The 72,089-nt window shown below is 47.1% G+C and overlaps 2 protein-coding genes across 3 annotated transcripts in view; one reads left to right on the forward strand and one right to left on the reverse strand.

Moving 5' to 3' along the window:
• Window positions 1-969: 969 nt before the first annotated feature.
• Window positions 970-57,051, forward strand: LOC140353629 (homer protein homolog 3-like). The gene is made up of 9 exons (XM_072438278.1): window positions 970-1,032; window positions 23,741-23,897; window positions 29,782-29,913; window positions 31,676-31,783; window positions 36,188-36,321; window positions 42,388-42,544; window positions 47,984-48,088; window positions 48,852-48,932; window positions 54,401-57,051. The coding sequence occupies exons 1-9, from the start codon at window positions 1,010-1,012 to the stop codon at window positions 54,584-54,586; spliced, it is 1,083 nt and encodes a 360-aa protein (XP_072294379.1). The 5' UTR covers window positions 970-1,009; the 3' UTR covers window positions 54,587-57,051.
• A 1,843-nt stretch (window positions 57,052-58,894) lies between these two features.
• Window positions 58,895-72,089, reverse strand: part of LOC140353630 (ubiquitin-ribosomal protein eL40 fusion protein) — a 287,808-nt gene continuing 274,613 nt past the window's right edge. Inside the window, exons 1-5 of one of the 2 annotated variants that reach the window (XM_072438281.1) lie at window positions 61,500-61,586; window positions 60,931-61,041; window positions 59,883-59,969; window positions 59,689-59,791; window positions 58,895-58,994 (exon numbers count right to left, since the gene is read on the reverse strand). In XM_072438281.1, coding sequence (XP_072294382.1) covers window positions 58,901-58,994; window positions 59,689-59,791; window positions 59,883-59,969; window positions 60,931-61,033 — 387 coding nt within the window. In that variant the 5' untranslated portion in view covers window positions 61,034-61,041; window positions 61,500-61,586 and the 3' untranslated portion in view covers window positions 58,895-58,900. Of the gene's footprint in view, window positions 58,995-59,688; window positions 59,792-59,882; window positions 59,970-60,930; window positions 61,042-61,499; window positions 61,587-72,089 lie in introns of those variants that run through there. The other variant, XM_072438280.1, reaches the window with a different exon arrangement.

Raw genomic sequence — 72,089 nt, forward strand, 5'->3', positions numbered from 1 at the left:
CTCTTCAGAGGTTTAGTCAAAGACCATTTCCACACCGAATCCGGTCGTGACGCATTAATTGATGATTAAGAGGCGCCGGACAGTAGATATTCAGTATAATCAGGACCCCATATTCTTATCCCATCTGCACACAGGAGAACAACAAAGATATTAATTCCGTGACATGTCATGGCCTAAAACAACATTAGAATGACATGACATGAACCATTTTCTGCCATTACAGCGTTCAGCGCGTTCAGCGCGTTCAGCGCGTTCAGCGCGTTCAGCGCGTTCAGCGCGTTCAGTGCTTTCAGGTCCATGTCCACTGCAGCGTTCATCCCCATAGACGCGTGTCCTCTACATGTCCTTAACTCTCATCTGTTTCAGCATTCAGGCTGTCGTGGCGTTCAGGCTTGCGCAGCAGCAGAATTCAGACTCCATCTGGATCACGATGTCGTGCACTTAAAGCACTCACACTATGATAAATGTAGCTTTGTTCTGATACTGTTGGTCATTAACACCGCTGTGTTCATCTTGTCTGAGCTCTGAGGTCTGAGGTCTGAGCTCTGAGGTCACCTTCATCACAGCAGTTAGCTTACAATAGCATGTTGACGTGTGCTAGCTGTTGATTAGCGCTAACACAAATCCTGATGAGGGAACGCCTGGGTTTCAGAATGATGAGAAATTCGTAGTGTTGCCATGGTGATGAAAACAAATGATTAAATATCTTGTGAATGGGGAAAAGTCCTCAAAGGCAAAAAAAGAATAATCCAGAGTGTTCTTTCTTCTTTAAAGGTGGAGGAGGTGTAGTACCCACTCTCTCCACCAGTCTGCCACAATCCGGCTTTAAAACAAAGCTTAACTCAAAAACATGCATTCTTACTGTCAGCGGGCTCGCCCCTCCACAGATCTGACCTGTAATGAGCCCTGGAGCTCCTGTGTGTCTTTTCTTTGCTCTTGATCTGTGTTTGCTGCGTGTCTCACTTTCTCTCGTTTCTTTCCGGCTGCAGAGGAATCTGTCAGTTGTAAAATGTACCCACCACATCGAGAAAGGTACTGCCACACTACACACTCTGTGTGTACTCTGTGTGTACTCTGTGCGTACTCTCTGTGTGTACTCTCTGGGTGTACTCTGTGTGTACTCTCTGTACTCTGTGTGTACTCTGTATACTCTGTGTGTTAGGTCTTTGCAAGGCTGGGCTGCATGAATGAATCAATACTGAACCCGCGCTGACCGCCGCAGCCGCATGTAAAGCCAGTGTTTGGTGTGGTCAGGGTGTGGTCAGGGTGTGGTCAGGGTGTGACTATCGTGTGTCCAGTGGTTTTCACAGTTTGTGATGTTTGGAGGAAAACGCCTTTAAAACAGTTATGTTTGTATGAGATGAGTACATGTAATAATATGAGATGTTATTGCACTGTTACACACTGGTTTCCGTGGATACTGGTCTTGTGACTGTTGGGATCGTCATGTTTCTGCTTTAGAGATTCTGCAGAGACACAGTCCACATTAAGCAGATGAATAATTCAAGATTTGGGGAAAGAGCTGGTCCCTGTCATTAAAGAGCCAAAGTGAAACAGAAAGTAGGACGAGCGGCTCAAGTTCATATTACAAAAAAATAATAAAAACCTTACCCTTGCATAGGAGTGCAACAAAAAACTAAATATTGTGATATTGTAGCATCAAAAGTCTCACAATAATATCAAATATGAATCAAATGAGTCGCCCCCTGCTGTCTCTGAGCGGAACACCAGCCTTTAACAGACATCGCCCCCTGCTGTCTCTGAGCGGAACAACAGCCTTTAACAGACATCGCCCCCTGCTGTTTCTGAGCGGAACACCAGCCTTTAACAGACATCGCCCCCTGCTGTCTCTGAGCGGAACACCAGCCTTTAACAGACATCGCCCCCTGCTGTCTCTGAGCGGAACACCAGCATTTAACAGACATCGCCCCCTGCTGTCTCTGAGCGGAACACCAGCATTTAACAGACATCGCCCCCTGCTGTCTCTGAGCGGAACACCATCCTTTTACAGACATCGCCCCCTGCTGTCTCTGAGCGGAACACCAGCCTTTAACAGACATCGCCCCCTGCTGTCTCTGAGCGGAACACCAGCATTTAACAGACATCGCCCCCTGCTGTCTCTGAGCGGAACACCAGCATTTAACAGACATCGCCCCCTGCTGTCTCTGAGCGGAACACCAGCCTTTAACAGACATCGCCCCCTGCTGTCTCTGGGCGGAACACCCGCCTTTAACAGACATCGCCCCCTGCTGTCTCTGAGCGGAACAACAGCCTTTAACAGACATCGCCCCCTGCTGTCTCTGAGCGGAACACCAGCCTTGAACATCGACCCAAAGACGACTCTCTTGAGAAACCCTGGCTCTTTTTATATACATATTTCGCTTCAATAAAGTCAAATAAAAGCTGTGACAGAGTGAGTTCTAGAGTGTTAATCAGGTTCAGACTTTTACCATGTCTTTTACCGTCATATGTGAGCGGAGGAAACCTCCCTGTTTATGTGTTTTGTGTTTTTGTCTCAGAGCTAAAGGCTAACACACGTTAGCTTAAATATAAAACACACAAACTTGATAAAAGTTCACAGAATGTTTTTGTGAACAGAATAATTCAGTTTGTGCAGTTATTGGGACATTATTCATGAGATTATTGTATGTTAGCATTAGCTTAGCGACAAAAGCACTTTTATAAACACACAAGTGGAATGAGCTGCTTGGTTTAGTGAAAAGGACCTTTTACAAAGTGTGTGTCTGTATCATAGGCAGGAGCCACTTTAAAGGTCCCATATCATCATCAAAACTGACTGTTCAGAGCGTTTAACCTTCTCACAGTGCGATTGGTCCTCGTATCTGATTCCTGCTTCTTTAGCTAGAGAACAGTCTCTCTCTTCCTCCTCGGATGAGCAGACGAAAGGGGGCTACTCACCAGGATGAGTCACACTGGTGAGGGCCGCAGCACGCTTTCAGCCCCTCCTCCAGCCCCTCCTTCAGGAAGCACTCTTCACCTGTACATAGCCTAACGTGTTTCTGTCCTCCTGGAGAAACATGCATTTTGAACAGGACCTTTGAAGTTACAACGTCCCAGAGAACTCTACGGCTGCAGAAGGTATTAAACTAGATAATAATAGATGAAGAAGAGTTTTGCCATATGTCTCGCATGAATGACTCGATAGAAACGTGCTGTGACTGATGCGTATGGCGCTGCGTCGCTTAGATACATTTGCTGTATTGATTTTTCCATATTTCCCCCGAGCGTCGCCCCCCCGAGCGTCAATATTTACACCGGTCAAATGGAGAGTTTTCTCTGCGTGTGGCGGGAAACGGAGGAATATCTTTTTACGTGGGTTTGTGATGAGGCAATAACGACACAATTCATCTGCGACATAAAGTGGTCTCGAAGGAACAGCTTTAGACTTGTCACAAAATATAAACGTTAAGAGTGGATGGATTATTCATTATTTATGAACCTTTATCCTCCTTTTCACACAGAGAAAGTCAAAGAATCTAAAGGTTTTTTCCTTATATTCATCAATGACACTTCTGTGCTGTTGAAAGGAAATCAAGATGGATTTGGATCTTAGATGAAAGAACTGGACCGGGCTCCGGACCGGACTCTGGACCGGGCTCCGGACCGGGCTCTGGACTGGACTCTGGACTGGACTCTGGACCGGACTCTGGACCGGACTCTGGACAGGACTCTGGACCGGACTGGACTCTGGACCGGACTCTGTACCGGACTCTGGACTGGACTCTGGACTAGACTCTGGACTGGACTCTGGACTGGACTCTGGGCTGGACTCTGGACTGGACTGGACTCTGGACTGGACTCTGGACCGGACTCGGGACAGGACTCTGGACAGGACTCTGGACTGGACTGGACTCGGGACCGGACTCTGGACTGGACAGGACTCTGGACTGGACTCTGGACCAGACTCTGGACTGGACTCTGGACTGGACTCTGGACCGGACTCTGGACAAGACTCTGGACCGGACTCTGGACAGGACTCGGGACAGGACTCTGGACCGGACTCTGGACCGGACTCTGGCTGGACTCTGGACTGGACTCTTGACCAGATTCTGGACCGGACTCAGGACTGGACTCGGGACAGGACTCTGGACAGGACTCTGGACTGGACTCGGGACAGGACTCGGGACAGGACTCTGGCTGGACTCTGGCTGGACTCTGGACTGGACTCTGGACTGGACTCTGGACCGGAGTCCGGACCGGACTCTGGACCGGACTCTGGACCGGACTCTGGACCGGACTCTGGACTGGACTCTGGACTGGACTCTGGACCGAAAGAAATGTGTGAGTGTTTTGTGAGGCTCAGAGGACAGTGATAGAACGTGTCCTTCTTCAGACTCGATTATTTCAGGGCAGAACTTTCCGTACGTCGCTGAGCAGCTCATCTTATTAGCCTTAATTAAACTACTTGGCAGCTCACAGTGCGCCAGCAGCTGGAGTTCACTCATAGCTTTAGGTTTAAAACATTTGCAACATCAAACCTACTGTTTTTACTCTCCATTATTAAAGTCACACTGTGTAAATTTCAGGAGGGGTAAGTCTCCTGCTGTCGCCATAGAAACACAATATTAAATACTTCTGAATATGGAGATGGTACGTTTAAGGCCAAATAATATAATTTCCATGGAAACAAGCAGGAGGCTCAAGCCAAGTTGTTGTTGTTAGGCCCGAGCGCCACAAGCTGGCGAGAGGCCTATTAATCTCGTAAGGCCGTGCGAAGCACGGCTGCGAAAGTGCGCACGTAGTGCGCACGAAATCGAGCGCGAAGCGCTCGCCCACTTCCAAACACTCACTAACGCACTCCTCCACTCATGCACGCCCCGTGCATACTAATTAGTTGTAGGAAAATGGAACATTACCGTTGTAAACGGGCGAAGCCCGTGCAAAAGTTCGCACTAAACGAGCACTTTATATTGGGATGACGACCGCGAAGCGGTCGTCATCCCCATATAAAGCACTCATTTGCGCTAAGTAGCTCACGAATACGTTCCCCATCTCTTGCATGTTCCGTGCATATAAGCATGTAATGCAAAAATTGAACATTATTACTGTATAGAGGGCCAAAAACACAAAGTGGGCGGAGCCCACTCAAAATTATCGAAAGTACCCGTCAGTGACCAGGGACCCACACCATGAGGTAGGAAAGCGCGAGCGCTTTCCGAAAATGTATAGTTTATGATATTTGAAAAATGGGAAACATTGTTTTCGCATCGGAATATTATTCTTTCTTTCTTTCTTTCTTTCTTTCTTTCTTCTTCTCGGGACCAACCCCCCTATTTTTCACCCAGTGAACATTGACGAAAAGTCACAAAAATTTGCACACCTCTAAAAATCGTGCCTCTCTACATTCTGGCTATTTCCCTTTTCTAAAATAAAAAAAATTGGCGCGTCAGCGCCACCAAATGTACCAAAAATGCATTGAGAGATGGGAAATGACCCAAAAAAAATCTGATCGTAGAATCATGAAATTTGGCGCAGAGGTAGATGGTGACAAGAGAAGTAAAAAATATTATTACGGCAATGCCGTCCGCCCAACCAAATGTCGGCCATATTGCTTCAAAAATGGCTAAACATGACTTCGGAGTTTTTCCAAACGTCGTACTTTTACGAACTCCTCCCAGGGCGTTGGCCCTAAAAAGCTGAAATTTGGTGAAAATGCTACTGAGGAGTGGGACATCAAAAGTTATCCAAATTACATTGATACCTCTCACGGTCTCTGAGCGGCGAAGCCGCAAACTGTAGCTAGAATTTCAGAAATCTCCCATATTTAAAATTTCTGCCGTTTGCGCAGATAAAGTCCGAATTGCGTCAAATTAGAATCAGTTGTTAAACTCTTTGCCCTAAACCTACTTGAAGTGAAATAAATTCATTTGGCGCCACAGCGCCCCCTACAGATTTTATATGGAGGTTAAATGTTTAGTTTTGCGAAATTATATGAAATTTGACACACAACTCAATTTTAGCATCCCCATCAAAAAAGTCAATGACTCATGTCATAATTGTTATGGCGTTGCCGTAACGATGACCGAAACCTTTCATGTTTACACTTTAGACTTTCACAAACTCCTCCCAGGGCGTCAGCCCTATTAACCTGAAATTTGGTGAGACTCATCTTCAAGACCATCAAAAGTTATCCACATTTTCATTCAAAGAGTCACGGTGTCTGTGCGGCAAAGCCGCACATTTTGCCAAGAATTCAAAATAAAATAGCTTTTTGATGGTAAAACAAAGGGGAGAAGATGTGACAGCGTCACAGATTCAGCAGTAGGCGTAATAAAAGGACAATTGGGGCTCCTCTTGCGGCGTGGCGGCGGCGTGGCGGCGGCGTGGCGAGGGCTGATCATTGCCGCTTGCGGCTATATTTGTTGTTGTTGTTGTTGCGTTACTTTTAATGGAGGTCGGAAGACAACTGAAAAGGTGCTTTACCGCCACCTACTGGAGCTGTACGTCTTCAGAGTAAGGAGAAAGAGAGAGAGAATGTACGAGTCAGGTTTGTGGGAAGGTATCAGCTCAGGAATGTGTCCACACGCCTCGCAGAGGTCAGAGGTGACAGGAAACTGCAGCTTTGACCTGCTCCAGGAGGAACAAGAAGAAAGTGAACTCAGCTTCCTGTTTGAGAGAAGAGCGGCCCCTAGAGACGGCTCGCAGAAAGCGCGGTGTAAAGACAAACTTGCTGAAACACTTAAGACTGTAAACTGGGACAAACAAGTAAGAATGGCCTCTTAAACCTGTATATGGCCACAACAGTAACACAACAGTAAGGTAAGGTAACTTTATTTGTTAGATCTAGATTTAGATTTGGTTGCAGGTAAAATAGAGAGTGGGCTGCTTACACACACATGGACAACATTAATGACAATGACAGAAAACGGACAGTGACATAACAGAGACGACTAGTGCTCCAGACATAGAGACATGGATAACAAGTATACAAACAGTTATTAGTGTCAAAATACAGCGGATAAATACAGAGTAAAATCAGAATCAGAATAAGTTTATTGCCATTTATCAATGAACAGGATTCACGGATATAGAAACTTGTCCTGGCGGTTCGGTGCAACACAAACATAACACTGAACAATAAATACAAAAACAATGGACAATAAATAACAAATAACTACCGGGTATTCAAACGGGTAGGTAGAGTTAAAAATAGACATGATATGTACACAAAATAAAATATGTGGTGCAATAAAAGTGGACAGTGCAGTGAGCGCAAAGTGCTTAAGAAGTGTTCATGAGTCCAACAGCAGAGGGAAAGAAACTGCTCTTGTGACGGGAGGTTCTGGTCCGGATGGACCGTAGCCTCCTGCCTGAGGGGAGTGGCCTCCTGCCTGAGTGGAGTGGCTCAAATAGTCTGTGTGCCGGGTGAGAAGGGTCGGCTGTGATTCGACCTGCACGTCCTAGAGTCCTGCAGACGTACAGGTCCTGCTGGAGTCCACAGTGGAGATGAGGGAGCCCAAGATGGTGAGGGGGGGCTTGGAGGCTTTACCTTTTCTGAAGTCCACAACCATCTCCACTGTTTTCTGGGCGTTGAGCTCCAGGTTGTTACCGCTGCCCCAGGACACCAGCCGTTCCACCTCTCTCCTGTAGGCAGACTCATCCCCGTCCAAGATGAGCCCGATGAGGCTGGTGTCGTCCGCAAACTTGATTAGTTTAACGGAGGCGTGGATGGAGGTGCAGCAGTTTGTGTACAGGGAGAAGAGCAGGAGAGAAAATACGCAGCCCTGTGGTGCTCCTGTGCTGATGGTCCGTGTGTCCGAGACATTCTTCCCTTGCCGCACGCACTGCGTCCGATCCGTCAGGAAGTTGGTGATCCACCTGCAGGTGGAGTCGGGTACGTTGAGCTGGGAGAGCTTATCCTGGAGCAGAGCAGGAGGATGGTGTTGAAAGCCTAGCTGAAGTCCACAAACAGGATCCTGGCGTAGGTTCCCGGGGAGTCCAGATGCTGCAGGGTGAAGTGGAGAGCCAGGTTGATGGTGTCGTCCACAGACCTGTTGGCTCTGAAGGCGAATTGCAGGGGGTCCAGCAGGGGGTCCAGCAGGGAGGAGGTGAAGGACTTGAGGTGGGGGAGGACCAGGCGCTCAAATGACTTCATGACTACAGACGTCAGCACCACGGGTCTGTAATCATTAAGTCCAGTGATCCGGGGCTTCTTGGGGGACAGGGACGATGATGGACGACTTGAAGCAGGCTGGGACATGGCACGACTCCAGGGAGGTGTTAAATATGCCAGTGAGGGGCCAGCTCGCCTGTGCAGTGTCTTAAGGTGGCCGGGGCGACACCGTCTGGTCCAGCAGCTTTTCGCGGGTTGGATTTGCGGAATAGTCTGCACACGTCTTGTTCCTGAATTGTAAGAGGGGTGGGGGAGATGGGGGGGACTGGGGTTGGGATGGCAGAGGTAGCCACAGTGGGGGAGGGGGAGTCAAATCTGCAGTAGAAAGTGTTATGTTGTTGTGCCAGTTTTATATCGTCCACAGCAGGGGGGGCGCAGGGCTTGTAGTTGGTGAGAAGCCGGAGCCCACTTCACACAGAGGTGGGGTTGTTGTCAGAGAACTACTGCTTCAGACGCGTACTGTAGCGGGCTCTAGCCATCATAGATACAAAACACTAGTTCAGAATAAATAAATACGCAAATATAAAATATAATAAATAAATACGCAAATACATAAATATGCAAACGCTGGTTCCCCTTTTTATACACAACAGTAACACAACAGTCAGACAAGAGTAAGACAACAGTCAGACAACAGTCAGACAGCAGTAAGACAACAGTAACACAGCAGTAACACAACAGTAACACAACAGTAAGACAGCAGTAAAACAACACTGCGACAACAGTAACACAACAGTGAGACGATACTAACACAACAGTAAGACAACAGTGAGACAACAGTGAGACAACAGTGAGACGACACTAACACAACAGTAAGACAACAGTAACACAGCAGTAACACAACAGTAAGACAGCAGTAAAACAACACTGAGACAACAGTAACACAACAGTGAGACGACACTAACACAACAGTAAGACAACAGTGAGACAACAGTAACACAACAGTAACACAACAGTAACACAACAGTGAGACAACAGTAAGACAGGTGAATCGTCCTCATTGTCTTTCTCTGGTTGGAGCTGCTTTGTTCTCTTTGTGTTCAGATCAATGGAGTTTCTGATTTAACTCGAGTCGACTATGGATCTCTTTCTTTTTTACTTTATCACAGCTTGTTTACTCCAAATGAATGAATGAAAGTGTTGATGCAAATGTGGCCGTCACGCGCGTCACAAAGTCAAACTCAGTTTTACAAAATAGACTTCATCAGTATATGAAAACTACAACAAAAGCATTTTTTTAGCTCCAGAGAAAACAAGGTCTGTGTGAACGTGTCGTCTGGAGCTGGAACCTCTCCACAGCAGGAGACGAGTGGTGCTGGGGCAGTGCAGCCACACTTTATGTGTGTGTCTGTGTGTGGGTGTGTGTGTGTATATATGTATAATGTATATGTATATGTATATGTATATATATATATATATAATGTATATGTGGATGGAGTTGCCGTGGTGACATGTAGGTCAGACGGTCTCAGGAGCTTCACTACAGCTGAACATTTGGACTTGTGTCGTTTCAAATCTGTTCTTTTGTTTTGATGAGAACAGACTGTGGAACTCTGGGTAAAACGTGTAAATTTAGCCATTTAATGAATGCATTTATTATCCCCGTGTAAACACATTAATCTCATAAGAGAAGAGCTAAAGCGTGTTTCCATCTGCCTCAGCCCTCATCCAAATATACTTTCATTTACAATCCAACCTTTCCTTCTGTTGAAAATATAGATAATATATTGTTATAGTGTTATAATTAGAATATATATATATATATATATATATATATATATTGAAGTATATGTATTTTTTATTTTATTTTATCTTTATTTTTTCCCTCCATTCCTCCATAGAGTTTTTCTATTAAGAGTGTTTTTTAAACTTCCTATAAATTATGTTTACACATTACACACAGGACCGCCTCTCCACAGAACTGACTTGTCACTTGACTTGGTGCATATTCAAGGCCATAATCGATTAATTGGTCGATGCAATCTAAAGCACTCGAGGATTTTAAAAGAGCTGTTTTAGCCGAGTGTGTGAAGTAAACGAATACGAGGTCAAATAAATCAGATTTAGGCTATTTGCATAAAATTATAAATAAATTAATATATTATTAAACCCTAACCCTTATTATTTTAATATAAACTCAATCAAATTAAGTCAAATTTGATAGTTTTACATGCTTTTCAACTTAATGAGAAAGAAAATCTCATAAATCTCATAAATAATTTCTGAATGTAATGCAACCAGTCGTGCTGCAGTAAGTGAAGTAAGTGATCAGTTTGCCTTTAGCAGAACCATCCTGCAGCGAGAGGAGGGGCGAGAGAGGGGGGAGGGAACCCAAAGCCCCCCAGAACCATCCTGCAGCGAGAGGAGGGGCGAGAGAGGGGGGAGGGAACCCAAAGCCCCCCAGAACCATCCTGCAGCGAGAGGAGGGGCGAAAGAGGGAGGAGGGAACCCAAAGCCCCCCAGTACCATCCTGCAGCGAGAGGAGGGGCGAAAGAGGGAGGAGGGAACCCAAAGCCCCCCAGTACCATCCTGCAGCGAGAGGAGGGGCGAGAGAGGGGGGAGGGAACTCAAAGCCCCCCAGAACCATTCTGCAGCGAGAGGAGGGGCGAGAGAAGGGGGAGGGAACCCAAATCCCCCCAGAACCATCCTGCAGCGAGAGGAGGGGCGAGAGAACCCGAGGATCAGTGTTTCACAGTGAAGGAGAGATCTGACCACATCAAGCCAAAGACAAACACTCCTGAGAAACCCTGGCTCTTTTTGTGGCGCCATTATCCAACTCCAAAGACGTGATTATTGGACTTTGAGTCGTAAGATTTATTTTATTTTAAGTTTGTGGAGCCGAAGCCTTTTTTCAGTTCAGAACACACATTTTAAGCACTTCCTGTCATTCCTTTGCGAAAAGACTGAAATCTGAAGTGCACAATATTACATTACTTTTGTTAAACAGAATAAAACCCCAGGGACTTTCAGGAAGTAGGAGTTATTTTTCATCTTTCGCCTGGTTTGATCATGAGTCATCTCACTTTTTCTTCTCTCATAGTAGTTGTAATAATAATAATAATAGTAACAAATATAGCCGCAAGCGGCAATGATCGGCCCTCGCCACGCCGCCGCCACACCGCCGCCACGCCGCAAGAGGAGGGGGCGCTAACGTGCCCCAATTGTCCTTTTATTACGCCTACTGCTGAATCTGTGACGCTGTCACATCTTCTCCCCTTTGTTTTACCATCAAAAAGCTATTTTATTTTGAATTCTTGGCAAAATGTGCGGCTTCGCCGCACAGACACCGTGACTCTTTGAATGAAAATGTGGATAACTTTTGATGGTCCTGAAGATGAGTCTCACCAAATTTCAGGTTAATATGTCTAACGCCCTGGGAGGAGTTTGTGAAAGTCTAAAGTGTAAACATGTTCTGGCGATTTCCCCATTGGAATAACATGAAAGGTTTCGATCATCGTTACGGCAACGCCATAACAATTATGACATGGGTCTCATTGACTTTTTTGATGGGGATGCCAAAATTGAGTTGTGTGTCAAATTTCATATAATTTCGCAAAACTAAACATTTAACCTCCATATAAAAGCTGTAGGGGGCGCTGTGGCGCCAAATTAATTTATTTCACTTCAAGTAGGTTTAGGGCAAAGAGTTTAACAACTGATTCTAATTTGACGCAATTCGGACTTTATCTGCGCAAACGGCAGAAATTTTAAATATGGGAGATTTCTGAAATTCTAGCTACAGTTTGCGGCTTCGCCGCACCGAGACCGTGAGAGGTATCAATGTAATTTGAATAACTTTTGATGTCCCACTCCTCAGTAGCATTTTCACCAAATTTCAGCTTTTTAGGGCCAACGCCCTGGGAGGAGTTCGTAAAAGTACGACGTTTGGAAAAACTCCGAAGTCATGTTTAGCCATTTTTGAAGCAATATGGCCGACATTTGGTTCGGGGTACGGCGTTGCCGTAATAATAATTTTTACTTCTCTTGTCACCATCTACCTCTGCGCCAAATTTCATGATTCTACGATCAGATTTTTTTTGGGTCATTTCCCATCTCTCAATGCATTTTTGGTACATTTGGTGGCGCTGACGCGCCAATTTTTTTTATTTTAGAAAAGGGAAATAGCCAGAATGTAGAGAGGCACGATTTTTAGAGGTGTGCAAATTTTTGTGACTTTTCGTCAATGTTCACTGGGTGAAAAATAGGGGGGTTGGTCCCGAGAAGAAGAAGAAGAAGAAGAAAGAAAGAAAGAATAATATTCCGATGCGAAAACAATGTTTCCCATTTTTCAAATATCATAAACTATACATTTTCGGAAAGCGCTCGCGCTTTCCTACCTCATGGTGTGGGTCCCTGGTCACTGACGGGTACTTTCGATAATTTTGAGTGGGCTCCGCCCACTTTGTGTTTTTGGCCCTCTATACAGTAATAATGTTCAATTTTTGCATTACATGCTTATATGCACGGAACATGCAAGAGATGGGGAACGTATTCGTGAGCTACTTAGCGCAAATGAGTGCTTTATATGGGGATGAAGCGGTCGTCATCCCAATGTAAAGTGCTCGTTTAGTGCGAACTTTTGCACGGGCTTCGCCCGTTTACAACGGTAATGTTCCATTTTCCTACAACTAATTAGTATGCACGGGGCGTGCATGAGTGGAGGAGTGCGTTAGTGAGTGTTTGGAAGTGGGCGAGCGCTTCGCGCTCGATTTCGTGCGCACTACGTGCGCACTTTCGCAGCCGTGCTTCGCACGGCCTTACGAGATTAATAGGCCTCTCGCCAGCTTGTGGCGCTCGGGCCTAATAATAATGATGATAATAATAATCATGATAATAATAATAATGTCGGTGTAATCCCTCATTCGTCCAGGCGTGTTCCAAAGTAGAAAAAGCTTCAGTTGTAGTCATCTATTTTTCAAACTGAGTCCAGATGACTACAACTGAAGCTTTTTCTACAATAATAATAATAGTAATAATAATAATAATAGCAGTAATAATAATAGTAATAATCATAATGATGATAATAATAATAGTAATAATAATAATAATAATAATAATAGCAACAATAATAATGATAATAATAATAATGAAAAAATACATGGATAAAAAAAAACTGAATGTTCATTAGGCTGAGCAAAATAATATGTCTGTTTGTTTGTTGGCGGCGTACAAAAGGTCGATTGAAATATCTTAAAATCTTGAGATTTAGATACGTTTTCCGTCATTGACTGTTGACTCCTGACCCCTGGCGGTCACTCCGGGTCAAAAAAGGGCAAAATTTTGATCTTTTTTTTTGCCTTTAAAGAATTTGCCTACCGTCCGACCCACTTGAAAAATGTTGAGTCGGGTTACAGCAAACAGACAATTTATTTGGGGTAGCCTTATTAATACATTTTTTAGTTACGTTTGTGCTGTCATTGCAGACGTTGAGCTTTGTGCCAGTTTCTGTTTGATGCAGATAGAACCAGTCATGACAGAGATATGAACCATGAACCATGAACCATGAACCAGGTCAACATCTGAAACGGTTCAAAACAGTGAATTTGAACATATTACGTAATGAGCCGATGTAACCCAAACGCAGCAGCAGAACAGATGCGATTAACAAGACTTTATTACCGCTCGAGCGACAGCAGAAAACGCGGAAAGCTTCCAGAGACTTCCGGGTGAACGATCACAGCAGCGATCCCCGACCTTTTTCCTTACCAGGACCCGTACGATCACCAGATTTTTTTTTTTTTCAAAGACCGATTGAAGCTAGTAACAACAGCGCCAAATGGGTGGCTGCCCACGAGTCCGAAGGTTCACTAGTCCGAAGGTTCGCTAGTCCGAAGGTGTGAGTCCGCGCAGCTCCTCGCCTCCCTTTGCCCTACACACTGGCTTTTAAGACTGTTCTAGTGTTGATGCACTTTTTATGATTAAACGTATTTTCCATAGCCGACTTGTTTCTGTGCACAGCCTGAGTTCCTTATCGTATTATTAATGAATTAATTAACTCCGGTATTAAACTGTTTTCCAGTAGCCGCGGCGCGGTCAAATAGCCCAGCAGTTTCAGGAGCCGCGGCACCAAGTAGCATAGCAGTTTCGGCCGCGCGCTGCGGCAAAATAGACACTTCGGTCTTCAAAATCTGAATTTCCTTTTTGACTACCAATCCTACGGTGATCGGATCATGCGTATTTCTATACTTATAATCAAATGAAGGCATAAAGCGGAGGATTCAAGATGTTCCCTTCTTATTTGTACATACACAGTACAACTTGCGGTGCCACCTGTGAGCAGCTGGTCCACTAAACATTGTGACGAGCCCCAGTGCGTGTCTTCGTGCTTCATGCACATTTTACAGACTGACTACATCCCGATGTCGTCTATGCACCTTCACTTTAGCCCTATGAGGAACTTTTGGACTAGCGAACCTTCGGACTAGCGAACCTTCGGACTCGTGGGGGGTAACCGCCAAATGTGTACATATAACTTTTTTAAAGTTTGCTGTTTATTAGATTGGCTCTATATTTTCATGGTAAAACACGTAGAATATTGGGACACAGTAACAGACTATAATACTAAAATAATAATACGTTGTAAGAATAGGTTACATTGGGCCTCTGGGGACCAGTAGTAGATGGCCCGCGGCCCGATTTTTGCCCCCGGCCCTGGTGGTTGGGGACCCCTGGATTACAGAACAACGCTTCATCTCGTTGCCAAAAAAACAAAAAACAGTGCTATTCGACATTGAAACCGGATGATAAAAAATGACAATTGCCTGTAATATTCAACACAAAATGAAACTTGGCGTTCATGTGAAATCCACTGGACAGTAGTGACCTCTCCCTCCGCTCGCCTCCGTCCTTTTCCCTGGCGCTTCTCGTCCTTTGTTTCCTGTGAGAAACAATGCTAACTATTGTCTCGGTGTAAATCCACTATTGTTCCTCGGTAATCCCGGCACAATCCTTCAAACGGACGGCGCTGACCTACATGCGCTTTCATTCTCGCCGTGCAGACCGACGCTCGTTCTCTCAACGATAATTAACTCATCGATGGCGCCGCTCGTTAAACACTGGCCCGACTCTTTCACGTTCAGAGTTGTTCAGAGTATGGTACTCTGCGCACCGTAGCCTCTGGCTCTCGTTCATCGTAGCAGAGTATAGCACTTTGCATACTGTGGTCTCTGTGTCCGTTCATCGTAGCAAAGTATCGTACTCTACCGTAGACTCTGGACAAAACTCATACAAACAAAGTCCTGCGTCTGCGATGTTATGGATCTGCCGCTGTGTTGTCCAGACATTTCTCTCACTTTCCCATGAGAGCACCCATGTTCTCGTCCCTCCAATGGTCGGTGTGAGGACGACACGGTGTGGCTCTGTCCACTTGGCTCATCCACTTGGCTCGCTTCTGTAAACACCACATCTCCAACACGTTTTGCTGCGGTGATAAACAAAGTCTTTTCGACAATTCAGGTATTTCAAACAGTTTTCTTGTTTACAATTTTTTTTTTTTTTGTAATTATTGATTCGGAATATTTGTTTACACGTACATATCCCTCCTTTTTGAGAGATTGAATTCCCATGTCTCAAACTACTACATTTAAACAAAATTAAATAATCCAGATAGTTTACAACGTTCACTAATCCAGGATGTAATCAAGGAAGAGATGGAATTGCGTCTGTCACTCCAACTCCGCAATGTCACCTCTTGACCTTTCACAGTTCAGTGGTCACATCCCTGGCTGAGCCCCCCCCTTCCACGGCGCTGGGCCCCCCCTGTGTGTCAATCAGTCTGTGTGTGTAATCCGACACTGCCCAAACCTATCTGTTTTACCACCATTTGTTTCAAACTCTAAATGTTTCAAACTCTAAATGTTTCAAACTCTAAATGTTTCAAACTCTAAATGTTTGGTCTCCACGTGTGCGCGTGTATGTATGTATGTGTGTGTGTGTGTGTGGGTGTGTGTGGGTGTGTGTGGGTGGGTGTAATTCAAAATACATCAAACAATAATAATTATCTCAATAATTCCCCGTTGAGCTGGCCTTAAGGGTCAGTTCACAACTTAGAGTATTAACATCAAATTTCACATCTCCTCTGTGGGTGTGGCCTGAATAAGGTCACACATCTAATGTAATATGTGCTAATCTTCTATATGTGCTTCAGGTGAGTTTCAAACTCAATCTCTCACACCTGCTCATGTGGTGCTTTACAACATTGTGTATTAGTTTGTTCCAACAAGTCTATATGTGTATTAAAAATCAAAATGATTCTAAACCTTCCCCTTGTCCATAAGGCAAGTCTCTTTTCTTCGTCTCTCATCACATCTTCCTCTCTGTCTTCCCCTCTGTAACGGAGGAAACACCCATTTCCAAATTTCTAAACCTGCTTTTTCTTTCTCTCTTTTCACTTACTCTTACCCTCACTTGTAACCTGCTTTTACTTTCTCTCTTTCTTGTAGTCTAACCATCTCTTGCCTCCGTCCTGAGTCCTATAATGTTTAAGTCCTGTTATCACTGGTTTTCATAACTTCTATAGCTTCTAAATTTGATATTGTCTAATTTAAATCTATTCAATTCTTGATTGAATCTCAACAATCCTTCAGGTATTTACTTTAGAATGTCAAATTCTTTCCCTGTTAATGTTAACTTTTCCTATTACTCATCAGTCAACCCCCCCTGAGGTGTTGCTGTTGATACTCAAAGATAACAACATCTGCTCCATCCTGAGTCCTCCAGATTCTTTGCCAGTCAATAGCCCCTTATCTCTGACTATCCTTTATGACTTGGTGTCGTGTGCCTTTAGTTAATGACACACAGTCATGTCTTTCCAAGGAGGACATTGGACGTCACTATTTAACTTATTCCCTCACTTACGTCTACATGCAATACGAGGTTTCCTCATGATAATACAAATAAATAAGTTACTGATATAACTTTTACTATCACTTTACTTACTGCTCGTTCTATGTCCAAAAACATCAGTAGTCACCCATTTACCCATATTATCACTTCCAGGCCTGTGCCTGTATTTGATCCTAAATTTAAAAACACTTCTGTCTTTTCGTCCTGTACTTTCATCTAGCCATGCATTATGGTTACATAATAAGTCCAAAAAGATAATTTCCGTCAAGTCCAAAAATAAAACAAAACAAAACGTAGCTTTGTTCTGTGCACACAAAAAACACGACTTTTGTCTTCTATGTCGGGGACAGGAAGTGTCCTGTCTGTGATCACATTCCCCAAAAAATTGGCCATCTATAAAAATCTGAATTCATCTTTATCTCTTATCAAGTTTAATACAATCTTTATAATTGACTGTTGTCAATCCAAACAAAAGCCCTAAATTTGTTGAAATACTAAAATTTAAAACCAGCTGAGTTTAGTTTTACTTATTTCATCAGTTCAGAGCGTCCTCTGAACTGCTTTCCCTTCTCCTGCCTTGTTGACCCCCTTATCTCCCCCTCTCTGCCACGTCATCTGAGCACACTGGAAGTCTTACTCCATAATCCTCTTATGACTTTTCCTTTGTCTTTTTACAGTTTGGGGTGATAATTCTGGCATTATGTGGTCTCGGTCGTCTGAGAGAAATGCCACTTGCTTTACAGTCACGGTCAATGTCAAGCTTCTAGAGAAAATTCCATATGAGATTCCTCCGGACATAAACGTGGTGTTTAAGATTCACCCATGACTGCAAATTTTAGATCTCTCAGAATAACGCCTTGTGACCCTTGTATGATTAATTGTGATTCACACTTGTTAGTTAATCACTTATTAATCCTCATTCACACATTCACACTTCTCTCTTACTTACTTCGCTCGTGCACAGCGCTTACATTCACTCATCTTTATGTCAGTAACAACTCGGCATAAGGCTTCATGACTTTCTTTCGGTGAGAAACTTAACTCGTGGTGAGCAATTTAACTCCTTTATGTGAGAAATTATCTACACAAAGCCAACCCCCAAAATATTTCCTCAGTAACATCAAACTGGGCATTTCCTCAGTAACACCTAACTGGGCATTTCCTCAGTAACACCTAACTGGGCATTTCCTCAGTAACACCTAACTGGGCATAAAAGCCTATAATATTTTTCCAGTAAATATCAAACTAAATGCATAAAACATTTTATGGCTAACTCTTTCTCACACACAATGTTTTTGTCTGACCTTCTTTGTCGCCTGTGTTCTCCTGCTGCTTCGAAACGACACGCTCTCCTCGCGGAGAATGAGGTGCGATGGGCGGCCACGGGAAAAGTGGACTTCCTTTAGCTGTGCACAGACTTCACCGATTCACCCGTCAATCTCCGCGAAGGGCAGCTGGTCGTCCGGCTCGATAGGACCAGAAAATGTCATTGAATTAGACATGTCCTTGGGAGGAGACATACACCGATGCTATTCCGTAACACATTGAGAACACAATTCAACTTAGAATATGAAAAGACACAGAAATATCAGACATTTGTATGGCAAGCTTGGGAGAAAACGCTGGGCTGTGTCAGCCAAGCCGTTAGGAGTCTGGCTGACTCTCCTGCGCCTCACTCCGTTTTTTCCCATGCTGGTTGGTTTTATTAGATATTCTGGAATAGGCGGGTCACATTTCTCATTGGTCAGCTTCACATCAAGGCACTTTGTATTTTTCCGTAGAGATAAAGCCTTTGGTAAACATTACCCAAACTCCTCTGGGCTGTCACCCCCCCTCCTGGGGTAAACATCCTTTGGCCCATCTTTACGACCCCTTCACAAATGCAGTTTGTCACACACCCGTTCTTCTCTTAGACTAATGATGCAGATAAAATATCACTATTATGCAGATAAAATACATCACAGAAATATACTCATATATTCACATTTTATCACAACCACGTACTTTTCTGCCGCATGTGCAGTTATTATAGCTTTGTCAGGAATGTTCCACAGTACGGTGTTAAACTTGAATGTATTATATTTTATATTATACTTGGTTACATTAGTGTTTTGTACTTCTCGCAGTAACTTTCTGACACTAAACTTTTACTGCAACACGAATAATGTTTATATATATATATATATATATATATATATATATATATATATTAATTGCAGTAACAGTCTCATTCCAAGTAAAAAAAGCTTTATATTGTTTGTTTGTTTGTTGTTTGTTGCTCCTTTAGATATGACTTAGTTTGTCCTGTGAAAATTCCAGATTTTGTGCTTTTTTAATGTTCCGTCGCTAAATATACATTCACTTAAAACTGTAAATTAGACATTACATCCGGACAGATATTCAGTTGATGTCATAAGCTACGTACAGACCGCCGCGGCTTAATCGCGCCCGACGCAGAATTTGAGCGTGTGTACATTTGAAAGGTTTACGCACGCTCTCGACTGCCCGGGCACTATACACAGGCGCGCGTACGGCGCGCTCGAGCTGTCTGCACACATGCGCGGTAGAGGTGTTGTCGCATGAGCAGTGGAGTTGTTGTCGGTGTGGCCTTTCATTGTGTAAAATTGCAGATATCGAGAGTGTTGTTTTCGCGTTTTTGGTTTGTTTCTGTCTCTGTATTCCACCGTGAATACATCGTACAGCTCCTTTCTAACACACACGGCCACAATCAGTCTTTCGTCTGCCATTGTTGACGAGCAAGGAAAAAGTGGCTCTTGGGGAATTCCACGGGAATACCGAAAATGCGAGGGGAAATACGTACGTACGTACGTCACTGGAGCGTCAGCTCTGATTGGTTGCTGCGGCGCATCTGCTGCAGAGACCTGAACATATCTGAGCACGTCGCGTTAGCCGCTTTAGCCGCCTCGGCCGCCTCAAATGCGCGCTCAAAGCGTCGAGAGCGTAAGAAAACGCACCAATCGTGCCGCAAAAACGAAGAAATCGCGCCGCGGATAACGCACTACGTGCTTGACGCGCGTTTACTATAGACTTTGAACGTAAACTGGACGCTTCGGCCGCGGCAGTGTGGAAGCCCCTTTAACCTGTTTACCATCCACCTATTTCGCCCTGGATGGTTGGACCCAAATTGCATTGCGTATTAAAAGAGGATCTCACAGACCTCATGCAAGTATGATGCATCATTAGAAAGCTTAGGCCTTCTAGTTTCTGCAGATGTGCACATGAACACTGTCAGGGCTTCAGAACTTACACTACAGAAGACCAAATACAAACAAAACATCCTTTTTTTAGTCTCGCGTGAATATTGTCAATTTGTGATGGTTCTGAGCATGACATACTTCATTGTGTGCTTATGCTGTTCACTGTACATGTTTAGCTTATTGACAACAACTGTGTAAAGTTTCAGATCTCTAGGAACAGGCATTTTGGTGCTGTTGACCTTTTTGTATCAAAAAGTATATTCGGAACAAGTGATCCAAATATGTGCCAACTGTGCCAAACTGTTTTGTTACAATTTTAGCTCCTCTATGATCATAAAACATACATGTTGATGTTTTGTAGGCCACTAATATCTATTATAACTGCTAAAAACAATGTATGTGAAAATGTGCAAATATGAGTTTACCCATGAATTTCCCATATAGAGGTGAAAAAAATAAATAAATAATAGTAATATTTTTATTTTATTTTTGTATTGGTATAATAATACATATATCTAACAAAATGCGCGTCCAAAAGGCTCCTGCCGAAAAACGCATTTTTTTCCTCCGGAGGCTGTAGAGAACAAACTGGTGGACAGGTCTCATTCTGTAGGTAACAGTCTGAAGAAAAGATCGATGCCAAACACCATCTTATAAGTCAAACAGGTCATTTGTTATGGACGGAGAAATGCGCCGAACAAGCGCATTCTCGTCCGGCGAGAAACGAAGAAAAGTTTGTTTACTTGACAATATCTCAATCGTATAACTTCAGGAAAAATACAAGTGGATAATGTTTTTCAATGGTACCTTACCTGAGTACAAGGATGTACAGAATTAAAGCCGTTTTGTCCGTCATAAACAGCAAACAGGTAGGACATGCGTTTGTAAAAGTTGAGACTTTCTCACAAACTATTGGCAATTGCTTCTTGGGGCATATTATTCAATGTAAATCAATTACATATTTGTTTTGTTGAGAAAATAAGCTTTAAAATGATGTATGGCTTGCTGGTATTGACCATGGAAATAAAAGTGATAATGTAAGAGAATATTTGAGATATGGAAAATGCGCGCCGGCGCGCAGGTGGATAGCTAGCGAAGCGCGTTAGTAACAGCCGTTTCCTGTTTATGGCCACACGGCGCTCGCTTTGTCAAGAGCCAAAATATATATTTCCAGTTCATAATGCGTCTAACATTAGTATTAGCATAAGCATGACATAAAGAGAGGTTCAAACATGGCGTAGAGGCTTTAAGAGAAGTCAAAGAAATGAGGCAAAACTGTTCCTGTTCACGCTAGCTTTAGCTACGCCCCTCACTTCCAGATAAGTCAAAGAAATGAGGCAAAACTGTTCCTGTGCGCGCTAGTTTTAGCCACGCCCCTCAAATGCAGAGAAGTCAAAGAAATTAGGCAAAACTGTTCCTGTGCACTCTAGCTTTAGCCACGCCCCTCACACACACTGGAATTACTAAACGTCTTTTTATGACTCGCTCAGATCGACCTCAGGAGTAAACAGTATATTTCAGGAGGATTTAGATTGTATTTATTAAGAAAAAATGTCTTACGTGACTTGAATACATGAAACATAAATCCTTTGAATGCTCTACTGTGGAACATTCTGAACCCTCCTCCTAAAGTCCACATTAAAATTGCTTTCGTTTCATTTGTTGCCATGCCAATGACCCAGAGCTCGCAATTAAGATGGGGAATATATATTTTTAGCCTTGTGTGCAAACGGACTCTTTAATTGTGTTAATAATGCTTCAGAGGATGTAAACAATAAGAAATGATAACGATGAAGCAGCTTTGCGGGTGATTAATGAGGATACACTTTGTTTCCAAGGTCGATTCGCGAGTCTTTGTTTGGTTTCAAAAGGCGACATCATCATAAATAACACAAGCACAAAGAGGCTGACATTTGCATATTTGTCGAAAAGCCGACTTTATGATAAATGCTGACTTTTGTAATGCTTCATTTATGTTTTTAAGCGTTTGTCGTCCATTACGACAGAAAAACATCCGGGACAAGCTGCTCTTTCTTTTCCTCTGCTCGTTTTCACCTGGGTCTAATCACGTCTGAGTTTGTGTCTTTGTGCCTCTGGGCAAGATGCTTCACACTAAGCATATACTTAAAGGACCCGAGTGTAGTCTGCGCCCCTACTGGTTTCAACAGGAACTACAATCACATCTGGACCTGTGTCGCCAGTTCAACCTGCAGAGTGCCTGGGTCTTACCTCTGGGTGGTGCCTGTAGGTTGGGTCTCTGGGTTGTGCCTCTGGGTTGTACCTCTTGGTTGTACCTCTGGGTTGTACCTCTGGGTCGTACCTCTGGGTCGTGCCTCTGGGTCGCGCCTCTGGGTCGCACCTCTGGGTTGTACCTCTGGGTCGTACCTCTGGGTCGTACCTCTGGGTCGTACCTCTGGATTGTATCTCTGGATTGTACCTCTGGGTCGTACCTCTGGGTCGTACCTCTGGATTGTACCTCTGGGTCGTACCTCTGGGGCGTTCCTCTGGATTGTACCTCTGGGTTGTACCTCTGGGTTGTACCTCTGGGTTGTACTTCTGGATTGTACTTCCACGTCGCACACGCTCCGTTGCAGGGATGTTTCCAGAAGGCTTTTCTCTCCAAATACAGAGGAGCGAGCATCGTGTTTGACTCTCGGCGCCACCAGGAAGTCAACAAACCACTCGACTGCACAAATACAAGGCCACAAAATCAGGCATGCAACACTTGACCTTCCGTCGTCAGCGGAGCGACTGATGAGATGGCTCAGTGTAGGACTAATGTGTCTGAAACCTCCAGGATGCTGCACCTGCACAAAGCCCTCAGCGCCGCAGGATTCAGGCCTGATGATGATGTTGCTGTTGCTTTTAATGGCGGATGACGGCCAAATGAAAAGGTGCATAACCGCAACCTACTGGAGTTGTACGTCTTCAAAAAAACTCTCAGAGTTCGGGAGGCGTGGCCCGAGCAGCGCGGCCCGTGGTCAGTGTGATTCTGTGACTGCCGTTCGTCAAGTCACAGCTCGTCAACTTCAAAGTCTGTTTTCATTTAATGAGTGAATCCCTAATTTCATTAATGCCTAATATATTTGATATATTTTTTCTATTATTACTATTATTGTTATTTATTATTATTATTTTAATTATTATTATCATCATTATTATTATCATCCTCATCACCATTTTTCAATTCAATTCTTTACCTTTACAACATTGTATTCAAGCCTCACAAAAGTATAATTTGTGGTAAAGTAGGCGACATATCTGTAAATAAAATAAAAACTGTAGCGGGCTCAACATTTCTCTGTTTGTCCCGTAAAATCTCCAAAAATCATCAGAAATGCTCTTGTCTTTCATAATCCACGATTGAATAATCAAATGCAGGCTCATGATGTGTTAATTCCACAAAACCTCCTGCTTAATCCCACTGTATGTTCCACGTTTGCCTCCAATCACGAGTTTAGAACGTGTCTTTTCTCTTGTGGAGGTTTTGCCGTCGGAACAGGGTCTTGGCCGACTGTAACTCCGGCTCATGCTTGTGTTTCAGGGAGCAGCCGATCTTCAGCGCTCGAGCTCACGTCTTCCAGATCGACCCCTGCACCAAGAGAAAATGGCTGCCGGCGAGCAAACACGCCGTCGCCGTCTCGTTCTTTTACGACGCCAGCAGGAACGTTTACCGCATCATCAGCGTGGGCGGGACCAAGGTACGGGACACATCAACATGAGGACTAAACCAGGACTAAACCCAGACCACATCAGCATGAGGACTAAACCAGGACTAAACCCAGACCACATCAGCATGAGGACCGAACCAGGACTAAACCCGGGACTAAACCAGGACTAAACCCAGATCACATCAGCATGAGGATCGAACTAGGACAAAACCCGGGACTAAACCAGGACTAAACCCAGATCACATCAGCATGAGGACCGAACCAGGACTAAACCCAGACCACATCAGCATGAGGACCGAACCAGGACTAAATCCAGACCACATCAGCATGAGGACTAAACCAGGACTAAACCCAGATCACATTAGCATGAGGACAAAACCCAGATCACATCAGCATGAGGACCGAACCAGGACTAAACCCGGGACTAAACCAGGACTAAACCCAGACCACATCAGCATGAGGACTAAACCAGGACTAAACCCAGATAACATTAGCATGAGGACAAAACCCAGACCACATCAGCATGAGGACCGAACCAGAACTAAACCCAGACCACATTAACATGAGGACAGAACCAGGACTAAACCCGGGACTAAACCAGGACTAAACCCAGACTGAACCAGAACTAAACCTGGGACTGAACCAGAACTAAACCTGGGACTAAACCAGGACTAAACCCAGACCACATCAGCATGAGGATCGAACTAGGACTAAACCCGGGACTAAACCAGGACTAAACCCAGACTGAACCAGAATTAAACCTGGGACTGAACCAGAACTAAACCTGGGACTAAACCAGGACTAAACCCAGATCACATCAGCATGAGGACCGAACCAGGACTAAACCCACACCACATCAGCATGAGGACCGAACCAGGACTAAATCCAGACCACATCAGCATGAGGACTAAACCAGGACTAAACCCAGATCACATTAGCATGAGGACAAAACCCAGATCACATCAGCATGAGGACCGAACCAGGACTAAACCCAGACCACATCAGCATGAGGACCGAACCAGGACTAAATCCAGACCACATCAGCATGAGGACTAAACCAGGACTAAACCCAGATCACATTAGCATGAGGACAAAACCCAGATCACATCAGCATGAGGACCGAACCAGGACTAAACCCAGACCACATCAGCATGAGGACCGAACCAGGACTAAATCCAGACCACATCAGCATGAGGACTAAACCAGGACTAAACCCAGATCACATTAGCATGAGGACCGAACCAGGACTAAATCCAGACCACATCAGCATGAGGACTAAACCAGGACTAAACCCAGATCACATTAGTATGAGGACAAAACCCAGATCACATCAGCATGAGGACCGAGCCAGGACTAAACCCGGGACTAAACCAGGACTAAACCCAGACCACATCAGCATGAGGACTAAACCAGGACTAAACCCAGATCACATTAGCATGAGGACAAAACCCAGACCACATCAGCATGAGGACCGAACCAGAACTAAACCCAGACCACATTAACATGAGGACAGAACCAGGACTAAACCCGGGACTAAACCAGGACTAAACCCAGCATGAGGACTGAACCAGAACTAAACCTGGGACTAAACCAGGACTAAACCCAGACCACATCAGCATGAGGACCGAACCAGGACTAAATCCAGACCACATCAGCATGAGGACTAAACCAGGACTAAACCCAGATCACATTAGCATGAGGACAAAACCCAGATCACATCAGCATGAGGACCGAGCCAGGACTAAACCCGGGACTAAACCAGGACTAAACCCAGACCACATCAGCATGAGGACTAAACCAGGACTAAACCCAGATCACATTAGCATGAGGACAAAACCCAGACCACATCAGCATGAGGACCGAACCAGAACTAAACCCAGACCACATTAACATGAGGACAGAACCAGGACTAAACCCGGGACTAAACCAGGACTAAACCCAGACCACATCAGCATGAGGACTGAACCAGAACTAAACCTGGGACTAAACCAGGACTAAACCCAGACCACATCAGCATGAGGACTGAACCAGGACTAAACCCAGACCACATAAGCGTTACGTCTTGTTCAGTGTTGAAATCCCTTCACATGAACACATTTCGTCTCCCTGCGGTCGTACGAACTCAAGTTCTGCATAATTCAAATGTACGCACATACACCACAGTGAAATATATGATTTTATTTGATGGTACTTTTTGCATAATTCATACTTTTTATCTAGCACTATTCTAAGTTCTCCATGTCGTTTTACTCTTTTGTGCATAATTCATTCCTTCCCATCATGATCAGCCGAGGCAGAGTTTGAGCCGTTTCATCCACAAGTTTAATATCAACCATCGAGCAATATATAAACCCGCAAGCGGCATCGAACAGCCCTCGCAGCACAGTATTACCACAAAAACAGTCTACAAGTCAGTTTGTGTCCAAACCCAGCCCGATACGACAAACTGAGGAGGATCTGTCTTTATTTGCAGCAATAACATACAAACACATTATTTAAAAATTTGATTTCCCATTTTTTAAAGTTTCTGTCCCTCAAAGTGGAAATGCACCTACGATGAACATTTCAGACCTTCCATAATTTCAAAGTGGGAGAACGGTGGGGGATCGTTCAAACACCGGGTAAGACCGTGACTAAACCAGGACTAGAACCAGCCCAAGTCTGAATCAGGAATAAACCAGATTAAAAGCGTGAACACATCCAAAGGCTCAACAAAGTAACTAGAGTAACAATAGCAGGTTTCAAGAAAGGTTTTGAAAATGTTCCTTTTCCCACTCAAGAATCTACAGGAACCTGAATCTGGATCTGAATGTGGACGTCTAGAGCTAAAGTGGTGTTTTTCAATTGGTCTTCGTGCTTCAGATGTCCAAGTCAACCAGTTGTCAAACACCGTTACACAATATGTACACCATAACTATGCCGTACGCATGTCAAAAACCCACTAAGCTCCACCCCCAATGCGCTCCTAACTTCTCAAATCTCCTCTGATCTTTCCTTCTCGGTCCAGTCGACACGGCCTCAGGTCTTGAGTGGACGGATCATCTAAGACTCAGGATCCCCGCATGGAGGATTTAAAAGCTCGAGCCGTCTGATGGCGAGCGCTGTCTGTTCGTTCAGAAGTTTCATGTCGCCTATCGCCGTCTTCCTGTTATTCTTGCAGAAGTCCAGCACTTTTTTCGTAAGTGCGCCGACGTACAGCTCTTTGTGCCGCGACTGCAACTCGTCGTTCTTCTCCCGCAGTTCTTGGATTTGCTCATCGCACCATTTGATTTCGGCCTCGAGCGCATCGAAACTCTTAATTTCCGCTCCGGAATCCAGAGTCTGGATTTCTTTCTTCAGCTCGTCGTGTCTTTGCCTGAGAGCCTTTTCCTCTGCTTTGACCGTCTTGCAAGTGGCTTTGCGCTCTTTTATTTTGTCAATGGTATACTTCAATTCCAAACACTGTTTGTGCAACTGGCAATTGACGCTTCTCAATGCCCGGACGTCAACTGCAAGTTTCTTCAACTCTACATCTCCTTTTTTAAGCTTTTGTAGCTCTTCCTCAAGTTGCTGATGTTTCTTGCGCAGTTTCTTCATATTCTCCTTGTGAGCGGCTTCGTCTTTATCCATGTTCTTGCGGCTCTCAGATATGAGCTCGAGGTTCATGAGTTCCTGCTGCATCGAGTCGATAGCCTGCCGTTTCTGTTGGTTCTCGTTCTTCAGTTCCTGTATCCACTTGATTCTTTCCTGGTATTTTTCGTCTTCCGCCACTTTGTCCTGTAACATTTTGGTTTTCGCCTCGAGATGTTGCTTCAGTAGCTTCAGTTCACTTTCTACGGCATCTCTGGACAACTCCATCGCTTCACACTTCTTCTTCAAACATGACTCTTCAGCGAGTTGCCCTATCACGTTGGCAATTTCAGCCCGCAGCAGCTTCAGCTCCTCTAATTGATCGTCCCGCTCCTTTTCCAACTGAAAATAGGCCGTGCTCGTGTCTTCTCGATGAAGTTGCAATTTCAGCTGCTCAAAGGTATCTTTCATTTTGCTGTTCTCGACTTTGAATGTTTCCAACTCCTCTATCAATTTACCGCACTCTCCTTGAACGTTGTCTTGTTTCAACATTCTGGCTCGTAGCTCCATGCAGCTGTCATAAATTACCTTATTTTCGCAGCGGATGCGGTCGAGTTCGGATTTTAACTGATCACAGCGCTCATCCGTGTCGTCTTGGGGGTATCTCGATTTGAGCTCGTCGTACTCCTCTTGCATCTCTCTGTTCTTTAATTTCAACGTTTCGACCTCCTGTTCCAGTTTCCGAACTTCTTTAGGGTCCGTCTTTGTGTGGCCTATTTTTCTCCATATCGCGAGACACCCGTCCAGAATGGCATTATTTTCCTCCTGGATGCGATCCTTCCCAACTTTCAACTGAACATATCTCTCCTTCAAGGCCTCTTCTTTTACAAGGTCTGTTTTCAAACCTTGATGCAGCTCTTGAATGTTGTTTTCGAGCTTATTGATCTGTTGAGACACCTCCATTAGCGTGCTCTCGTTTTCGCAATGCCCACCTTCTTTTCTATTTTCATTATTCAGCAGTTCTTTCAGAAGTGCACGGTTCTCAAACATCGCGGCTTCAAAAGCTACTTTGAGGGCGAGACATTTCGCTTTCTTGCAACGGCCCTCAAAGATGTTTTGCCGCAGAATGGCGTTGTTGTTTGCCATAGTGTCCAATGCTGCCACATAGTTTTCAAAGGAGTCGTTGAAAAAACTTAGGTGTTCCTCTGTAATTTCCCTGTTCAAACTAAAAAATGCCATGTCAAATTGTATTTGCTCAACGAGGCTGCTCTTTGGATTTGAACTATTCAACACTTGAATAATGTGCTGAATGGAGATGATGAAACTATTTATCTGTTGTAGGAATTATCTGAACTCATGTTTAGTAAAGCTTTCTTCATGTGTTGTTGTTGTTGTTGTTGTTGTGTTACTTTTAATGGCTCACAACTACCTACTGTAGTTGTAAGTCTTCTTTAGACTCAAGACTTTATTTTTTAGACTTTATACTTTTGACATTCTTCTTCTTTGGTGTTTTTTGGCGGTTGGTAACTGGCACTCTTTTTTCATGTGATCGTCTGCAGCGAAACTCTTCGCTGCAGAGAAATTCTTCGCTGCAGACGTTGTTGTTTCGTTGTTTCGTTGTTGTTGTTTTTTGGCAGTTGGTATCCAAGTGTTACATTACAGCCAGACTTTATTCCTTAGAATTTATTCCAGCTGGCCTTCTTCCACGCCACGTGGCGAGCAGCGACGAGTTGTTCTTAGACGCAAGACCTTTGTTCATGTAATGAGAGTGATGTCATGAGTTCTTGATGACATCACAGATGATGAGAAAAGCTCCACTTGGTTTCTAAGAGACCCAGAGGCTGCATTCTGGTGATGTCATCACATTCTAAATCACAGGCTGTGTCAGACGTACAACTACAGAAGAAGAAGAAAGTAGAAGGTGGAAAATGTAGTTTTTCTGCCATTAAAAGCAACAACAGCCTGTCCATGCGCTCTCTCTTTCTCCTCTTTCTCTCTCTTCTCTCTCGTCTCTCTCCTCTTTTTTTTATGGCATAGCGTAAAACACATTCTGGTACACTGAAGACGTGCACCTACAGTAGGGGGCGGTGAATGCACCTTTTCAGTTGGCTGCCAACCGCCATTAAAAGTAATAGAAAAAGAAGACTCCTTTAGTCCTTTAGTTGATCCTGGTTTAGTCCTTCAGTTGATCCTGGTTTAGTCCTTTAGTTGATCCTGGTTTAGTCCTTCAGTTGATCCTGGTTTAGTCCTTTAGTTGATCCTGGTTTAGTCCTTTAGTTGATCCTGGTTTAGTCCTTCAGTTGATCCTGGTTTAGTCCCACACCACACAATGGCGTGTCACATCTTGTTTTGTGCTTGTTTCCAGGCGATCATCAACAGCACCATCACACCCAACATGAGCTTCACTAAAACATCTCAGAAGTTTGGCCAGTGGGCCGACAGCCGAGCCAACACTGTGTACGGACTGGGCTTCTGCACCGAGCAGCAGCTGCAGCAGGTATGACACACCTGTACAACACCTGTACAACACCTGTACAACACACCTGTACGACACACCTGTACAACACCTGTACAACACACCTGTACGACACACCTGTACAACACCTGTACAACACACCTGTACAACACACCAGTACAACACCTTTACAACACACCAGTACAACACCTGTACAACACCTGTACAACACACCTGTACGACACACCGTTACAACACACCAGTACAACACCTGTACAACACACCTGCACAACACCTGTACAACACTCCTGTACGACACCTGTACAACACCTGTACAACACACCTGTACGACACATCTATACAACACCTGTACAACACCTGTACAACACACCTGTACAACACCTGTACGACACATCTGTACAACACACCTGTACGACACTTGTACGACACACCTGTACGACACTTGTACGACACACCTGCACAACACTTGTACAACACCTGTACAACAAACCTATACAACACCTGCACAACACACCGGTACAACACCTGTACAACACCTGTACGACACTTGTACAACACTCCTGTACAACACCTGTACAACACCTATACAACACTCCTGTACGACACATCTATACAACACCTGTACAACACACCTGTACAACACCTGTACAACACACCTGTACGACACCTGTACAACACCTGTACAACACACCTGTACGACACCTGTACAACACCTGTACTACACACCTGTACGACACATCTGTACAACACACCTGTACAACACACCTGTACGACACACCTGTACGACACTTGTACGACACACCTGCACAACACCTGTACAACACCTGTACGACACATCTATACAACACCTGTACAACACCTGTACAACACACCTGTACAACACCTGTACGACACATCTGTACAACACACCTGTACAACACACCTGTACGACACACCTGTACAACACCTGTACGACACCTGTACAACACCTGTACAACACCTGTACGACACATCTATACAACACCTGTACAACACCTGTACGACACATCTATACAACACCTGTACAACACCTGTACAACACACCTGTACAACACCTGTACAATACACCTGTACGACACCTGTACAACATCTGTACAACACACCTGTACAACACACCTGTACGACACTTGTACGACACACCTGTACGACACCTGTACAACACCTGCACAACACACCTGCACGACACACCTGTACAACACCTGTACAACACCTGTACGACACCTGTACAACACCTGTACGACACATCTATACAACACCTGTACAACACCTGTACAACACACCTGTACGACACCTGTACGACACCTGTACAACACCTGCACAACACACCTGTACAACACCTGTACGACACCTGTATGACACCTGTACAACACATCTATACAACACCTGTACAACACCTGTACAACACCTGTACAACACACCTGTACGACACTTGTACGACACACCTGTACGACACCTGTACAACACCTGCACAACACACCTGTACAACACCTGTACAACACCTGTACAACACCTGTACGACACCTGTACGACACAACATCTTTTTCTGTCAGTTGGAGGACCTTGATGTTACAGCAATAGAATCAGTTTGTTGTGATATTTTATACTTTCTGCGAAATACTGTCCAGCACAAATGACATTACATCCCATTGTTTTTACCACCTTTTTTATTGCATTTTCAAAAGGTGTGACTGGATTCTTCTTCTTAGTGTAACATTTAGTAGTGGACTCGTCTTTGAAACACTGTTTTTCCTGCCGTTTGTTTCAGTTCGCGGAGCAGTTCCGAGAGCTGAAGGAGGCGGCTCGTTTGGCTCGAGAGAAATCCCAGGAGAGATTCGAGCTTTGCAACCCGGCGCTCGGTGTCCCCGCCCCGCAGGTCAGACACTGCTACTACACACAAACACTGAGCTCCCTTCAGGAGGAGGAGGTCTTTATTCAAGCTCTTTTCAGGTTTTAGAACTTTGCCTAAAACTCGATCCTGACTCCAGACAAAAACAGTAATGGCAGAACATGTAAACTCTGCATAGAAAGGCACAATTTCTGACAATTGAACCTGGAACCTTCTGGCTATGAGAATATCGGGTGTACAATGGGCCAGCCCAGGAGCACATTTAGATGTGGCAGAGATAAAGTCAGTCATATGCCAATCGGGCACTAATCAGTGGTGAGGGTGAGGCTGGCAGACAACAGTCATGGATCTAATACAGCCGGGATAAGACACGCCCACTTTGTCCTGAAGCGAGTGACAGGGACCAACAACCTTCACAAAGAACACATTTTCACCACATGAACTTTTCCCTTTTTAAGAGGAGGTAAAGCAGAAGAAAAATATGTTCTGGCATCATGCGCCTCTGAGCACCAATCAGACACCAGCGTCAAGAACTCTTATTCTTCCATGAGAACAAAAGGGTGAGAGCCTGAACTTGGACCTTCAGGTTGAAACTCCATCCTTTAGAGCAGACTTAATCCAGCTCAGATCTGTGTAGAGTCTACCTCAGGGGTGGGCAAACTGTTTGACTCGAGGGCCACATTGGGTTCTAAAATTTGGCTGAGGGGCCGGGCCAGGAAAATATGGATGGTGTGTTTGTGTGAACTAATCAATTACTATAAATTACACTTAAGATTTGACCTGTAACTTGTAACAAAGCAAACACATGCAAGGCTCAATGTACAAATAAATTGTTTTCCAAATGCATTAAATAATTATTAATTTAAGGAAAACTGACCTTCTATTTCAGTGGGAACAGTGTTGTTGATCTCCCTGTTTTGCATCAAAGTCTGGTGTAAGTTTTGTTGTGGCAATTCTCAGAATCGATCCTTTGGTGTTGGTCAGTGAAGCTGGATCTGTGACAGGCTTTGTTCATGTTCATGACACTAAATGTCTCACATATGTAGGTCGAGGCAAACAAGACCAGCATCTTCTGTACGTCCTCCGGAGGTTTGGAAACGTGGTCTCGTTCAGTGAAGCATAAAAGTTAAGAGTGTTGGACCGTTTTTTTATTAGCATTTCTTCTACCCATAAATGATCTAGTAGTAACAGCATGGAATGATTAATATCCATGAATAAAAAATCTTAATAAATGTCACTAGAATATGCAAACATTGTGACTTTAATGTTACGTTTTTGCACGCCTCCACTTCTCCAATGGTTGGACACTTTGTCCAGGTTGATGCTTTGTTTGCTTCTTGCTGTGACTTTATGCTCATCAACTGCTCCAAAATGTGCCACTTCAAGACCAGTTCTGGAGGATATGATTCATGAAACCAACAGCGCCGCACCTGTCATAAACCGCAGGTGCCCACATTGTAACATGAGATATTTACACATACATAAACGCAGTAGTGATTCATCTTTTAAACCGGGGGTCTTGTGGTGCACGCGACGCACCCGCTGTCGATGGCACACCGCCCCGCAGTCCGCTTTAGTCCTGCTTTAGACCTGCTTTAGAACAAATCACAGCTAGATGATGATCAGACCCTGTACAGCTGCATGATCAGGCTCTGTTCAGCTGCATGTTCAGGCTCTGCTCAGCTGCATGATCAGACCCCGTACAGCTGCATGTTCAGGCTCTGCTCAGCTGCATGATCAGACTCTGCTCAGCTGCATAATCAGGCTCTTACGCTCTGTTCAGCTGCATGATCAGACCCTGTACAGCTCCATGATCAGACCCTGTACAGCTGCATGTTCAGGCTCTGCTCAGCTGCATGATCAGACTCTGCTCAGCTGCATAATCAGGCTCTTACGCTCTGTTCAGCTGCATGATCAGACCCTGTACAGCTCCATGATCAGACCCTGTACAGCTCCATGATCAGACCCTGCTCAGCTACATGTTCAGGCTCTGCTCAGCTGCATGATAAGACCCCGTACAGCTGCATGATCAGACCCTGTACAGCTGCATGATCAAACCCTGCTTAGCTGCATGATCAGACCCTGTACAGCTGCATGATCAAACCCTGCTTAGCTGCATGATCAGACCCTGTACAGCTGCATGATCAGACCCTGTTCAGCTGCATGTTCAGGCTCTGTTCAGCAGCATGGTCCTCGTTCACCTCCACCTTCTGAGTGTATATCAGCTCCAGAGCAGACGCTGCGCAGTCGTAAAACACGTCCAGTCTGAGCTTTAACGGGCGCTTTACGAGGTCAAATGCAGAAACTTCATTATCGGGGCTGATGTGTGGTTTGGCCGTCCATGGGGATCAGAACGTTTGGAACCGTTGCCATGACGATGAACAATTGAGCCCCCTTCAGAGAGCCTCACAGAGCCTCCTTCACAGAGCCGCCTCCTTCACAGAGCCCCCTTCACAGAGCCCCCTTCACAGAGCCTCCTTCACAGAGCCGCCTCCTTCACAGAGCCCCCTTCATAGAGCCCCCTTCACAGAGCCTCCTTCACAGAGCCTCCTTCACAGAGCCTCCTTCACAGAGCCGCCTCCTTCACAGAGCCCCCTTCACAGAGCCCCCTTCACAGAGCCCCCTTCACAGAGCCTCCTTCACAGAGCCTCCTTCACAGAGCCTCCTTCACAGAGCCCCCTTCACAGAGCCTCCTTCACAGAGCCTCCTTCACAGAGCCTTCTTCACAGAGCCCCCTTCACAGAGCCTCCTTCACAGAGCCTCCTTCACAGAGCCTCCTTCACAGAGCCGCCTCCTTCACAGAGCCCCCTTCACAGAGCCCCCTTCACAGAGCCCCCTTCACAGAGCCTCCTTCGCAGAGCCTCCTTCACAGAGCCTCCTTCACAGAGCCCCCTTCAAAGAGCCTCCTTCACAGAGCCTCCTTCACAGAGCCTCCTTCACAGAGCCCCCTTCAAAGAGCCTCCTTCACAGAGCCTCCTTCACAGAGCCTCCTTCACAGAGCCCCCTTCACAGAGCCCCCTTCACAGAGCCCCCTTCACAGAGCCCCCTTCACAGAGCCCCCTTCACAGAGCCTCCTTCACAGAGCCTCCTTCACAGAGCCTCCTTCACAGAGCCCCCTTCACAGAGCCTCCTTCACAGTGACATTCTTGTGCGTAACATGTTTCATGCTTTGTAAATGAAGCTTGGATCTGGTGGGACTCAGATGGTCAGATGTTTTCAGCGTCGTGTTCTTGCAGCTGAGTAAAGAAAAGCTGACATGAATCTTTCAGCTCTGGAGGAAGCGCACACATGAATAAGTCAGTGCGGTTTTGGGTCTCAATGAACGAGCGCGGACGAGAACACGAGCGTGGCTCAAGGCACCAACACGGGTCTGAATAAGAGACGAGTGCACTTAGCGCAAGTGAGCAGAGGCTCCAGCGCGGGCTCCAAACAATCGCTCCACTTCCTGAAGCTAAAGTTCGTTTGTGAAGGCGCCGGCGGCAGATTTGACACAAATTCAGCTTTGATCATGATAATTAACGAGAACCAAAGCAGATATTTGAACTCTGGTTGTTTGTGAAATACTAATACTAAATGTGTGACTTTGTTGAAATGGAAAGGTGATTTATTGTTCTTGTTCCTCCTGGTGCATCCTGGGACTCGCGCTGCAGTTGTCACACGTGAGTACACAACACTTCTCTTTCACACAGAAGTACAAATACAGTGTTGATCTTTAAGTACATTTAATTATGGTGGAAGAAGCGCTGCGTTTTGTCACGTGAAAGTGAAAGTATCACATGGAAGAGTTATAGGAAGAGGACCTCGTAAACAGGATTGATCAAATAAACCACTGAAACAACTCGTACATGTTAAAAAAGTATTTCACTATGAAAGAGTGAAATGTGGCGATTTTGACCAATATTAGTTTTTTTCTCAGTCAATTTATCTGTTTCTTTTCTTTGTATTTTTCTCAAACCGAACAGTTCAGAGAGAGCCGAGATAAACATGTCAGAGAAAGGTGTAGGGACTTTAAAAACATGGAGGAGCCTCATGGACTGACCTGTATTGTCCAGAAGGGGGCAGTAACCTGGACCAAACCAGGACCAAATCTGGACCAAAAACGGCCAAAAATTTCACATATTTGGGACGTTTAAATGTGAACTCTTCTTCCACCTCTGAAATGGCTCACAAAAGGTCACATTTTCGTCAAAGGGCCTTTTCCACACCGACACTTGCTCAGTCCAGTCCAGTTCGGTGCAGATGATCAAGCGTCGTCTCGGACCGCACCCGGGTCAAGCGTCGTCTCGGACCGAACCCGGGTCAAGCGTCGTCTCGGACCGAACCCGGGTCAAGCGTCGTATCGGACCGAACCCGGGTCGTCTCGGACCGAACCCGGGTCAAGCGTCGTCTCTTTCCAAATCCCTTTTGTCTCTTTGTGTTCGGTGCTCGCAGGCGCTGTCGGAGGAACGCCACTCGCCGCCTCTGCTCAAGGTCAACGGTCCCGAGGAGAAGCTGTTCCGGAGCAAGAGCGCCGAGGTGGAGCTGACCGTGGAGAAGGAGCGGGTCAAGAAGGTTCCCTCGGAGGGGTCAGTGCTGTTTATTCAACCATTGAGTCCAGTCATTTTCATTGTGTCGAGTTTTCATTTTCTGTGTAAAAAAATTTCAAAAATGTCATATATTTGGGACGTTTAAATGTGAAAAACAGGTTTAAATTGACTGCTTCATGTCAGACACAGAAACATTGACAGAGCGGATTTTGTATTTATTATTAGGCCCGAGCGCCACAAGCTGGCGAGAGGCCTATTAGTCTCGTAAGGCCGTGCAAAGCACGGCTGCGAAAGTGCGCACGTTGTGCGCACGAAGTCGAGCGCGAAGCGCTCGCCCACTTCCAAACACTCACTAACGCACTCCTCCACTCATGCACGCCCCGTGCATACTAATTAGTAGTAGGAAAATGGAACATTACCGTTGTAAACGGGCGAAGCCCGTGCAAAAGTGCGCACTAAACGAGCACTTTACATTGGGATCATCCCCATATAAAGCACTCATTTGCGCTAAGTAGCTCACGAATACGTTCCCCATCTCTTGCATGTTCCGTGCATATAAGCATGTAATGCAAAAATTGAACATTATTACTGTATAGAGGGCCAAAAACACAAAGTGGGCGGAGCCCACTCAAAATTAACAAAAGTACCCGTCAGTGACCAGGGACCCACACGAAAATGTATAGTTTATGATATTTGAAAAATGGGAAACATTGTTTTCGCATCGGAATATTATTCTTCTTCTTCTCGGGACCAACCCCCCTATTTTTCACCCAGTGAACATTAACGAAAAGTCACAAAAATGTGCACACCTCTAAAAATCGTGCCTTTCTACATTCTGGCTATTTCCCTTTTCTAAAATAAAAAAATTGGCGCGTCAGCGCCACCAAATGTACCAAAAATGCATTGAGAGATAGGAAATGACCCAAAAAAATCTGATCGTAGAATCATGAAATTTGGCGCCGAGGTAGATGGTGACAAGAGAAGTAAAAAATGTTACTACGGCAACGCCGTCCGCCCAACCAAATGTCGGGCATATTGGTTCAAAAATGGCTAAGCATGACTCGGGAGTTTTTCCAAATGTCGTACTTTTACGAACTCCTCCCAGGGCGTTGGCTCTAAAAAGCTGAAATTTGGTGAAAATGCTACTGAGAAGTGGGACATCAAAAGTTATTCAAATTACATTGATACCTCTCACGGTCTCTTAGCTTTAGCTAGAATTTCAGAAATCTCCCAAATTTAACATTTCTGCCGTTTGCGCAGATAAAGTCCGAATTGCGTCAAATTAGAATCAGTTGTTAAACTCTTTGCGCTAAACCTACTTGAAGTGAAATAAATTCATTTGGCGCCACAGCGCCCCCTACAGATTTTATATGGAGGTTAAATGTTTAGTTTTGCGAAATTATATGAAATTTGACACACAACTCAATTTTAGCATCCCCATCAAAAAAGTCAATGAGACCCATGTCATAATTGTTATGGCGTTGCCGTAACGATGACCGAAACCTTTCATGTTATTCCAATGGGGAAATCGCCAGAACATGTTTACACTTTATACTTTCACAAACTCCTCCCAGGGCGTTAGCCCTATTAACCTGAAATTTGGTGAGACTCATCTTCAGGGGTGGACCATCAAAAGGTATCCACATTTTTATTCAAAAAGTCACGGTCTCTGTGCGGCAAAGCCGCACATTTTGCCAAGAATTCGAAATAAAATTGCTTTTTGATGGTAAAACAAAGGGGAGAAGATATGACAGCGTCACAGATTCAGCAGTAGGCGTAATAAAAGGACCATTGGGGCGCGTTAGCGCCCCCTCCTCTTGCGGCGTGGCGGCGGTGTGGCGAGGGCCGATCATTGCCGCTTGCAGCTTTAATTCTTTCTTCTTCTTCTTTCTTTCTTCTCGAGACCAACCCCCCTATTTTTCACCCAGTGAACATTGACGAAAAGTCACAAAAATTTGCACACCTCTAAAAATCGTGCCTCTCTACATTCTGGCTATTTCCCTTTTCTAAAATAAAAAAAATTGGCGCGTCAGCGCCCCCAAATGTACCAAAAATGCATTGAGATAGGAAATGACCCAAAAAAAATCTGATCGTAGAATCATGAAATTTGGCGCAGAGGTAGATGGTGACAAGAGAAGTAAAAAATATTATTACGGCAACGCCGTCCACCCAACCAAATGTCGGCCATATTGGTTCGAAAATGGCTAAGCATGACTCGGGAGTTTTTCCAAACGTCGTACTTTTACGAACTCCTCCCAGGGCGTTGGCTCTAAAAAGCTGAAATTTGGTGAAAATGGTACTGAAGAGTGAGACATCAAAAGTTATTCAAATTACATTGATACCTCTCACGGTCTCTGAGCGGCGAAGCCGCAAACTTTAGCTAGAATTTCAGAAATCTCCCAAATTTAACATTTCTGCCGTTTGCGCAGATAAAGTCCGAATTGCATCAAATTACAACCAGTTGTTAAACTCTTTGCCCTAAACCTACTTGAAGTGAAATTAATTAATTTGGTGCCACAGCGCCCCCTACAGATTTTATATGGAGGTTAAATGTTTAGTTTTGCGAAATTATCTGAAATTTGACACAAAACTCAATTTTGGCATCCCCATCAAAAAAGTCAATAAGACCCATGTCATAATTGTTATGGTTTTGCCGTAGCGATGACCAAAACCTCCCATGTTATTCCAATGGGGAAATCGCCAGAACATGTTTACACTTTAGACTTTCACAAACTCCTCCCAGTGCGTTAGCCCTATTAACCTGAAATTTGGTGAGACTCATCTTCAGGGGTGAACCGTCAAAAGTTATTCACAAGCCGCTCATTTTGCCAAGAATTCAAAATAAAACAGCATTTTGATGGTAAAACAAAGGGGAGAAGATGTGACAGCGTCACAGATTCAGCAGTAGGCGTAATAAAAGGACAATTGGGGCGCGTTAGCGCCCCCTCCTCTTGCGGCGTGGCGGCGGTGTGGCGGCGGCGTGGCGAGGGCCGATCATTGCCGCTTGCGGCTATATTTTAGTTTGTGTTTGAACTCGATCTGACTGTAATTTGGCCTCGTTTATGAGACTTCAAAGTGTCATAAAGTGTAGTTGACGAGGTTATTTGTTAACTTAGGTTCGGGAGCCGGACCACGCCTCAACCTCTTACTTCTTCAGCAATCACACCGCCACTCTTTAACCACGCCTCTAATTACCCAGAAGGCCTGTATATACACAGGCCAATCCCAGCATCTCTTGTTGACTCTGCCCTCTCACCCCATGTCTCTATCATCTTCACCTTAACACATCATCATCTATGGATCTTGGGCTGATTACCCAAGACAGAGCCCCCGTCCGTAGAGTCTCTACCCTGCCATCTCTCATCGCTCCATCATCGCTCCATCATCGATACATGCTCCATTATCGATCCATCATCGCTCCATCATCACTATTATCAATTTAAAAAAAAATCGTATTCCATTGTTGTGGCGTGGTCCTTGCAAGTGAATCTGTGGATGAAGTGGATTCAATGGGAGAAAAAACACTTCAGGAGCAGATCGGACAGATGAGTCTCGCCTCGTGTTGTAGCTTCTGTTCAGTCCAGACCATTACAACCATCAAAGTCGTGTTTTGTTGTTGTCGCGGCGATAAAGTCGAGTGTGGTCCAGTTCTTTGCTTTGTGGTCCAACCCAGGCCCAGTTTTGCCCACATTTGAGTCAAATCAGCCTTTGGTTCATGCTGTCCCTTCGTATCCATCAGAATCCTGCTCCAAGTAAGATGCTTCTGCAGAGTTTGTCCCAAAGGTCAGGCCCGGGTCACGCAGACAAAGGTCAGGCCAGGGTCACGCAGACAAAGGTCAGGCCAGGGTCACGCAGACAAAGGTCAGGCCCGGGTCACGCAGACAAAGGTCAGGCAGGGGTCACGCAGACAAAGGTCAGGCCCGGGTCACGCAGACAAAGGTCAGGCAGGGGTCACGCAGACAAAGGTCAGGCCCGGGTCATGCAGACAAAGGTCAGGGTTCATTCACAGCTCTTTACTTTTACAGAAACATGTTCCTTTAGTGTTGTCTGTGGGGAACCCTATGTCTGGGGGTTTTCTCCTTCAGATCTCCTCCAGCAGCTTTACTTTAGCTTCATCTGGATCTCATCGTGTCAAAGGTCATATTCACTAGCCTTTTGCATCCAAACGTTTGAGTTTCACCTCCAACTTTCACTGTTCTTTTGGAGAATAAAACAAATGTCTGGATTGTTTCTGTCTTCGGTCAGAAATTAGTTTCGGTCAAACCTGAAACTAATTTAACTAAAAATGAGATTAAGGACTTTTAGGGAGAGTTTAAGCTGAATGTCCTTGAGTCGATTCATTTGTATTCTTTATTTTAGGGTAATTTTGTGTCAAACTGACCTTGAGTCTTCCCAGAGCCTGATCTTTGTTCTGGACAAAATGGAATAAAAGGTCTGAACAGAGTATTAAGATATAATTATATATATATATATATATATATATATATATATATATATATATATATATATATTATAATTAGATGGCGGTTTAATCAACAGAATAAACGTTAAATGAAGAAACATCATCAGTTGCATCTCTTTCACACCCTCAGAGTCTCCACTCTGGTCTGACCTGAAGGTTTGTGGGTCACATGTCGGTCAGACACGATTGTTCGGGTCAGAGTTCACATTTGACCCAGATCCCGGCTCCTCCACGAGACGATCTGTGTTCACACAGAGAAAGCCTGTTTGCTCACGGCTCCGGTTGCTACGCGAGTCGTGGATGCGGTTGCCATGCTGTTCGGTCGTCATGGTAAAGGAAGCAGGAGGATTTGGACGCAGATGGAGCGTGTGTACATGAGCTCCGGAGTGAAGAACGTTCTCAAACAGACGGGAGCCTCTCGAGCGTTGCATTATTGAAGATGGAAACGCAGCTCGAGCCTGAAGAAGAGGACCATGTTTGAGTTATTACTGTTATTTTAGTCTTTTATTTCACATCAGAGTGTTCAGGGCATCCATATGTTCAGTGTGTGTTCAGAGAGATGATGGGCGTGTCCCTCCACATGACACAGCCTGATGGGCGTGTCCCTCCACAGCCTCAGGATGTGTTCTCTGTCTTCGTCCTGCAGAATCCTCCATAGACTCAATATCCCTGCATAAACATGATTCAGGTTCACTAGCAAGGACCACGCCCCAACAGGAGCGATGATGGAGCGATGATGAAGCGATGATGGAGCATGGATCGATGATGGAGCGATGATGAAGCGATGATGGAGCATGGATCGATGATGGAGTGATGATGGAGTGATGATGGAGCATGGAGCGATGATGGAGCGATGATGGAGCATGGATTGATGATGGAGCGATGATGGAGCATGGAGCGATGATGGAGCGATGATGGAGCGATGATGGAGCGATGATGGAGCGATGATGGAGCGATGATGGAGCGATGGTGGATCGATGATGGAGCGATGATGGAGCGATGGTGGAGCGATGATGGAGCGATGGTGGATCGATGATGGAACGATGATGGAGCGATGATGGAGCGATGGTGGAGCGATGGTGGATCGATGATGGAGCGATGATGGAGCGATGGTGGAACGATGATGGAGCGATGATGGAGCGATGATGGAGCGATGGTGGATCGATGATGGATCGATGATGGAGCGATGGTGGATTGATGATGGAACGATGATGGAGCGATGATGGAGCGATGATGGAGCGATGGTGGATCGATGATGGAGCGATGGTGGATCGATGATGGAGCGATGATGGAGCGATGATGGAACGATGAGAGTTGGCTGGGTAGAGACTCAGGATGGGGGCTCTGTCTCAGCCGATTCAGAACCCCCCCTCCTCAGATGATGATGTGTTAAGGTGAAGATGATAGAGACATGGGGTGGGAGGGCGGGGTCGAGAGAGCAGAGTCAACAAGAGATGCTGGGATTGGCCTGTGTATATATAGGCCTTCTGGATAATTAGAGGCGTGGTTAAAGAGTGGAGGTGTGATTGCTGGAGAAGTAAGAGGTTGAGGCGTGTTCCTGCTCCCGAACCCAAGTTAACGAATAACCTTGTCAACTACACTTCTAGTACGTGACTCAAACGTGACGTGAGTTTGTGTGTCAGGTCCATGTGCGAGCTGAACCTGGAGGCGGAGCTCTTCACGCTGCAGGACAGTAACGCCAAACTGGTCGAGGCGCTGCACGAGGCCAACGCCAGCGTGGAGCAGTGGAAGAGCCAGCTGCAGGAGTACCAGGACGAGACGGAGCGCCTTCGGGACCAGGTCAGTGCCAGGAGGAGGCATGCGGTCAGGTGTGGTCAGTTGAGGCGTGTGGTCAGTCGAGGCGTGTGGTCAGGGCAGTTGAGGCGTATGGTCAGGGCAGTCAAGGCGTGTGGTCAGTCGAGGCGTGGGGTCAGGGCAGTTGAGGCCTGTGGTCAGTCGAGGCGTGCGGTCAGGGCAGTCGGGGCGTGTGGTCAGGGCAATCGAGGCGTGTGGTCAGTCGAGGCGTGTGGTCAGTCAAGGTGTGTGGTCAGGGCAATTGAGGCGGGCGGTCAGTCGAGGCGTGTGGTCAGTCGAGGTGTGCGGTTAGGGCAATGGAGGCGTGTGGTCAGTCGAGGCGTGTGGTCAGTCAAGGTGTGTGGTCAGGGCAATCGAGGTGGACGGTCAGGGCAATCGAGGCATGTGGTCAGTCGAGGCGTGTGGTCAGTCGAGGTATGTGGTCAGGGCAGTCGAGGCGTGCGGTCAGGGCGGTCAGGGCGTGTGGTCAGTCGAGGCAGGTGGTCAGGGCAATCGAGGTGGGCGGTCAGGGCAATCGAGGCGTGTGGTCAGTCGAGGCGTGTGGTCAGTCGAGGCGTATGGTCAGTTGAGGCGTGTGGCAGGGGCAATCGAGGCAAGCAGTTTGATTAATCTAAAATCAAATGAAATCCAAAATGACCGTGTGTCACAACTATATTTAAATTGTTCTAAATTATATCCAAATAAACCCGTTTCCCCCTCACTTCTGCTGCTGGAGCCTCTACAGGCCGCTGAGCAGTACTGCAGGAAGCTCGGCTCTTCTTCTCCTGCGGCTGCTCAGTCTGTGGGCGTGTTCAGAGGTTTGAAGCTCAGGCTCTGTTCACTATCCAGTCCTTCAGACAAAGGTGTCATCGTTCGGCTTGACAGAGAAGACATTGAACTTTAGGCTTTTTCTTGTTTGTTTGTTTGTTTGTTTGTTTCATGTGGATCGGTCCAGTAACTACAGAGAACCATAAATCTGCAGGTCTCTCCAGGTCATGGAAAAGAACATGAATCATTCAAAAAGAGTATAAACTCGTCTTCGTGTTTTGATTTGTCTAATCTGCTCTGAAAAGTGCAGCGTTTACGATCATTCAACACGTGTTTTTATTGTTGCAACGTTTTGTCAGATTAATGACGATCCATCACAAACACGTCTTCAGTGCGCAGTTATCGACTCTTCATTGTCAGAACTTAAAATACTTTTGTACATTTCAAAATCAACAGAATGATTTTAGCTCAGACTTTGGTGATGATACTGTGAACGGCGTGATGACAGAGGGAGGTGTTGGCTTTGGTTTTGTACTTTCTGGATAAATAAAGGCTTAAATAAATACATCATAATATTGTCAACATAAAGTCACAGTGAGAAGAGAAACAACACTTACTGAAAAGTACTGTTACTTCAATAAAAATAAAAAGGTCAAACCCCAAGGTCAAATCGGGAAACGCCTCCAAAGGTGGAGCCAAGATCCTGTGGGACGTCCAGATACAGACTGACCGAAGGGTAACGTCAAACCAACTGGACACTGATACTGTGGTGGTGGATAAACAGCAGAGGGAAGCGTGACGTGGTTGACATGGCAATACCGAGTGATGGAAACATCCGGTAAAAGGAACACGAGAAATACCCAAAGGCTTAGAGAGGAGCTGGAGAAGGAGGTCAAGGTGAATCGCAGGAGTAGCCCCCAAACTGGAGGAGAGACCCAGAAAAACTGGAGGAGGGGCCCCCAAACTGGAGGAGGGGCCTCCAAACTGGAGGAGTGGCCCCGAAACTGGCGGAGTGGCCCCGAAAAACTGGAGGAGTGGCCCCCCCAAACTGTTTGCCGTGTTAGCAATGTTAGCCGTGTTAGCAGTGTTAGCCGTATTAGCCGTGTTAGCAGTGTTAGCAAAGTGGACCAGGTGGTGAGAAGTGGAGCAGCCCCCCAGGGTTTGGCAAAGAGAGGGTCTTCAGCAGGAGCAGGGTTTGAGGGACGGTGTGGGGGGCGGTCTGCTCTCCTCCCCCGTGCCCCTCCCCCCCTCTTTGCCTCAGCTGTGTCCCACTTAGAGGAAGATAAATGGCCGTGGCGCTGTCGAGAGGCGGCCATGTTGCTGTGGTGTTTCTAGGTCGAGCTCAAGTGCAGTTTGGACTTGAATATTTCATTGTGAAGCTTTTGGATGAAACGTTTCTGGTTTTGTCTATTTAAGGTCTGTCTTTTTACAGCTGCAACGATGAATGGACCAACTTTGACTCGTCGACTGAACAAGTCCTAGTTTGTTGACGGTAAATGTTCTGTGGACGACTCAAAAACACAAGAAAAGTCCTTTTAAAGTAAAGACCAAATGTCTAAAATACACTTGATTCATATTTATTCTCTATCTAGAACGCTTCCCTCGCCACAGTTCAACCTTTATTTGTTTTTTCAAAGGGAAGGTTATTCACAAGGTCATTATGATTTATCCAGTTGGACCAATTACAGTGCAGTATTGTGAGTCTGGTGTGGTCAAAGGGAAGTCCAAAACAACCAAACAAACCTGGGCTTTTTTACTGGAAATATGGACTGTTTTGTTTTGGAATTTATAGTTTGCTGTTTTCTCTCACTTGGCTCAGCTCAGCTCCTGTGACAGAAAATTCAAGCACAGAATCTGGGACAGATTTAAACTCCAGTGTGGACAAAGCAGCTTTTCTCCAAACGGCACTGGCTTTGACGCTGCCCTCGCCCTCGGCCTCAGCGTTTGAGCATGAAATCCTCTGAACGGCACGAGCTGGAGCTGGAGGGTGCTGGAGGGTGCTGGAGCTGGAGGGTGCTGGAGGGTGCTGGAGCTGGAGGGTGCTGGAGCTGGAGGGTGCTGGAGGGTGCTGGAGCTGGAGGGTGCTGGAGCTGGAGGGTGCTGGAGAGTGCTGGAGGGTGCTGGAAGGTGGTGGAGCTGGAGGGTGGTGGAGCTGGTGCTGGAGGGTGCTGGAGCTGGAGGGTGCTGGAGGCTGCTAGTGCTGGAGCTGGAGGGTGGTGGAGCTGGAGCTGGAGGGTGCTGGAGCTGGAGGGAGCTGGAGGGTGCTGGAGCTGGAGGGAGCTGGAGGGTGCTGGAGCTGGAGGGAGCTGGAGGGTGCTGGAGCTGGAGGGTGCTGGAGGGTGCTGGAAGGTAGTGGAGCTGGAGGGTGGTGGAGCTGGAGGGTGGTGGAGCTGGTGCTGGAGGGTGCTGGAGCTGGAGGGAGCTGGAGCTGGAGGGAGCTGGAGCTGGAGGGAGCTGGAGGGTGCTGGAGCTGGAGGGTGTTGGCGCTGGAGCTGGAGGGTGTTGGAGCTGGAGCTGGAGGGTGCTGAAGCTGGAGGGAGCTGGAGCTGGAGGGAGCTGGAGGGTGCTGGAGCTGGAGGGTGTTGGCGCTGGAGCTGGAGGGTGTTGGAGCTGGAGCTGGAGGGAGCTGGAGCTGGAGGGAGCTGGAGGGTGCTGGAGCTGGAGGGTGTTGGCGCTGGAGGGAGCTGGAGCTGGAGGGAGCTGGAGGGTGCTGGAGCTGGAGGGTGTTGGCGCTGGAGCTGGAGGGTGTTGGAGCTGGAGCTGGAGGGTGCTGAAGCTGGAGGGAGCTGGAGCTGGAGGGAGCTGGAGGGTGCTGGAGCTGGAGGGTGTTGGCGCTGGAGCTGGAGGGTGCTGGAGCTGGAGGGAGCTGGAGCTGGAGGGAGCTGGAGGGTGCTGGAGCTGGAGGGAGCTGGAGGGTGTTGGCGCTGGAGCTGGAGGGTGCTGGAGCTGGAGCTGGAGCTGGAGCTGGAGGGTGCTGGAGCTGGTGCTGGAGGATGCTGGAGCTGGAGCTGGAGGGTGCTGGAGGGTGCTGGAGCTGGAGCTGGAGGGAGCTGGAGGGTGCTGGAGGGTGCTGGAGCTGGAGGGTGCTGGAGCTGGAGGGAGCTGGAGGGAGCTGGAGGGAGCTGGAGGGTGCTGGAGCTGGAGGGTGCTGGAGCTGGAGGGAGCTGGAGGGAGCTGGAGGGTGCTGGAGCTGGAGGGTGCTGGAGCTGGAGGGAGCTGGAGGGTGCTGGAGCTGGAGGGAGCTGGAGGGTGCTGGAGGGTGCTGGAGCTGGAGAGTGTTGGAGGGTGCTGGAGGGTGCTGGAGCTGGAGAGTGTTGGAGGGTGCTGGAGGGTGCTGGAGCTGGCGCTGCAGCGTTTGTCTGTCCCGTTCCATTACCTCCGCTCACATCCAGCTGCCATTTAGTGCCGTGAGCGTGAACGCGTTAAGCTCCTTTTAATGAAGCTACGGTTTGTGTTCGTGAGTCCAACCGTTATACTGTTATAATACTGTTATTATACTGTACACTGCTGTTTTCACACTTTCAAATATCTCCACAGGGGGTGTTTTCTGCGTAAAAGCTGCTAACGCTGCAGTTTGGACTCAGAGTTTAGGTTTTTAATTGAAATCCTCTTATTTGAACTATTCTTACATTTAATCTGCTCTTTGTGTGGCCTTTTTTATAAACTGTAAAACAATATTGAAATGTTCCTCATCTTCAAAACAGCGTTCACAATATTATCCACATTTTGACATATTGCCAACCTCTAGTCGTGAGCCATTGGACCAATCACATCGCAGCATCGTGAGAACGTATGTAGTGTAGCAAGTATGACAGACATTACTATAATAGCGCCCTCTTAGTTACATGCTAACTTTATACTAACTAAAATATGTGTTGATCAGGAAAGTAATACAAAAATCGACATTATATTAGCCCTGATTAAAAAAGTAAACTGTTGTAAAGGTTTAATCACGCTGACATTGTATAGAAGGATATCACACGAGCACGGCCAACGTCTACAAAAGTACACAAAAGTACATGTTCTGAATGACTGTGAGTCCCAGGCCACTTTTGCCCCGAGACAGAACGTTTATGTCAGTCCCAGAGTTTGATCTTTTTTCACACAGAAACATTATATCTGTTGCTAAGGTTCCAAAGCATGAGTAAAGCATGAGGTTTAATCCCCGTCACCAGGAGGTCAAGGCCGAGCGGAGGCCGAGACGAGGCCGAGCTGAGGCCGAATTAACTTCACGGTTCTGTAGTTCTGCTGTTTGTATATTCACTCCATGAAATATAGAATGGTTTTATGTCCAGACTCGAGGGACAAAAGAGTTCACGGCCAATGTTTTTGTTTGTTTGTTTGATAAATTGGCAACAGTTTTATCACAGATATTATCATTGAACGTGGATCTGAAGGACGGATGATGCTCTAGTACTTTTATCTCACTTTTAGATTATTTACTTGACACAGGGACAGTGCAGCGTGTGACCTTTAAAATAATCAGTCCCGTTTCCACCAGTTGTTCTTCAATACTTTCTCCTGCCTCTGCAAGTCGTGTTTGTGTCGTTGAGCAAGACATCTGTGGTTTTTCCTCCAGTGTGTGTGTGTTTAGGTGTGTAAATGTGTGTGTGACTCTTCATGGTGTTTATCATCGCGTTCCTTTCTGTTTTACCATCGCGCTCCTTTCTGTGGCAGGTGGCGGAGCTGGAGACGCAGCTGGGACGTCCTGCTCCGTCCGGGACAGAAGAACTCAGCCGCTCTCTAGAGGAACTGGAGGCTCAGCTCAGCGTCAAGACCCAGGTCAGTGCTTCATTGGTCTGCGTTTAACCAGAGGGTTTTTAGTTTGTTTCTCCCCCAAACTTATTCCCAGAGCTGCTGATTAATCCATGAATTAGTCAGTATATAATATATGTATATAATGTCAGTGGTTAAAATTGTAGATATATCTGAGGGCGAGGGAGGACGTGAGGGGACGGTTGTGGCGAGGGGACGGTTGCGGCGAGGGAGGACGGTTATGGCGGTGAGGGGACGGTTGCGGTGAGGGGACGGTTGCGGTGAGGGGACGGTTGTGGCGAGGAAGGACGGTTGCGGCGAGGAAGGACGGTTGCGGCAAGGAAGGACGGTTGCGGCGAGGGAGGACGGTTGCGGCGAGGGAGGACGGTTATGGCGGTAAGTAGACGGTTATGGCGGTGAGGGGACGGTTGTGATGAGGGAATGGTTGTGGCGAGGGAGGACGGTTATGGCGGTGAGTAGACGGTTATGGCGGTGAGGGGACGGTTGCGATGAGGGAATGGTTGTGGCGAGGGAGGACGGTTGCGGCGAGGGGACGGTTGCGGCGAGCGGACGGTTGTGGTGAGGGAGGACGGTTATGGTGAGGGGACGGTTGTGGCGAGGGAGGACGGTTGCAGCGAGGGAGGAGAGTTGCGGCAAGGGGACGGTTGTGGTGAAGGGACGGTTGCGGCAAGGGGACGGTTGCGGCGAGGGAGGACGGTTATGGCGAGGGGACGGTTGCGGCGAGGAAGGACGGTTGCAGGGTGGAGATCTGACATTCTCGTTGCTGCAGGAGATCCACAGCCTGCAGAGGAAGAGGAGCTACGCCAGCGAGATGGAGAAGGAACGAGAGGACGCCATGAACAGACTAGAGGTGAGGACAGGGAAGACGGGGAGGACGCCATGCACAGACTAGAGGTGAGGACGGGGAGGACGCCATTCACAGACTAGAGCTGAGGACAGGGAGGACGCCATGCACAGACTAGAGGTGAGGACAGGGAGGACGCCATGCACAGACTAGAGGTGAGGACAGGGAAGACGGGGAGGACGCCATGCACAGACTAGAGGTGAGGACGGGGTGGACGGTGAGGACGGGGTGGACGGTGAGGACGGGGGAGGACAGGGAGGACAGGTGCACCGAAAGAGAGCCGTGTGGTCCTTTAATATTCTATTTCTAACCTTGGGGACAACCACAGACGTCCAGTAAAAGCAGGATTATGGGGATTATACTGACCGTCTCAGTCGTGCCTCACATAGAATCCGTTTTCTCCGGGTCAGATGTTTGGGTCAAAATGAGACCGCTGTGTCCGATTATAAAGGGTTTTACTCTCCGTACAGCAGGACGTGCACTGTTGGCATTCTAGCTGTTGTTAACGTTGCCGTTAGCTCTTAGAGACGCATCGCGGGGAATAATTACAACGCTGGAAAGTGCGGGACAAACGGCGGTTGTGTTCGTTACGTTTTTCAGCCGTGGACGCGCTTTACTTCCCGCTCCGTTTCTAACGCCGATAAATCAATATTTAATTAACACGGCTGGATAATCACAGCAGCGTGTTCACAGCGCCATATACGATGTAAATACCTCTCCCGGGGACATATATGTGTTTACAACGCGCTGTAAACTAGCATACTATAAATGTAATTAAACATGTTTACAAAGCGCTGTTGTCGCTAAGCTAATGCTAACATATCATAAATGTAATAAATTATGTTTACAAAGCGCTTTTTTCGCTAAGCTAATGCTAACATACCATAAATGTAATGAAGCGTGTTAAAACTATGCCACAAACTGAACCCGTTTACAAAAAATCATACTTTTACATCAGTGAAGTAACAGTTTGTGAAGACTTAAAAAACAATAAAACTTTAAATACAGGAAGTGGAGCTGAATCCCTCTGTGATGTCATCAGTGTGCGACACAGAATCCCGGTCAGAATCCCGGTCAGAACCCCGGTCATAACCTCGGTCAGAATCCCGGTCAGAGAAGATAAACCGCATTAGACATGTGAAGCAGGTGAACTCGTCTCATACATAATGCATGATGGACACTGGACTCAGGCTTCACCCTTTCGTCCTTGCGTCCGTTCATTCATTAAACTGCAGCGTCCAGGAGCTCTCGGCCAATCAGGAGCTCTCAGCCAATCAGGCGCTTTGGGAGGGACTGTGTTTGGGACTTATGTTTTAATATGAAATAATAACTTTGAACCTGTTTATGAAGTCAATGAAAACAGCCTTTTTATAAGATAAGATATTCCTTTATTGTCCCACATGGGGAAATTTCATTGGTGCAACGCAGGTAGATACAGAGGTAGATACAGAAGAACAGATCACTTATAGGAAGTCTGAAAAACACTTTCAGTAGAAGATCTCCTATAAATAAATAAAAACTCCCATAGACAAATAAATAAATAAATACCATTGCATGTTATGAAACCCTCTCGTTCCCGGTGAACGAGAGGGTCGCGTCCCTCCGCCTTCGGGTGGGGGACAGGTCTCTCACTGTTGTGGCGGCCTACGGGCCGAACAGCAGTGCAGAGTACCCGGCCTTCTTGGAGTCCTTGGGAGGGGTACTGGACAGTGCACCGACCGGGGACTCCGTTGTTCTACTGGGGGACTTCAACGCCCACGTGGGCAATGACAGTGACACCTGGAGAGGGGTGATCGGGAAGAACGGCTTCCCCGATCTGAACCCGAGCGGTGTTCAGTTATTGGACTTCTGTGCTAGCCACGGATTGTCCATAACGAACACCATGTTCAAGCACAAGGGTGTCCATCAGTGCACGTGGCACCAGGACACCCTAGGCCGGAGGTCAATGATCGACTTAGTTGTCGTGTCAGCAGACCTCCGGCCGCGTGTCTTGGACACTCGGGTGAAGAGAGGGGCAGAGTTGTCAACCGATCACCACCTGGTGGTGAGTTGGATCCGCTGGTGGAGGAGGAAGCCGGACAGACTTGGCAGACCCAAGCGCATTGTGAGGGTCTGTTGGGAACGTCTAGTGGAGCCCTCTGTCAGTAGGGTATTCAACTCGCACCTCCGGGAGAGCTTCTCCCATGTCCCGGGGGAGGCTGGGGATATTGAGTCCGAGTGGACCATGTTCTCCGCCTCCATTGTTGATGCGGCTGCTCGGAGCTGTGGTCGCAAGGTCTCCGGTGCCTGTCGTGGCGGCAACCCCCGAACCCGGTGGTGGACACCGGAAGTAAGGGATGCCGTCAGACTAAAGAAGGAGGCCTATCAGGCCACTCTGGCTTGTAGGTCTCCGGAGGTCATCGACGGGTATCGGCAGGCCAAGCGAGCCGCGGCTCGTGCTGTCGCAGAGGCAAAAACCCGGGCCTGGGAGGAGTTCGGGGAAACCATGGAGGAGGACTATCGGTCGGCACCAAAGAAATTCTGGCAAACCGTCCGGCGCCTCAGGAAGGGGAAGCAGTGTCTCACAAACACCGTTTACCGTGCGGGTGGAGGCCTGCTGACCTCGACTGGGGATGTCGTCGGACGGTGGAAGGAATACTTTGAGGATCTCCTTAATCCCTCAGTCACGTCTTCTGAAGAGGAAGTAGAGACCGGGGACTCGGAGGCTGGCTCATCCATCACCCAAGCTGAAGTCACTGAGGTTGTCCGCAAACTCCTCGGTGGCAGGGCTCCGGGGGTGGATGAGATCCGCCCTGAGTACCTAAAGTATCTGGATGTTGTAGGACTGTCTTGGTTGACACGTCTCTGCAACATCGCGTGGCGTTCGGGGACCGTGCCTCTGGACTGGCAGACCGGGGTGGTGGTCCCTCTGTTCAAGAAGGGGGACCGGAGGGTGTGTTCCAACTACAGAGGGATCACACTCGGAGGGTGTGTTCCAACTACAGAGGGATCACACTCCTCAGCCTCCCGGGTAAGGTCTATTCCAAGGTACTGGAGAGGAGAATCCGACCGATAGTCGAACCTCGGATTCAGGAGGAGCAGAGTGGTTTTCGTCCCGGTCGTGGAACACTGGACCAGCTATATACCCTCCATCGGGTGCTCGAGGGTTCATGGGAGTTTGCCCAACCAGTCCACATGTGCTTTGTGGATCTGGAGAAGGCTTTTGACCGTGTCCCTCGGGGTGTCCTTTGGGGGGTGCTCCGGGAGTACAGGGTCCGGGGCCCTTTGCTCAGGGCTGTCCGGTCCCTGTATGACCGGAGCAGGAGCTGTGTTCGCATTGCCGGCAGTAAGTCAGACCTGTTCCCAGTGCATGTTGGACTCCGCCAGGGCTGCCCTGTGTCACCGGTTCTGTTCATAATTTTTATGGACAGAATTTCTAGGCGCAGTCAGGGGTCGGAGGGGGTCCGGTTTGGGGACCACAGGATCTCATCTCTGCTGTTTGCAGACGATGTTGTCCTGATGGCTCCATCAAACCCGGACCTGCAACATGCACTGGGACGGTTTGCAGCCGAGTGTGAAGCGGCTGGGATGAGAATCAGCACCTCCAAATCCGAGGCCATGGTTCTCGACCGGAAAAAGGTGGCTTGCCCTCTCCAGGTGGGTGGGGTGTCCTTGCCCCAAGTGGAGGAGTTCAAGTATCTCGGGGTCTTGTTCACGAGTGAGGGAAGGATGGAGCGTGAGATCGACAGGCGGATCGGTGCAGCGGCTGCAGTGATGCAGTCGCTGCATCGGACCGTTGTGGTAAAGAGGGAGCTGAGCCGAAAGGCAAAGCTCTCTATTTACCGGTCGGTCTACGTTCCTACCCTCACCTATGGTCATGAGCTTTGGGTAGTGACCGAAAGAACAAGATCGCGGATACAAGCGGTCGAAATGAGTTTCCTCCGCCGGGTGGCTGGGCGCTCCCTTAGAGATAAGGTGAGGAGCTCGGCCACACGGGGGGAGCTCGGAGTAGAGCCGCTGCTCCTCCACGTCGAGAGGAGCCAGCTGAGGTGGCTCGGGCATCTGTTCCGGATGCCTCCTGGGCGCCTCCCTCGGGAGGTGTTTCAGGCATGTCCCACCGGGAAGAGGCCCCGGGGAAGACCCAGGACACGCTGGAGAGACTATGTCTCTCGGCTGGCCTGGGAACGCCTCGGGATCCCCCCGGAGGAGTTAGAGGAAGTGTCTGGGGAGAAGGAAGTCTGGGAGTCCCTGCTCAGACTGCTGCCCCCGCGACCCGGCCCCGGATAAAGCGGCAGAAGATGGATGGATGGATGGATGGATGTTATGAATACGTTTTAGATCAATATTATTGTAAACCAGGTCTAAACCAGGACTAAACCAGGACTAAACCAGGTCTAAACCAGGACTAAACCAGGTCTAAACCAGGTCTAAACCAGGTCTAAACCTGGACTAAACCAGGTCTAAACCAGGTCTAAACCAGGACTAAACCAGGTCTAAACCAGGACTAAACCAGGACTAAACCAGGTCTAAACCAGGACTAAACCAGGTCTAAACCAGGTCTAAACCAGGTCTAAACCTGGACTAAACCAGGACTAAACCAGGTCTAAACCAGGACAAAACCGGGTCTAAACCAGGACTAAACCGGGACTAAACCGGGTCTAAACCAGGACTAAACCGGGACTAAACCAGGCCTAAACCAGGTCTAAACCAGGTCTAAACCAGGTCTAAACCAGGTCTAAACCTGGACTACACCAGGTCTAAACCAGGTCTAAACCAGGACAAAACCGGGTCTAAACCAGGACTAAACCGGGACTAAACCGGGTCTAAACCAGGACTAAACCGGGACTAAACCAGGCCTAAACCAGGTCTAAACCAGGTCTAAACCAGGTCTATACCAGGTCTAAACCAGGTCTATACCAGGTCTAAACCAGGTCTAAACCAGGTCTAAACCTGGACTAAACCAGGTCTAAACCAGGACTAAACCAGGTCTAAACCAGGACTAAACCAGGTCTATACCAGGTCTAAACCAGGTCTATACCAGGACTAAACCAGGACTAAACCGGGACTAAACCAGGCCTAAACCAGGTCTAAACCAGGTCTAAACCAGGTCTAAACCAGGTCTAAACCAGGTCTAAACCTGGACTACACCAGGTCTAAACCAGGTCTAAACCAGGACAAAACCGGGTCTAAACCAGGACTAAACCGGGACTAAACCGGGTCTAAACCAGGACTAAACCGGGACTAAACCAGGCCTAAACCAGGTCTAAACCAGGTCTAAACCAGGTCTATACCAGGTCTAAACCAGGTCTATACCAGGTCTAAACCAGGTCTAAACCAGGTCTAAACCTGGACTAAACCAGGTCTAAACCAGGACTAAACCAGGTCTAAACCAGGACTAAACCAGGTCTATACCAGGTCTAAACCAGGTCTATACCAGGACTAAACCAGGTCTAAACCAGGACAAAACCAGGTCGTGTCCTGCGTGTGCTTTTCAGGAGGTGGAGAAGCAGAACATGCAGTTGGAGACTCGGGTCCAGGAGGCGGAGCAGACTCTCAGCTCCAGTCGAGTCGAGCACGTCCAGAACCAGGAGGAGCTCCAGAAGATCCTGACCGTGCTGGACCTGAAGCTGTGCGACCTGAGCCAGCTGAGGGAGAGCCTGGCAGAGCTCGCCGGCAAATAACTACCACCAACACCACTACTACTACCACTACTACCACTACTACCACTATTACTACACAGGGGCATCTCAGCAGCCAACGTCTCCATAGTAACGCTGCATTCTGAATTTATTAACCTTTATTCCAGCAGCTTAAAGCCACTGAGGTCCAGACTCACAGACTTTAGCGCTTGTGGCTCTGGCTCCCTCTAGTGTCCACGTATGAGCATCTCGCCTGACCAAACATGGACTTTACAGTGTTGGACAGAACCATTTCAAATACTTTAGTTACAGAATTCTGAATACCTGAATACTAGAATACGTTTACATTATAGTACAGAATGAAAAAAGAAGAGGAATAAGTGAGTTCACAGTTCCAGAAGTGACTTTTCTAGACTCAAAATGCCCAAATGTCACGATGTTCAGTCCGTGTGTTCAGTTGTCAATTCCATCAGTTTTACCTCATCAAACATGTCCTGGATTCAAACCAGCAACCACGTGGTCACGCGGCGGACTGAACTGGATCCTTGCTAAAGACGATGAACGCCATGTTCTAATATGTGTAACTCCAAAACAACAATCGTAATAATAAACGTAATATTATCCACTATTTGATCCGTGTCTGGCCTCTAGCGGCCGCCCCTCAGCCAGAGGGTGACCGGTTCAACTCCCCCGCGCGCTCGTCCTGTTGTCAGGCGTTTTGTGAGTGAAACAGAACAAGAACCAGCTCGTTAAAGGGGACAGCGTTCAACCTCGTTACCACGGCGTTTCCCCAACATTAATGGACGCAATCCTGTCCCCGCCCCCTGACCCCGCCCACATCCCTGCACTTGGTTGTGATTATTTCAAAAACTCAAAGCGATACATTCATGGTTCTAACGTGACGCACATAGAAAACATGTAAATAATAACAATAATCTGCTGCTCGGAGGCGGGGCTTACCACTGAAAGGAGGCAGGGCTTCTCAGCACAAAGAGTTCCGCAGCCTTGAACAGGAAGTCAACGCACCAGTTTGTGTTTCTGAGCCGTTTTAGAACAATATTGCAGTTTAAAATGAACAAAACGTAAAACGATAAAGTAGTTCTGTCGTAGTTCAGGGGTAAATGCCTGGAAGTGTTTGTGTCTCGTTAGTTTGAGATGATTCCGTTTTGTACCGCGGGATGCGCTGTACAGCGTTAGCGCCGTTATGGTTAGCGGACGGTTAGCGCGTTTGTATCTGCAGCTCCTTTTACAGCAATAACGTTTCAAAAGCCACAGTTCCGGGAACTCGCGGCCGGAAGGTTCCGGGTTCGATCCCCGGCTCGACCGGGGCCTTTCCCGTGCCGAGTGTGCATGTTCTCCTCGACTGGAAACCCTGCACAGATTCACCTGTAGGAACAGGCGTCGCTCTCCGCCGTCTCACCTCCAGCTAGACTCCTCCTCTTTTTAATAAATTAGCCTCTTTGTGGATTAAACGGTTTTAAACGTTGCAAACGCAGAAGAAGACGGCGCATTTCCGTTTGTTTTCGGGTAGAGGGCGGTACCAAAGATTCACCTGTGTTTTTTATGTTAAAGGTACACCGTGTGGCTTTCCCTGCTTGTCTCCATGGAGATGTCGCGGCTTTTAACGTTCAGTGGCTCCTAACGCATCGTTTTCAATCTAAAGCCCCCGGTTTCCTCTAAAACACGAGACGCTGTCATTTCTGCTTTTTTTACTCCGAGAGGAACTTTTAGGGTTTGGACTCTGAAGCTAATTAAACTCAAACTTGGAGATTCATACGTTCATTTTTCTGGGAATATTAGTTTATTTTAGTTTAAATTTGCCGTTTTAGTTTAAATTTGATGTTGAAAATAAATGTCTCACGTCTTTGTTTTTATACCCGATAGTTATTCTTTATCAGACGGATTACACGCCTCTCCACAGATCTGACCTGTACATCTCCAAATAGCCGAGTGTGTGAGGAAACTCGGGAAAGCTGCGCCGTGCATCTTCAAAGCCACTTGAACTGGAATAGACACAACTGTATGACCTTCAGACGCTCCAGGATGTTCCAGAACGTTCCTCATGCCTGAGAACGTTCCAGAATGTTCCTCATGCTTGAGAACGTTCCCGAGTGTTCCTCACACTTGAGAACGTTCCCAAGTGTTCATGCTTGAGAACGTTCCCGAGTGTTCCTCATGCCTGAGAACGTTCCCAAGTGTTCCTCACACTTGAGAACGTTCCCAAGTGTTCATGCTTGAGAACGTTCCCGAGTGTTCCTCATGCCTGAGAACGTTCCCGAGTGTTCCTCATGCCTGAGAACATTCCCGAGTGTTCATGCCTGAGAACGTTCCTGAGTGTTCATGCTTGAGAACGTTCCCAAGTGTTCCTCATGCCTGAGAACGTTCCCGAGTGTTCCTCATGCTTGAGAACGTTCCTGAGTGTTCCTCATGCTTGAGAACGTTCCTGAGTGTTCCTCATGCTTGAGAACGTTCCTGAGTGTTCCTCATGCTTGAGAACATTCCCGAGTGTTCATGCCTGAGAACGTTCCTGAGTGTTCATGCTTGAGAACGTTCCCAAGTGTTCCTCATGCCTGAGAACGTTCCCGAGTGTTCCTTATGCTTGAGAACGTTCCCGAGTGTTCCTCATGCTTGAGAACGTTCCTGAGTGTTCCTCATGCTTGAGAACGTTCCTGAGTGTTCCTCATGCTTGAGAACGTTCCTGAGTGTTTCTCATGCTTGAGAACATTTCCGAGTGTTCCTCATGCTTGAGAACGTTCCTGAGTGTTCCTCATGCTTGACAACATTCCCGAGTGTTCATGCCTGAGAACGTTCCCGAGTGTTCCTCATGCCTGAGAACGTTCCCGAGTGTTCCTCATGCCTGAGAACGTTCCCGAGTGTTCCTCATACCTGAGAACGTTCCCGAGTGTTCCTCATGCTTGAGAACGTTCCTGAGTGTTCCTCATGCTTGAGAACGTTCCCGAGTGTTCATGCTTGAGAAGGTTCCTGAGTGTTCCTCACGCTTGAGAACATTCCCGAGTGTTCCTCATGCCTGAGAACGTTCCCGAGTGTTCCTCATGCTTGAGAACGTTTCCGAGTGTTCCTCATGCTTGACGTTCCCGAGTGTTCCTCATGCTTGAGAACGTTCCTGAGTGTTTTCCTCATGCTTGAGAACATTCCCGAGTGTTCCTCATGCTTGAGAAGGTTCCCGAGTGTTCCTCACGCTTGAGAACATTCCCGAGTGTTCCTCATGCCTGAGAACGTTCCCGAGTGTTCCTCATGCTTGAGAACATTCCCGAGTGTTCCTCATGCTTGAGAACGTTCCTGAGTGTTCCTCATGCTTGAGAACGTTCCTGAGTGTTCCTCATGCTTGAGAACATTCCTGAGTGTTCCTCATGCTTGAGAACGTTCCCGAGTGTTCCTCATGCTTGAGAACGTTCCCGAGTGTTCCTCATGCTTGAGAACATTCCCGAGTGTTCCTCATGCTTGAGAACATTCCCGAGTGTTCCTCATGCTTGAGAACGTTCCCGAGTGTTCCTCATGCCTGAGAACGTTCCCGAGTGTTCCTCATGCTTGAGAACGTTCCCGAGGGTTCCTCATGCCTGAGAACGTTCCCGAGTGTTCCTCATGCTTGAGAACGTTCCCGAGTGTTCCTCATGCTTGAGAACATTCCCGAGTGTTCCTCATGCTTGAGAACATTCCCCAGTGTTCCTCATGCTTGAGAACGTTCCGGACGCTGCCCTTTGATGGTTTGTTTCAGGTCTTTGTAATACTGGTGTTTCTAAAGTGTAATTGAGTGAAGTCTGAGCTGTTTTATATTTGTAAAAAGGGTTTGAAAATAAAACTGTCGCTCAAACCGTGTGGTTCTTTTGACGCCCTCTGGTGGTCAAACCACAAACTACAGCCCAAACTGACCATTTCCCAGAACGTGTTTTAATTATGTGGAGGGAAGTACAAAATTAAATAAGCTATACATCTTTTTATTTGCAGCATCTGTACTTTCTACTGCACATGTACTTTTTAGACGTGGTTCTGAAGGTGTGGTTCATCTTCAGACCCGGCAGTCAAAAGTTATTTGCATACTACACAAAACAAAGCTAGTACTTTAGATATTTGTACTTAACACTTCCTGATAAACGTTTATTGGTCAAATCCAACTGCACAATGCCATCATGAGCTTTACAGCTCTTATTCTCATCCTTAAACTCTTGCATTACGCTGTGGTCTTAGAGATAAAGCTCTGAGTTTGAGTCTGATGCGGCTCTAAAGTCATAAACGTGGTTATATCCAGAGATTGACAAACGTACAAGAAAAAAAGAATGCGACAAATAACACTTTACACGTTTATTTCAAACAAAGTGTCTTCTGCGTCCACAGCGTCTACTTCAGCTTCTTCTTAGGACGAAGGTTGTTCGTGTGGCCACACTTCTTCTTACGACAGTTGACCGCACGAGGATGAAGACGAGCGTAACACCTGAAGAAGACAACACGGTTAGGACAAGGACCAAGACGAGCGCAACACCTGAAGACAACACGGTTAGGACAAGAAAAAGTGCTTTTCCTGTAACCCAACCGACCTGGATTTCAAAATGAAGAAAACTACTGGCCGTATGTTCGAGAATGTCAAATTGTGAGAATCCAAAAGCTGCAAAATTATCTTTGGGGATCTGAAGATATATGAAAATCGCTGCACGTTTGATGGGTTTCGTTTCATCTACGGGCATGTCCATGATCCATGTTTGCGCAAGAAATCTGATGCTGTATTTGGTCAGCGTGCAGACAGTGTTTCAGAGGTAAAGACATTTGGCGTGACTGTCAAAGTGCTCACATCATCATCAAGTGACAAGAAAAAGTGAACGTAGAGCTCAGCGAACACGCGCACAGGGCGACCGTACCGCGGATCACGACACTGGGGCCGCAACAGTGGTAATGACTAAAACGTTGTCTGCTAATGGCTCTTTTTCTGTGGTTGGACTAGTTAGATGTAGAGAACTAGTTTATTCAATATCTGCACCAATAAGGCCACTTCAATACAAAGCGCTCACTTCAGAGGAAAGAACTGCAAACCCTGTGCCAGGTGCGCTCTCAAAGGGCAGAGGAGTGCGCTCGCAAAGGGCAGAGGAGTGCGCGCGCAAAGGGCAGAGTGAGTATGAAGGGAGAGGACGCACTTGCGGCAGATCATCTTGTCGCAGTTGTACTTCTGGGCCAGTTGGCGGAGCGAGGGTTCAATGATGCCTCCGCGCAGACGCAGCACCAGGTGAAGAGTGGACTCTGAGGAACAGAACATGTTAGAAACAGTCCAGGCTGAAGCAGGGCGCCTCCTGCCGGTTGAGCGCCCCCTGCCGGCAGACACAAGCTTTACCTTTCTGGATGTTGTAGTCGGACAGAGTGCGTCCGTCCTCCAGCTGTTTCCCGGCGAAGATCAGACGCTGCTGATCTGGGGGGATTCCTGCGCCAGAAATACATTTAACATTTAGAACAAATTGTTTTCAGACATTCAGCTGTGTCTAAATCATGTGACCTGGACTGCTCCCCCTCTTTCACATAAAGGGGATTTGTAACCGTTTTTAAAAGTCTATTTAATGATAATTGACCATGAAGTTACTTTAAATGCTCTGTTGGCCACTGCTCGACCTGGTCAGAGCTCTGAAGCAGGTCAGACTCCACAAGGCGGGGCCAACCATCAGTCCGCCCCAGGTCAGCTGTGGCAGCAGTAGTAGTTCACCACTGAATGTGATGTGTTATATTAGTGTGTATTATAAAAAATGTGTGTGTCTCCTTAAAAAGGTTGAATGGACGATTTTTTGGCCCACATCTGAGTCTTATTTCCTCGTGGCGTGGACTGCCGATTAGTCCTGCCACGTATCAATCATAAAATGCACCTACCACTCACCTGCAGCCGCGTGCGGCTCGTCCCCATGAGCAGCACATTTCAGCGTGTCTAAGCGCATTGATCTATCATAATATAGTTCCCTCAGTGTACGGGACAAAGTGAAGACAAAGAAAGACTGTTTGAGCTGACTCATAAGAGACGGAAATCTACGGGAGACGAGACATGCGATGCGATCCGTCGGGCTGATAAACAAACGCACGTGTGTGTTGTATCAGGTCGCACGGGGGAGTGGCATGCACACTTCCACCCGAGTTCTCAAATTGCTGAAAAATCGTCCTTTAAGCGATGGGTCTGAAAATGAGTCTGGAAGTGAAGTCAATATCAGTGCCAAGAATCAGATAAATATTGAATCTGATGTCATTCATCACTGTGGATTTGTTCAGCTGATGCTGTGGCCATTTGGCACGTCTGACCAGTGTAAAGTTACATGTCTGACCAGTGTAAAGCTACATGTGTGACCAGTGTAAAGCTACATGTGTGACCAGTGTAAAGCTACATGTCCAGAATCACTGCTCACCCTCCTTGTCCTGGATCTTTGCTTTGACATTTTCGATTGTGTCGCTGGGCTCGACCTCGAGGGTGATGGTCTTCCCCGTCAGGGTCTTCACGAAGATCTGCATGTTTGCAGCTGAGGACACAAGAGACACATTCAGACCGGACACATGCCACGTTCACTGACGCAAGCTCCATCAGCGCAAACCAGTAAAGAGTTGTGCAGTAAAGAGTTCCCACCCGGCCGGGAACAGGAACGAATGTGTAGTATAAATACACGACAGGAGAAATAAAGTCTGTATTTACACAGGCCAGTCAGTCCTCTTTATCACAGCGTCAGTCTGGGAGTAAATGCTAGCAGTTAGCCGCAGTACATGCTAGCAGGAGTTAGCCGCAGATGAAGAGGGCCTACAGGGGCCACATGTGTTCTAACTTTTACTGAATTCAAACGCACCACAGCTGAAATTGACATATAATTAGCGGTTGACAATCAATTAACGCAACAACATTCGATATTGCGTTGTAATTGTGTCTTATTTACCAATTGAGCAGATAAAAACAGAGTATAATTGTCCGACAGAAGCGAGCACTCACCGGGCGCTAGCAAAGCCTCGAGGAAAAGAGCGAGGAAACGGAAACGCTATTTTACGTCACATCCGCTCAAAACTTACGCTTCCATAAAACGACTATAATATGAAAATAATAAATACATAAAGAAATAAGCGACATAGAAAAAACCATGTATTTGTATGTATATATGCAAATAACGAGGGTTTAAACGAGACCTGAAGTAGCTGGCCACTAAAGTATGAAGGTTATTTTGTTTTTTTTTACATCGAATTAAAACATTTTTTACAATGCCTGCATCACCTTCTCCATCTCTTCCTCCATCACCTCCTCCATCACCTCCTCCATCTCTTCCTCCATCACCTCCTCCATCACCTCCTCCATCTCTTCCTCCATCACATTTGTGATAAGCATTTGTGATTTTTCTCTTTAAACTTCTCTCTCTTGGTTTGAGAACAGATATAAATAAAGTTTTGATTCCTTATGAGAACTAAAAACACACATTAAAGCAGAAATACATTTGTAGCATGTATAAATCCTGCGAGTCCCCCTGTGCATTCTGGGAGAGCGTGAGCACATGTGCAGGAGGCCTAGGCCCCGTCCATGATACAGGCCGCTTCAGTCTTTAGCACTACGTAGCACAAATTGACAGAGATCTGCCGCTTTGTTTGTCACGTCTGTTGTCTCGTCTTCTTTTACTGTTTCAAACGATGCTGCGCTGATTCCATTTTTAATATAATTTCTGATGCCAAAAAAACAGGAGGTCATTGAATCTTTCGCTAGCCTTTCTCCAGCTAACGCATATATTAGTTCCACATAGCCGCGATGAGCAGTGCCGGCGCTAGCTTCACCGCAAGAAAACACGCTACGTCGATGAGGTCTTTAAGGATGTCACTAAATCCATTTTGAGTCCAGACTTCGTCACTCGGTGGAAATAGAAGACAGAGAAAACAGAAAAGGCGGTTTCTCGTAGCACATACGAGCATGCCACGCCCGTTTCCCGTCTGACGACGTTCATTTCCGGTGAAGCTCTTCCTTCAGTTATAACCTCTCGCTTTGGTAGAAAGTCCAGATTTGCAAATCATTTTAGCGGGAAATGTAATCTTCCATTTTGAAAATACAAAATAAACCGGTTCAACCACGAAGCAGTTTGTGAGGCATTATACTGCGCAACGAGCGCCACAGCCATGACGCTTCCTCAGGAGCCAGAGGATGGCATAACCTCACGAGACAGTGCATGACCTCACAAGGCAGAGCATGACCTCACGAGACAGAGGATGACATGACCTCACAAGGTGGAGCATGGCATGACCTCACGAGACCGAGCATGGCATGACCTCACGAGACAGAGGATGGCATGACCTCACGAGGCAGAGGATGGCATGACCTCACAAGACAGAGGGTGACATGGCCTCACGAGACAGAGCATGGCATGACTTCACGAGACGGAGCATGACCTTACGAGACAGAGCATGGCATGACCTCACGAGACAGAGCATGGCATGACCTCACGAGACAGAGCATGGCATGACCTCACGAGACTGAGCATGGCATGACCTCACGAGACAGAGCATGGCAATGACCTCACGAGACAGAACATGACCTCACGAGACAGAGCATGACCTCACGAGACAGAGCATGACCTCACGAGACAGAGCATGACTTCACGAGGCAGAGGATGGCATGACCTCACGAGACAGAGCATGACCTCATGAGACAGAGCATGACCTCACGAGACAGAGCATGGCAATGACCTCACGAGACAGAACATGACCTCACGAGACAGAGCATGACCTCACGAGACAGAGCATGACCTCACGAGACAGAGCATGACCTCACGAGACAGAGCATGACTTCACGAGGCAGAGGATGGCATGACCTCACGAGACAGAGCATGACCTCACGAGACAGAGCATGACCTCACGAGACAGAGCATGACCTCACGAGGCAGAGCATGGCATGACCTCACGAGGCAGAGCATGGCATGACCTCACGAGACAGAGGATGGCATGACCTCACGAGGCAGAGCATGGCATGACCTCACGAGACAGAGGATGGCATGATCTCACGAGACAGAGGATGACATGACCTCACGAGACAGAGCATGACCTCACGAGACAGAGCATGGCATGACCTGACGAGACAGAGCATGACCTCACGAGACAGAGCATGGCATGACCTGACGAGACAGAGCATGACCTCACGAGACAGAGGATGACATGACCTCACGAGACAGAACATGACCTCACGAGACAGAGCGTGCCATGACCTCACGAGACAGAGCGTGCCATGACCTCACGAGACAGAGCATGGTATGACCTCACGAGGCAGAGCATGACATGACCTCACGAGACAGAGGATGGCATGACCTCACGAGACAGAGGATGGCATGACCCCACGAGGCAGAGGATGGCATGACCTCACGAGACAGAGGATGGCATGACCTCACGAGACAGAGCATGGCATGACCTCATGAGACAGAGGATGCATGACCTCACCAGACAGAGCATGACCTCACGAGACAGAGCATGGCATGACCTCACGAGACAGAGGATGCATGACCTCACGAGACAGAGCATGGCATGACCTCACGAGACAGAGCCTGGCATTACCTCCCGAGACAGAGGATGCATGACCTCACGAGACAGAGCATGGCATGACCTCACGAGACAGAGCATGGCATGACCTCACGAGACAGAGCATGACCTCACGAGACAGAGCATGGCATGACCTCACGTGGCAGAGGATGGCATGACCTCACGAGACAGAGGATGGCATGACCTCACGAGACAGAGCATGGCATGACCTCACGAGACAGAGGATGCATGACCTCACGAGACAGAGGATGCAGGACCTCACGAGACAGAGCATGGCATGACCTCACGAGACAGAGCATGACCTCACTAGACAGAGCATGGCATGACCTCACGAGACAGAGCATGGCATGACCTCACGAGACAGAGCATGGCATGACCTCACGAGACAGAGCATGACTTCACGAGGCAGAGGATGGCATGACCTCACGAGACTGAGCATGGCATGACCTCACGAGACAGAGCATGGCAATGACCTCACGAGACAGAACATGACCTCACGAGACAGAGCATGACCTCACGAGACAGAGCATGACTTCACGAGGCAGAGGATGGCATGACCTCACGAGACAGAGCATGACCTCACGAGACAGAGCATGACCTCACGAGACAGAGCATGACCTCACGAGGCAGAGCATGGCATGACCTCACGAGGCAGAGCATGGCATGACCTCACGAGACAGAGGATGGCATGACCTCACGAGGCAGAGCATGGCATGACCTCACGAGACAGAGGATGGCATGATCTCACGAGACAGAGGATGACATGACCTCACGAGACAGAGCATGACCTCACGAGACAGAGCATGGCATGACCTGACGAGACAGAGCATGACCTCACGAGACAGAGCATGGCATGACCTGACGAGACAGAGCATGACCTCACGAGACAGAGGATGACATGACCTCACGAGACAGAACATGACCTCACGAGACAGAGCGTGCCATGACCTCACGAGACAGAGCGTGCCATGACCTCACGAGACAGAGCATGGTATGACCTCACGAGGCAGAGCATGACATGACCTCACGAGACAGAGGATGGCATGACCTCACGAGACAGAGGATGGCATGACCCCACGAGGCAGAGGATGGCATGACCTCACGAGACAGAGGATGGCATGACCTCACGAGACAGAGCATGGCATGACCTCATGAGACAGAGGATGCATGACCTCACCAGACAGAGCATGACCTCACGAGACAGAGCATGGCATGACCTCACGAGACAGAGGATGCATGACCTCACGAGACAGAGCATGGCATGACCTCACGAGACAGAGCATGGCATGACCTCACGAGACAGAGCATGGCATGACCTCACGAGACAGAGCATGGCATTACCTCCCGAGACAGAGGATGCATGACCTCACGAGACAGAGCATGGCATGACCTCACGAGACAGAGCATGGCATGACCTCACGAGACAGAGCATGACCTCACGAGACAGAGCATGGCATGACCTCACGTGGCAGAGGATGGCATGACCTCACGAGACAGAGGATGGCATGACCTCACGAGACAGAGCATGGCATGACCTCACGAGACAGAGGATGCATGACCTCACGAGACAGAGGATGCAGGACCTCACGAGACAGAGGATGCAGGACCTCACGAGACAGAGCATGGCATGACCTCACGAGACAGAGCATGACCTCACTAGACAGAGCATGGCATGACCTCACGAGACAGAGCATGGCATGACCTCACGAGACAGAGCATGGCATGACCTCACGAGACAGAGCATGACTTCACGAGGCAGAGGATGGCATGACCTCACGAGACTGAGCATGGCATGACCTCACGAGACAGAGCATGGCAATGACCTCACGAGACAGAACATGACCTCACGAGACAGAGCATGACCTCACGAGACAGAGCATGACCTCACGAGACAGAGCATGACTTCACGAGGCAGAGGATGGCATGACCTCACGAGACAGAGCATGACCTCACGAGACAGAGCATGACCTCACGAGACAGAGCATGGCAATGACCTCACGAGACAGAGCATGACTTCACGAGGCAGAGGATGGCATGACCTCACGAGACAGAGCATGACCTCACGAGACAGAGCATGGCATGACCTCACGAGACAGAGCATGACCTCACGAGACAGAGCATGGCATGACCTCACGAGACAGAGGAAGGCGTGGCTCACGTCGCCCCGCCTCATGTATCGGAACGGAAGATTCAGATTTTCTTAATTGAAAAAAATATAGTTCCATATTGGATTCAAACGGAAAGGGGGATTATAACTATAATACATACCAGATGACTAATATTATTATTTATTATATTTTATAAATACGTTTTTCCCCAAGATTGACAGGTGAGGCACACGTCACTGTTCAAACGTGTTGTTACCAAAATGTCACTTTTACACATGGTTTAGTTTGTCTGGACCTGTTCTAGTCTTTTTCCACATCCACAATCCTGGTTTAGTCCAGGTTCAGTCCTGTTCAAGTCTTGGTTCAGTCCAGATTCAGTCCTGTTTAAGTCCTGGTTTAGTCCTGGTTACGTCCTGGTTTAGTCCTGGTTCAGTCCTGGTTTAGTCCTGGTTAAGTCCTGGTTCAGTGCTGGTTAATGTTGGTTCAGTGCTGGTTAAGTCCTGGTTAAGTCCTGGTTCAGTGCTGGTTAATGTTGGTTCAGTGCTGGTTAAGTCCTGGTTTAGTCGTGGTTAAGTCCTGGTTAAGTCCTGGTAAAGTCCTGGTTCAGACCTTCAGAGCTTCGTCTTTGTCTGCAGAGACATAGCAAGATGTTAAATATTCCTGTCGTTTAAGGGCTACAAATACAACCAAACAAATACAACCAAAACTATTGCAAGAAGTAAAAATATACTTCAAACAGTGTCAAAGTATCAAAGCCAAGAATGTAGTCAAAATAGGATTAAATAAATAAATGCGTTTGAAACCAGCTTGTTTACCTGCTTTTGTTCTCTCTATAATTTGCCTTTTTATTTGCGTCCCATGGCGGAGATGATTGACATGTTCTCTAACCAATCAGGCCTCTCGGAATCCTTAGAGGCGTGTTTTACAGGGCGTCGGTGAAGAATCCATTCTGTACATTTGAACAAACAAACAACAACAAACAAAGTAACAAATCAACTGTTTTAAATCATGAATAAACAGAATCAAGTTTGTCCACGAACTCAGCCTTTTGTTTATGTCATTTCTGGATGAAGTTAAGTTAATTAAGTGTAATTAAGTGTTATTAAGTGTAACTAAACTGAACTAAACTAAACCAGTCGAGTGTAAAATGAGAAACGCTCTAAAAACACAAGACCTTTTTATCACAAAGACAAGATTAAGATAAGATAAGATAATCCTTTATTGTCCCACATGGGGAAATTTCATTGATGCGACGCAGGTAGATACAGAGGTAGATACAGAAGAAAAGAACAGATCACTTATAGGAAGTTTGAAAAACACTCTCAATAGAAGATCTCCTATAAACAAAAAATCCTATAGACAAAACCTCCCATTTCCCAACAAGGGATGGAGGGGAAAAATAATAAATAAATAAATGGCCCTGCGACAAGTTGGCCACTGTCCAGGGTGTACCCCGCCTAAGGCCCGAAGTCACTGGGATAGGCTCCGGTCACCCACGACCCCGAAAGGGACCAAGCGGTAGAAAATGGATGGATGGATGGAATAAATAAATACAATTGCATGTGACGCCCTCATTCTGGCTCCTTCTCTTATATACGACAAGGAACCACCCCAGAGACTCATGGGCCAATCACGTCACAATCAGACCCCGAAAAAACCACATTAACTTGTATAAACTCATACAGGATACAGGAATAATAATTACAATATTTCTTGACAGTTCATCGTTTCATGGAGTTTGTGAAGTGAAAGTCCAGTTGTATTCCACTGAAGAGAAAAGATCATGTTCTGTTTATTCAAAAGTATAACAGAGACAGGACAGACACAATAATACACTTTACTCATGAATATTCTCATCTAGAAGCCGTCAGTCTACTTTTTCTCACCTTTATTATGTTGAGAATGTATTTAAACTTCTCAAAGTACAATAGAAGCAAACAATTGTTGACTAAAAGAATTATTAGTTGCAGTTTTGTTGAAGTGATCTCTGTTTCACGACACGTTTGACTCACATGACTGTTGCACGTTAAAGGAGCTGTAAGTGAACTGTCTGCAGCTCTTTTGTCTCTGAAACAGGACACAAGGTCACATGACGTTCCACTGGGTCACATGACGTTCCACATGACGCTCCACATGACGCCGTCTCCATGGAGCCGCTCCGTGTTGCTCACCGCAGACATGGCGCGTGAACAGCAGTCGTTCCTCGTCACGAACATCCCGTTTAGGAACGAGCCGGACGAACACATTCCCACGTACAGACGAGACTTCACGCCATTTTACTGCAGACGGACAGAAGCCACGCCCCCACCAGCTCCTGCTGTGGCGACGCACCGAGACATCAGGTCAGGCACCTTAGAGCTGAGCCTTAGAGCTGAGCCTTAGAGCTGAGCCTTAGAGCTGAGCCTTAGAGCTGAGCCTTAGAGCTGAGCCTTAGAGCTGAGCCTTAGAGCTGAACCTTAGAGCTGAACCTTAGAGCTGGACCTTAGAGCTGGACCTTAGAGCTGGACCTTAGAGCTGGACCTTAGAGCAAGTGGATGCTGCTGTGTTTCAGATTATGTCCATTTGAGTTTATATAACTTGTAAATATCAGTGGTCCAAGGACAGAGCCTTGAGGAAATTATTTATTTGTACTTCTGTTGTTTGTCTCCTTCAATCTGTGGGAAATACTTTTACTTAAGGTATTTCAGGACTTTTACTTGAGTAGAAGTTTTTTGAGATACTGTATATTTGATTGTAATCAATGGCCCCTGGACCACAAGGCTTACCGGAGAAGCGCAGAGTGAAGCCATGGGGTCTTACACGGCCCACCCGCCGCAGCGCCGGCCCAACATCCCCCGCTGGACCAAACTCAGGACCAGTTTTAAGATGCCCATTAGCGCCGGAGAGGAGGGGTTTGTTACCACGGCGAGCGCGTACCGGCCCCACCGCCCGGAGCAGCTGCAGCAGCCCCCGAGAGCCGGACGAGGAGTGCGTCTGGAGGCGGGGCCGAGGGCGGGGCCAGCAGCACGGAGCCTGCAGCAGGACTCGTACTCCGCCCCGGACATGGTGGGCCGACGCCGCGCTCCGGCTCAAGGTCAAAGACTTTAAACAGATGTGTGAAAGTGTCTCTATTACTGTTCTAATACAGCACATTTTAATGACAGTTAACTCATCATTTTACTCATGAAACTAAGAGTAAATCATGATTAAAAATGTCTAAATTAGGACTAAACCACATTTATTTCATTATTTATATTTTAGCAACATTTTTGACAAAATTACTTTTAAAGTACTGTTCGGACGGTGTACTTTTACTCTTACTGGAGTAAAAGTACTTTCTCTTCTCACTGTGAGTAAATTTACATGTGACAAAAACTTTAGGGAGTGTCTGCAGTGCCGCGGCGCGCGGCCAAAACTGCGCCGCGTTTTAGCGCCGTTTTAGACCGCGCCGGGTTAGGGTTAGGGTTAGCCATGAGGCTATAACGGGCTATAAGGGAAATGCAGCGGTCCCTGAAACTGCGCGGTAATTTGACCGCGCCGCGGCTCTCCAGCCACGGCCAAAACTTTAAGTTAAACATTTATTACATTAAACATTTGTGTTTCTGGCTCCTTCAGATATGAAGAAGTCCGCCACATTTTGATATTACATTGAATTTAATCAATATTACTATTAAGATAAGATAAGATAAGATATTCCTTTATTAATAATAATAAAATAATAATAATAATATAATAATAATAAATTAATAATAATAATATAGTGCTTTTTCAGATACCCAAAGTGGCTTTACTTTTGAGAGATGACGTTACTTCTTACTTGAAGACTATTTCCCCCAAATACTTTTTTACTCGAGTAATTTCTTGTACAAAACAAGACTGGAGAGTTCAAAGATAAAATCAAATGAAAGTAAAATTTATGTCCCTCGTGTGTCCAACTGTCCCTCGTGTCTCCATCTGTCCCTCGTGTGTCCAACTGTCCTTCGTGTGTCCATCTGTCCCTCCTGTGTCCATCTGTCCCTCGTGTGTCCATCTGTCCCTCAGTGTGTCCATCTGTCCCTCGTGTGTCCATCTGTCCCTCCTGTGTCCATCTGTCCCTCATGTGTCCATCTGTCCATCTGTCCATCAGTATGTCCATCTGTCCCTCCTGTGTCCATCTGTCCATCAGTGTGTCCATCCATCCCTCGTGTGTCCATCTGTCCCTCGTGTGTCCATCCGTCCCTCGTGTGTCCATCTGTCTCTCGTGTGTCCATCCGTCCCTCTTGTGTCCATCTGTCCCTCGTGTGTCCATCTGTCCCTCGTGTGTCCATCCGTCCCTCGTGTGTCCATCTGTCCCTCGTGTGTCCATCTGTCCCTCATGTGTCCATCTCGTCTCATGTATTCATCCCTCGTGTGTCCATCTGTCCCTCGTGTGTCCATCCGTCCCTCGTGTGTCCATCTGTCTCTCGTGTGTCCATCCGTCCCTCGTGTGTCCATCTGTCCCTCGTGTATCCATCTGTCCCTCGTGTGTCCATCTGACCCTCGTGTGTCCACCTGTCCCTCGTGTGTCCATCTGTCCCTCGTGTGTCCATCTCGTCTCATGTATTCATCCCTCGTGTGTCCATCTGTCCCTCGTGTGTCCATCCGTCCCTCGTGTGTCCATCTGTCTCTCGTGTGTCCATCCGTCCCTTGTGTGTCCATCTGTCCCTCGTGTGTCCATCCATCCTTCGTGTGTCCATCTGTCTCTCGTGTGTCCATCTGTCCCTCGTGTGTCCATCTCGTCTCATGTATCCATCCCTTGTGTCATCGCCATCAAACAGAACTGAGTCAATCGGGTCGAACATTATTTTGAAGTAACGTTACTCTTACTTGAGTACTTCATGTGGCTACTCGGCTCACCTCTGAGTAAAAATACATACGTTGGCTATGCACATGATTTTGTCGTATCTAAGTAACAGAATTCTCTACAAATGACCACCGTTTTTATTATCGCCCAATGTCACGAACGGCAGAACGGAGCCAATTACGGAGCTGGAAACAGGCAATAGTTAAAGGCGCAATGGACGATTTTTTGCGATTTGAGAACGCAGGCGGAAGTGCGCATGCCACTCCCCCGTGCGGACTGATACAACACACACGTGCGTTTCTTTATTAGTGCGACCGATCGCATCGCATCTCTCGTCTCTCGTAGATTTCCTTCTTCTTCTGAGTCAGCTCAAACAGTCTTTCTCCGTCTTAATTTTGTCCCGTACACTGAGGGAACTACATTATGATAGATCAATGCGCTTAGACACGCAGAACCGGAACACGCGGAACCTACCACTCACCTGCAGGTGAGTGGTAGCGTTCTGTGATTTATACGTGGCAGGACTAATCGGCCGTCCACGCCACGAGGAAATAAGACTCAGATTTGGGTAAAAACAAATCGTCCATTCAACCTTTAAACAGTCTTTAATTGAATAAGACAGAAAAAAAATACAAAGAGAAGGCGAGAGTCGTATTCGTAAATCCGTTCCAGGTTCTGTACACAGGCAAATGGCAATGTCAGAGGTCAGGCAGAAGGAAATCTCAGGACGGTCCAAGGTCGATGACAGGATCACGAGGAGTAGGCAAAAATCAGAGTCAGAGTCAGAATAGGAATCAAAAGTCAAAAACGCTCGAATGCTAGGGCTAACTTGCCTGACCAGCCGTTCCCAACACGTTTTAACAGACGACTTTACAAAACCTGTGGGTCTGGGGCTCGACCGCATTTCAATTGCTAGGGCGGAGTTTAGAGAGCAGAGACAGAACCAATCACATAAACCCAGAAGTGAAAAAAACGCGACACGCTTAACTGGATATTACGTAGCCCATGTCAACAAGGCGTGTTCAACGTTATCTGTCCTGGAACGCAGAAAATGTCTCCTGAATCGCGATGACGCCCTTCGTATAACCGCATCTAACGCACATTCGTCATG

Source organism: Eucyclogobius newberryi, unplaced genomic scaffold (assembly GCF_026437365.1).
Source record: "Eucyclogobius newberryi isolate DKJ021-1_F unplaced genomic scaffold, fEucNew1.0.hap1 SCAF_9, whole genome shotgun sequence".
NCBI classification, from domain to species: Eukaryota; Metazoa; Chordata; class Actinopteri; order Gobiiformes; family Gobiidae; genus Eucyclogobius; species Eucyclogobius newberryi.

Bases quoted from the DNA above. Each gene is read 5' to 3' on its own strand.
- LOC140353629 (XM_072438278.1), top strand. From the start codon at position 1,010: ATGTACCCACCACATCGAGAAAG. The intron at 36,322-42,387 runs GTCAGTGCTGTT...TTTGTGTGTCAG, and splicing joins AAGAAGGTTCCCTCGGAGGG to GTCCATGTGCGAGCTGAACC. The intron at 42,545-47,983 runs GTCAGTGCCAGG...TTTCTGTGGCAG, and splicing joins CGGAGCGCCTTCGGGACCAG to GTGGCGGAGCTGGAGACGCA.